Source organism: Ranitomeya variabilis, chromosome 1 (genome assembly GCF_051348905.1).
Source record: "Ranitomeya variabilis isolate aRanVar5 chromosome 1, aRanVar5.hap1, whole genome shotgun sequence".
Lineage (NCBI taxonomy): Eukaryota > Metazoa > Chordata > Amphibia > Anura > Dendrobatidae > Ranitomeya > Ranitomeya variabilis.
This window is the reverse complement of record NC_135232.1, coordinates 775,009,864-775,081,952: the sequence shown is the minus strand read 5'-3', so window position 1 is coordinate 775,081,952 and position 72,089 is coordinate 775,009,864.

Genomic DNA, 72,089 nt, shown 5'->3' with positions numbered 1-72,089 from the left:
AAGCAGACGGCAAGGGACCTGACGGACATCAGATGGTGAGTATGTACGGTTTGTTTTGTTTTTTACTTTTACGCTGGTAACCACGGTAAACATCGGGTTACTAAGCGCGGCCCTGCACTTAGTAACCCGATGTTTACCCTGGTTACCAGCGAACCTCGGCATCGTTGGTCGCTGGAGAGCGGTCTGTGTGACAGCTCCCCAGCGACCACACAACCACTTACCAACGATCACGGCCAGGTCGTATCGCTGGTCGTGATCGTTGGTAAATCGTTATGTGAGACAGTACCCTTATTGTAGATTATAAGCTCTGAAGAGCAGAGTCATCATTATTTTTGCTTTAATTGTTTGATTCTCATAAACTTTGTAACTTTTGACTGTTTTATATGAACTGATGACTTGCAAAGCTCTGTGGAATATATTTGCATTAAATAAAGGTTATTATTACTAGATTGAAGATGGTGAAGTTCAAGTTCTTAGTTTTGGCTTGTGTAGGAGGAAACAATCTTTTACTTGAGCACAACTACATAAACGAGGGCTGGTTGCTGTGCTGACAGAGGGTGGAGTAGGGTGAACACGACAAGCAACTGGACTGTGAGAGAGGTGCAGGCGGAGATGTCATGGTGGAGTGAGAAAGATGCGATGTGTTTGGTATGTAATATCAGTCAAAATCAGCTGGCAGGTCCATGTCTGTAACAGCTGACGGGCCTTCACTCACCCCAACTGTAGCGGGTAAACAAGTGGAGGTTCTGTGACCGGAGACCTTTGTGACAACACTTGACACGGTGAGGAAGGAGAAAGATTCAGAAGATACAGTTGATGGGGTGGACGGTGGTTGGCAAGTCCCACTAGTCTGCATTTTAGCACAGTGAGATTCCTAGATTAATGCATGTTGATCATACATGTGTCAGTTCATGCATGTAGTTGTCAAATATTTGCATTTTGTTTAACTCCACACTGTCGTTTTTAACAAAGCTAGCAGATAACGTAGTTTGTGTCATTTTTGGAAGTCTGAAAGAAAGACTTAAGCTAGGCAACTGTAGACCCGCGAATGCTGCTGGCCACTGACAGAGTTGGTGCTGAGGAAGCATTGCTTTTATTGGTTGCATAACTCTGTGTCTGCGGGATGCCGCAACGTAAACTCCTCATCTTCCTTTTCCTCCTATGCTGAGCTACTCAGCTTCATGCCTGTAGGTTTACACCCAGTAGGATCTACTACCTCATCATCATCCTGTGCTCTCCCACTCCTCCCCCGAGAGTCATTTTCCTGCCCTGACAGCACAGTACAGTCCAAGTGAACCTCAAGTATTTGAGTCTTATCAGGATCACCTCCTCCTCCCGGGGTTTACGTCTGATGATGAAAGTTTAGATTCTGATCGGACCCCACTTCGTCCAGCAATGGATCAAACTGAAAAAAAAATTGGGCATCGGTGCAGATGATTTCCTCCTCTTGACTCTGTGAAACTTTAGAGTACACTTCTAAGGCCCATGGCATAGAATGTGTGAACAGATCTGCAGACTGAGCCATGTGTGGTTCCCTACAGTCAGTTGGGCAGTTGGAGAGTTATGACATAGCGGAAAACAAGGGTAATTGGGGTGCCACCTCTGAGGACTGCACTGTGTGTGATGTTAAGGTGGAGGAAGAGGAGGAGAGGCTACTTGATACAGAGCCTGCCATCTACTGAAGCACATGTTATTTCTGGCCCTCATCTGCAAAGCTTACCGCTATGAGACTGCCAAAGAAAGGGAGTGGAGTAGCCTGTCCAGTAATAGAAGTTGTAAAAATGCTTCACAACTGATTACTAGAACAGCCAAAACAATCAGGAATATGGATAGCCAGAAAAGTATCAAGCAGGAAGTAGATTATAAAATGCCGTTATTAAATAATACTGGCAACTAATTAAAATACAAAAATATGTGCACGTATCAGGATGAAAAAATCACATATGAATATACAAGAAGCTAGATGATAACGGCAGACCCAATTATTTGCAGATATATTCCTCAATAGTGCAATCCAAAATATTGAACAAATTCATAGGGATAAAAAATCATGATAAACTGTGCAAAAAAAAATCAATGTGGTTTAGTGTAAGGTAAAAATCACAAAAATGTGCCAAAAAATGCAAGGTGAAAGGCACGGAATTTAATAGACCAGTATATGGTCGCCACATCCAAATAATCCAACAACAAATCTCGAGTATAAGCCGAGAATTTCAACCCATTTTTTTAGGTTGAAATTGCCCCTCTCGGCTTATATTCAAGTCATTCCCAGGGGTCGGCAGGGGAGGTGTTGTGAATTCTGCTCTTGGGTTCCCTCCGGTGGTTGTTGGTGGTAATACAGTTGTCCCTGGGTTGCAATCCTGAGCAGGTTTTCCTGCTGATTGCAGCTCTGACTGGGTATTTAGGTGTGCAGGATTCATTAGCCCTTGCCAGTTGTCCATTGTTCTTGGAGGTTTTACATCTCTGTCTGGTTCCTCCTGCCCTGCTTACAAATCAGCAAAGATAAGTGTCTGGGTTTTGTTTCTGCAGCACACATGCTGTGTGCTTTACTATTCAGTACTATTCATTGTTTTTTCTTGTCCAGCTTAGACTGTGTTTGGATTATTTCAGTCAAGTTGGATTCTCAGGAGATGCAGATATACATTCCATGTCTTTAGTTAGATGTGGAATTTTTTGTATTATCTGCTGTGGATATTTTTAGGGTTTTAATATTGACCACTTAGTATTCTGTCCTATCCTTTTCTATTTAGCTAGAGTGGCCTCTTTTGCTAAATCCTGTTTTCTGCCTGCGTGTGTCTTTCCTCTAATACTCACAGTCAATATTTGTGGGGGGCTGCCTATCCTTTGGGGTTCTGCTCTGAGGCAAGATAGAATTCCCATTTCCATCTATAGGGGTATTTAGTCCTCCGGCTGTGTCGAGGTGTCTAGGATGTGTTAGGTACACCCCACGGCTACTTCTAGTTGCGGTGTCAGTTTAGGGTTTGCGGTCAGTACAGGTTCCACCTACTCCAGAGAAAGTCTCATGCGGCTCCAAGGTCACCGGATCATAACAGGGAGGGGGAGCAGCAGCTGTTTAATAATACTCACCTGCTCCTGGCGCGGTCCCTGGACATCCCTCATTCTCCGGGCGCTGACAGCTTCTTCCTGTATTGAGCGGTCACATGGTACCGCCCATTACAGTAATGAATATGGACCCCAGTCCACTCCCATAGGGGTGGAGCCGCATATTCATTACTGTAATGAGCTGTACCATGTGACCGCTCTATACAGGAAGAAGCTGCTGGAGCCCGGAGAACCAGGAACATCCAGGGACCGCGCAGGGAGCAGGTGAGTATGGCGGGGCAGTGCGCTATAATCACCTGTTCCTCGTTCCACCGCCGAGCTCCGCTGTGTCTTCTTTGTTCTCTGCAGTGACGCTCAGGTCAGGGGGCACGATGAAGCATTAGTACGCGCCGCCCTCTGCCTGAGCGTCAGTGCAGAGTATGGGGAAGACACAGTGGCGCTCGGTGGTGGAACGGAGGACAGGTGACTATAGCAAATGCCGGGGGCCTGAGCGACGAGAGGTGAGTATGTGATTTTTTTTTTTTCAAATCGCAGCAACAGCATATGTGGCAAATATCTCTATTGAGCATCTTATGGGGCCATAATCAGGATTTCTGGAGCAGTATACGAGGCAAAAATCTCTATGGAGCATCTTATGGGGCCATAATCAGCATTTGTGCATCATTATACAGGGCAAATGTGTCTATGGAGCATCTTATGGGGCCATAATCAGCATTTGTGCAGCATTATATGGGGGCAAATATCTCTATGGAGCATCTTATGGGGCCATAATCAGCATTTGTGCAACATTATATGGGGCAAATATCTCTATGGAGCATCTTATGGGGCCATAATCAGCATTTGTGCAGCATTATATGGGACAAATGGGTCTATGGAGCATCTTATGGAGCCATAATCAGCAATTGTGCAGCATTGTATGGGGCAAATGTCTCTATGGAGCATCTTATGGGGTCATAATCAAAATTTGTGCAAGATTATATGGGGCATATTTTAATATCGAGCATCTTTTGGGGCCCATCATAAACTGTATGGAGCATTATATGGGGCGTATTTTGTATGGAGCATATTATGGGGCCATCATGAACTGTATGGAGCACTATATGGGGCTCCTGATTCAATATGGATATTCAAAAACACTTAACCTACTGAAGTCTCAATTAATTTAACTTTTATTGGTATCTATTTTTATTTTTGACATTTACCGGTAGCTGCTGCATTTTCCACCCTTGGCTTATACTCGAGTCATTAAGTTTTCCCAGTTTTCTGTGGCAAAATTAGGGGTCTCGGCTTATACTCGGGTCGCCTTATAGTCGAGTATATATGCAGCGCCCCAGAGTCCTGGTCGTTGCAGTACTGTGGCTCCGCCACTATGGGGAGCTATGGTACGTCTGATGGCACTGAAGGAGTTCATCTGATCAGGTATCACAGACACCAATACATTTCACAGTCGGGCCTCCGGGGGGAGCTAAGGGTTCTATTCACTAGGCCACTCCCCACCATAGTGGGTAAACTGGGGGTCAGGCAGGAAGTTAGATCAGAAAGCTGACTGGGTTGGAACCAGGCAACACCTTGTGGCAGAGGGTGTTGTGGGGGGAAGATACAGTAGGGTCTCTGTCAGGGGTGGGATCCTGACAGAGGCTTGGCAACTTGAGCGAACGTAACGGGACCGTGCCTGCTCAGGATAGCGGCGGTGCCCAAGGAAGGACCAGAAGCGAGATAGATTGTGCTGAGTGAGAAACGAGATCAAGGCAATAAGGAGAATACCAGTAGGGGTCGTGCTGTAAGACCGAGGCAACACCCTACTGAGGCGCACTACCGGTGGCCGGAACGCCGAGGGAGTATTACAACATTCAGCTTCAAGCGATACTCTAAACAGCGGCAGGACAGTCAGTCTAAGGGCTTGTTTCCACATGCGAGAAACACGTCCGTGTCTCGCATGTGGGAACCAAGTTCTGGCGTCGGCACTCCAGAGCGGAGTGTGCGGCCGCATAGGAACACATGGAGCTGCACAGCTCCGCTCCAATGTGCCGACGCCAGAGCTTGGTTCCCACATGCGAGACACGGACGTGTTTCTCGCATGTGGAAACAAGCCCTAAGGCGGGCTGTCTCACTTAAATCACCTATGCAGTCTTGGGGGGCAACTTGTGGAGAGGGGCGACTCTAGGGTCCCGGAAGAGCTCCGAGCCTACCCATCAAACGGGTGCCGTCCCAACCGTAACATCAGGGAGGGACGGAGGATTAGCAGAACATCATCTAATCGAGTTGTGAGGGAACTTAAGAAACAGACACAACAGTTGTGGGGACTTTCCGTAAGCACAGCAGGGAAGGACCGCAACACATAGCGCTAGAAGGAAGGCACAGATTTCCACCTGCTAAGAGAACTCTGGAGGTGCCATTGGACCGGCCGGACTTGCGCAGCCTGGTTATCCAGATTCTGGACTGAGGACCCAGAGATCTTCAGTAAAGAGGTAAAGAGACTGCAACCTGGTGTCCTCGTTATTTACTGTACCGCACCACTACAGCCTCCCCACCACCACCATCCGTCATACCTATCACTGTACGCCCCTCGGCAGGGTCACGGACCGGGCCTAGCCACCGTGACAACCCCAGAGCAGAGACTCAGAGGCCCGGTACTGGGTACCCCTCGGCCCTGCGGCTGTGGGGGCGTTGCAATTTTTGGCGTCACGAACAGGATCTACTTAAGCCTGAAGAATCAGGTCATGTGTGCCTTGGAACTGTGATTTGTTGTGCTTGAACTGTACTTTATTGCAAGGACTGTGTGTTGCCACTTGCCGCCAGAAGTTCCCGCCAAAACCGCCGCCATTATAGCGCTAAGGAGAGCGCAGGAGAAGAAGAAGGGCGTGGAAGTAGGCGTAAACAAGCTGAAGAGCGCGAAAGACAATGGCCGCACAGTCTAAGTATTTCTGCCACTTGAGGACGTGTCCGTCAGCAGCCGAGGTCCGCCTCCTGATCCTCAATGGTGGGCAGAGACAAAGAAAACGAAACCGCCCACGAAGGAGAGAGCGGGAAAAGGACCAGGAAGAAGAAGTGAGAAACATGGAGGACGCCATGGCGAGCCGCCCGGAGCCGAAGCGTGGGGTCGGAGCAGAGGACTCCCCCAGCCACCCGGAGGGGCACCGCAACCAGGCCTCCACCACTGATGCTGAATTCCTGCAGGCCGGAGTGGACGAGCTCAGCGACCGACCCCGGCGGACGCAGCTGAGCACTGAGGCCGGGTGGAAGAAGGCCATCATCAGGAGCCTCACCAGACATCTGTCGGCAGCCTCATCTGGTCCGGAGCAGGAAAGAAGTCCCAGCGCTCCGAAGCTGGAAAGCAAGGCTCTGCCGGAAAGCGAGATGCTGCGAGCAGAGATGTCAACGTCGCAGCACAAGGCCCCGCAACCAGCGTTCCAGACCTCAGCGGAGACAGAGCAGACCGGCACCGGAGGGACCGCATCTGAAGCAGGTATGAAGGACGACCCTGCCCTGACGACCGACACCACTCCCGCGACTGCTAGTGCCACAGCTGCTGACTCCGTTCCAGTGACTGATCTTGCAGCAGCCGCTACCTCTGCTGCAGCAAATGCCCCTACTCAAGCTACGCAGACATCCATCGCTGCGCCCGATTTAACCGTACATGCAAGATGGATTAACGGCGTTTGTCCAGCACTGGGTGTAACCCTGGACCTCACTTTTCCCAGGACAAGAGGGGTTAAGTGCCAGGTGCAGCCCTGGAAGCCGTCCAACTAAACCTCGGAAACCTGAACATGTAAATAGTTAACTGCTTGTCCTTCTATGTGTCTTTCTGCTGCTACAACCCGACTAGGGTTAAACTCTTAAAGGGATCCCTTTGTTTACCCGGGATCCCTTCCTCTGCTTTTTGCTTTTGGTTCCTGTTGAAAAGAACTGCTGAATCATGAACAGTGCATGATACAAACTGCTTGTAAATAGTTTGCACCTTCTTAAAGGTGCTCCCTACTGGTTTTACTTAACAAGAGACTCTTTGTGAAGTTACCGCACCGGAGCCTTTGCTGAGTATGGACTGGTAGCTTGAGAAGATATGCTACCTCATAGAGACTTGGTCCCCTCTTAAAGGGGATGTTCATTTGTTGCACTTAAAGAATGGTATTGCTTTAAGACTGACAGATAGCAATAATGTCTTGACAAGAAGAAAGTGATGATAATGCTTGCATGAGAAAGTTATATGTATCCAACTAGTTAATTGTAAAGAAATGCTGATGATGTTCCCTGAAAGAAAGTGAAAGCTAGAAGAAGGATGCAGTGGGCCCGTAGGGGTAGACGTAGTGCCCAGCATACATGTCAGTAAGAAAAATAATGAGAAGGTTTAATGTTCTATAGAAAACGTTTGATAAATGTTGATAGACAACGAGGACAGAAGGTGAACCCTGAGTCCTCCTAGGAGTCATGTAGAGATGGCTCGGTGCTCTTAAACTGAAAGTAATGTTATGTTCTATACTGTGTATAGTAGTTGAAAAGACAGAAGGCTCGGGCTGAAAGGAGCGGTCCTGTAAGAAAGGAGAGGCAGTAGGTCTGGCGCCGTTAGGACAGGCGGTCCTGCAGATTTAAAGAAGGAGAATGTAAAAGTTAAATTGCCTTATAATGTGATTATAAGAAGGTCTTTAGCGGATTCAGAGTGTACGTCCTTAAAGGCAATGTTAAATTATTGTTCAACAATTTTGCACTTAGTAGAATACCCGGTTGGGTAAAAGAAAGTTATTTATAGCATGTTGCTATGATATTTAACCATGTTTGTAACGTTCAAGTGTCCTCACCTCCCATAAAGGGAAGCTCTGTTTAAATATACTTATTGTTATTGCACTCAACAAAACTGTATGTCTTTTTGCTAACTTGTATTGTTGTTTTCTTCTCAGTCCCGGAGTACTGTGTTTAACCAGGGGGGAGTGCAGCGCCCCAGAGTCCTGGTCGTTGCAGTACTGTGGCTCCGCCACTATGGGGAGCTATGGTACGTCTGATGGCACTGAAGGAGTTAATCTGATCAGGTATCACAGACACCAATACATTTCACAGTCGGGCCTCCGGGGGGAGCTAAGGGTTCTATTCACTAGGCCACTCCCCACCATAGTGGGTAAACTGGGGGTCAGGCAGGAAGTTAGATCAGAAAGCTGACTGGGTTGGAACCAGGCAACACCTTGTGGCAGAGGGTGTTGTGGGGGGAAGATACAGTAGGGTCTCTGTCAGGGGTGGGATCCTGACAGAGGCTTGGCAGCTTGAGCGAACATAACGGGACCGTGCCTGCTCAGGATAGCAGCGGTGCCCAAGGAAGGACCAGAAGCGAGATAGATTGTGCTGAGTGAGAAACGAGATCAAGGCAATAAGGAGAATACCAGTAGGGGTCGTGCTGTAAGACCGAGGCAACACCCTACTGAGGCGCACTACCGGTGGCCGGAACGCCGAGGGAGTATTACAACATTCAGCTTCAAGCGATACTCTAAACAGCGGCAGGACAGTCAGTCTAAGGCGGGCTGTCTCACTTAAATCACCTATGCAGTCTTGGGGGGCAACTTGTGGAGAGGGGCGACTCTAGAGCCCGGAAGAGCTCCGAGCCTACCCGTCAAACGGGTGCCGTCCCAACCGTAACATCAGGGAGGGACGGAGGATTAGCAGAACATCATCTAATCGAGTTGTGAGGGAACTTAAGAAACAGACACAACAGTTGTGGGGACTTTCCGTAAGCACAGCAGGGAAGGACCGCAACACATAGCGCTAGAAGGAAGGCACAGATTTCCACCTGCTAAGAGAACTCTGGAGGTGCCATTGGACCGGCCGGACTTGCGCTGCCTGGTTATCCAGATTCTGGACTGAGGACCCAGAGATCTTCAGTAAAGAGGTAAAGAGACTGCAACCTGGTGTCCTCGTTATTTACTGTACCGCACCACTACAGCCTCCCCACCACCACCATCCGTCATACCTATCACTGTACGCCCCTCGGCAGGGTCACGGACCGGGCCTAGCCACCGTGACAACCCCAGAGCAGAGACTCAGAGGCCCGGTACCGGGTACCCCTCGGCCCTGCGGCTGTGGGGGCGTTGCATATACGTGGCGACCCTTAAAGGTATATACTTGTATATTTTTATACTTCCTCCCTGCACGCAGCACTTTTATTTGTTGTTGGATTATTTGGATGTGGTGACCATATACTGGTCTATTAAATTCCTTGAGTTTCTTGTATGCTCATATGTGATTTTTTCGTCCTGATGCACGCACATATTTTTGTATTTTATTTATTTGCCACTATTATTTAATAAAGGCATTTTATAATCTACTTCCTGCTTGATACTTTTCTGGCTGTCCATGTTCCTGGTTGTTTTGGCTGTTCTCTTAATTTACTGGTATCCACTGTTTCTCACAGAGCACCGTGACTATTTATTTTATACATATGCACATTTTTTATATATTTTAATTGAATAGTGTCCTTGGTGTGTCTGTGTTTTAACAATTGATTACTGCAGAAAAACAAACTCACTTCTCATCTCTCATATCATACCTATAAAGATATGCAAAAACATATCATAAATATAAGGGGTCTGTGAGATAGCGCCACCTGAGTGGGTTGGAGGATACTCGCTTGGCAATGGGATTAAAGCACTCAGGCACGTTTTCTCACAAAAACAGTCTATCCGGTTAATTAAATGTCATAAACCGCACAATGAACAGTTCATTATTTACATCAATGGAACACATTGACCACCTACAGTCTGTTCCAATGGCAGATACTTCTCTGCCCGTAACCCCCTTTATCTGGAGTTACCTTACAGGAGCTCCTGCTCCACACACTGACTCCTGTCAGTCCTGGTTCCCAGGGAAGCTGACGAGCTGGGATCACCGTCCTTGTGACCAGGGCACCTCAGATAGTCCAGACCCGCAGATGGAACTGTAGCTTCCCCAACACAGTAGCCATCACAGGCTCCACAAATACGGCCTCTCCGTGTGCTATTCAGGATGTCCAGTCCCAGGCACTTCAACACACAGGGCCTCAGTCCATAGCCTCACCATGTGCTTCCAGGAACCCAGTCCACTCCAGGACATTCCAACACACAGGCCATTCACAGGACCTCACATTCAGGTCCATGCACTCTCAACTATGTGACCCAAACCCTGGTCACATTATGTAGTTGTAACCACTCCCATAGGTGGGAGGTGTGTGGCTAGTTCAACTCGCCCAGCTCTCAAACTATCCCTGCAAGCCTCCCTTTTAAACTAAGCAACTACTTGTGGGACTACAGGTCCCAGAACAACATTACTCGCTTACAGCGCAGACTTCCTCTGTGACACTGTTTCATTATCATCATTACAGATACGCCCCCCATGCGTATCCTGAGGAGCACATGCAGCGCCCCCTGGTTGTAACATGTGTCACTGCAACACAGGTCTTAAAGTGTAAAGATCAGTATCCCCATCATAATCAAAATCATAATCAAAAAGTAATAAGTAACTGAATGAGCTATGAGCATATTCAACCTAAAAAGGATATAAAGTATACAAAAAACACTGAAAAGAGGTATATATATAAAGATGAAATAAAATTTTATTCAAAATTAATACAGATTAAAAATAGACATGAATCAAGGGAAGAACATGATACACGTGAGAGTGATCAAATAGAGGAAATAATCAAGTACGAATGAGTGGTAAAGCGGAATGAGGTCAGGCTGTGGATAGTAATAGCAGCAATGTATATAAGCCTTTAAAGGGAACCTGTCACCAGGATTGTGCACAGTAATCTACACAGTGTCAGGTTGGCGCTGTTATACTGATTAAAATGATACCTTGGTTGATGAAATCGATCTTGTGGTTGTTGTTTAATCTTTATTTTCAGTTTGTAGTTAATGATATACTCGTGCCCTAAGGCGGGTCTGGAGGGGTCTTCATGTGGTGCTCTGATTATATATTCATAATGCAGACTGCTGACAGGTCACTGATCCCTCTCTGACCTGCCCCCTAGTTTTCATAATGAATATCTGTGCATATATTTTTTTTTTTTTTTTAAAACCTTCTGCTGCTTTGCAGCATAATCACATGTTTTATGTGCCAATAATACATTTTATTCACATTATTCAGCTAGGGAAAAGAAAAATCAATTTGAAAATGGCACCCGCCGTGCTTGGGCAGTAGCTGCTATTGGTTCTATAGCTGTGATCCGATAGCTGTGGCGCCATCCTACTGAAGTAGAAAAAAAAATCCTCCTCTAAGATGATGCCGCCTGCGCAGTAGCAGCTCGGAAATAGCCCGCCGTAGGGCACGAGCATATCTTTCACTACAAACTGAAAATAAAGATTAAAGAACAATCACAAGATGGATTTCATCAGCCAAATTATCATTTTAAGGCCAGGGTCACACTTGCGAGTGCAATGCGAGAACTCGTGCGAGTTTCTCGCATCAATACCCGGCACTGCTGCCGGCACTCGGGACTGGAGCGTGCGGCTGCATAGAAATACATGCAGCTGAACGCTCCGGTCCCGAGTGCCGGTGGCAGTGCCGTCACTGCCGGGTATTGATGTGAGAGACTTGCGCAAGTTTCTCGCATTGCACATGTAAGTGTAACCCCGGCCTAATCAGTATAGCTCCGCCAACGTGACACTGCCTTTAGGTTACTGTGCACAATCCTGTTGACAGGTTCCCTTTAATACCAGGGATGCCAAAATGGTAAGAGAGTGCATAGATATAAATCATAAAAAAACATTTAATCTGACTACATGGAAAGGGATAAAATGTAAAGCTTACCCATAGTGCAGTTAATCACCCCTTTGCAATGCCACAGATGCCCCGACACACATTTCTTGGATGTGCTTTCTCAAGGGGAGTGTGTCTGATCTTACCTCATTTCATCCATATATACCACTATGGCCTAGCAGTCAGCAAAATAAACTGGCATTTTCCCACGCTCCAGAGTTCATCGCAGGTCAGGATGTGAGGGTGCGCAGCATCAGTGATGTCAGCGCTAGTTACTGATGCTGCGCCGGCAGCATTTCATTCATTCACCAGTGGTTTACAGAAAGGCGTTCGCATCTTAGCACCATCCTGGTTGTAAATTGTATATCCCCCAGTAGGAACCATGTTCACAGCTGGGTGGCACTCACACACCTCCCAACCATCCCATATCCCGCGGGTCAGTACCGATTTTTAGAGTCTGCCCCATTGTCACGGGTGGGACCGTACTTGTACCGCACTGCAGAGCCGCATCCCTCCACCCGCAGAGAGCCGCACACCACATATATGGCTGCTGCTGCTCTGTGCGCACAGGACCTGTGATGAGGTCACAGGAGGGGAGGAGTCAGGAGTCACATGATCAAGGGCCTCCATGTATTGCAGGACTCTGCCGTGCTGTTATGGTGCTGGATGAGGGTAAGCTTATGTGTGGGGTCAGGAGGGGTTTACAGTGTGGATGTAGCAGAGCCATGTGTTTATGAGGTGCACGGAGCAGAGCCGTGTGTGTATGAGGTGTACGGAGTGGAACCAGGTGTGTATGAGGTGTATGGGGCAGAGTCGTGTGAGTATGAGGTGTATGGAGCGGAGCCGGGTGTATACGAGTTTAAGGAGTGGAGCCATGTGTGTATGAGGTGTACGGAGTGGAGCTGTGTGTGAAAGGTGGACGGAGTGGAGCTGTGTGTGTACGAGGTGTACGGAGAGGAGCCGTGTGTGTACGAGGTGTACGGAGTGGAGCCGTGTGTGTATGAGGTGTACAGAGCGGAGCTGCGTGTGTAGGAGTAACTATGTGTGGCCATTATACTGTACACAATATCATGTGTGGCCATTATACAGTATTGAGCATCATGTGTGGCCATATTTTTTTTGTTTATAATTATTGTTTATGAAACATTGTGATCAGCAGTGCTTAATGGGTGTGGTTGGGGCATGGGTATGGGTGTGACTAGTTGTGAAATGGGTGTGGTCAGAGGCGTGGCCTAAAATTTGCAGCGGCGCGCTGTGCGAGCCGCAAACTTTGTCCCTCTTTCCCTTCTTGAAAAGTTGGGAGGTATGCTCTCAAAGCAGCTCATGGGCATCACTGGAGCATGGCTGGAAAGATTCAGAGGACCCAGATGATACACGTCGCACTGAGAACAGCTTGTTGTTGCCTCTGGGCAGCCTGTCACACACGAGTCAATACATTCTGCTGTACATTCGCAATGACTGCCGCGTTTCCTAGATTGTTATCGGTGCTGATTATTGGGTGGCACTCCTGCTGGATCCCTGCTACAAGGACAATGTACCAGCCTTACCTCTGTTACTGGAGTGGGATTGGAAAATGTGGGAATACAAGCCCACACTGGTAGACACATTACAGATAGTGTTCCCTCTTGACAGCGGGGGCTCACCAAATCAGCTGGGGCACTGACATCACCTCAGAAAGCAGGGTTAGCATAGCTGAAATGTGGAAAACATTACTCAGCATGCCACAACATCCAGCACCACCATTTGATACAGTTCGTATTAGCAGGAGGAAGCGTCTCAGCAACATGATGTGATAGGTCTGCCCCATTAAACTTATTGTTTCTCCAAATTGGACACATTGTGTGAGCTTGCCCTTTGCGAGTTGCTGGCGTGCCATGCGGCAAGTGTACTGTTATAATATGTGTTTAACACAGCAGGGGTCCTCCTGTCCATGACCAACATGGGCAAGCTCACATTCATTAAAATGAACCAGGCATGGATCCCACAGTAGTTGTCTGTACCTTTGACTAAAGAAGTAAATCAACCTCATCCAGCCATTGTTATACTCCACCGCAGTTTATTTGTTCTAGTTGCCATTCTCAATGTTTTGGGCCTCTCCAAACATAATAATAAAAAAACAAACAAAAACAAAAAAAGGCAAAAAAAACAAAACAAACTAAACCAGTGTTGGCTACTTCCTTCTCTGCCCCTTTCACCTACACTGCCACATCCACCCCCACCTCCATCTCCAGTTTGGACCTCTGCCTCATGGTTCATAATTGCTTTTGTTTTTAATTCTATGTTATTTTAAGTAATTTCCCTAAACCTCTCCCCCCACAAAAACAGAACTATTATTGGCTACATCTTCTTCCTCCTCTTTCACCTTCCACCTTCATCTCATCCTTCTGGTTCAAGATTTGTTGTTGTTTTTTTTCTGTTCTATGCTATTTCAAGTCATTTCCCTAAAAAAGAGACAAAAAAAAAAAAAAAAGCAGTATTGGTTACTTCTTCCGCCTCTTCCACCTATACTGCCACGTCCACCACCTCCTCCTCCACTTGGACTTCGCCTTCTGGTTCAAGATTGATTTTTTCTAGGTTATTTTAACCCATTAATGACCGCCAGTACCTCTTTTTACTGACCTAAGATATAAGGGAATAGCCTCCCCATAGAGGTGACAATCCAGCAGCTGTCGGCTGTACACTATAGCTGACAACTTGCTGCATCAGCCATGATCAGTGTTGGCACTGTCCATATCTGTTTAACCCCTTAGATGCTGCTGTCAATAGTGACTACATCATATAAATGGTTACCAGAGTATTGGGGCTTCCTCTTTAACTCCATCAGCACCCTGAGATCATGATTGTGTGGTCCTGATGTTTGTCATGGCAATGCACGAACAAATAGCGGCCTTAGAGTCTGCCGGCTATAGCGGCTTGTTCAGAAGTCAGCGACATTTAGGTGATAAAAATATACTTTTTCATTGCTGTCATGTCACTTTGCATTAATTCATGAAAATCACCTGAAGGGTTAATAAACCACCTGTCAGCAGTTTTCAATATGTCAAGATGTGCTGTTTATAAAATGTTATCACTTTTGTGAGTTTCCAATATATAGGACCCCCAAAGTCACTTCAAACCTGGATAGGTCCATAAAAAAAATAATTGTGAAAATTTCCATGGAGAAAGGAAAAATTGCTGCTACATTTTTAAACCTCCTAAAATGCTGACAAAATAAAACATTTTACAAATGGTGCTGATTTAAAGTAGACATGAGGGAAATGTTATTTATTAATGTTTTGCTATGGTATGACTACCTGGATTAAAGGGATAATCATTCAAAGTTTGAAAATTGCAATTTATTTACATTTTTGTCAAATTTCTGATTTTTTTTAATAAATGAAAAAAAATATCGACCTAAATTTACCCTTATCATAAAGTATAATGTGTCACAAAAAAACCATTCTCTGTTGAAACGTTCCAGAGTTATTACCACATAAAGTGGCAATGGTTAAATTTTTAAAAATTTGACCCAGAAACTAAGGGGTTAGGTAATTTCCCTAAAAAACAAAAAACAAAAAAGCACCCCACAAAACAGTGTTGAGTACCTCCTATTCTTCCTCTTCCACCTCCATTTCCACCTCCACTTGGACCTCTGCATTCTAATTCAAGATTCATGTTTTTATTTTTAGTCTATATTATTTTAAGTTATTTCCCCCAAAAAATAAAAAAAACGAAAAAAAAAAGAACACAAAAATAGTGTTGGCTACCTCCTCCTCCGCCTCTTCCACCTACACCGCCACCTCCACCTCCTCCTTCACCACTTGGATCTCCTCGTTCTGGTTCAAGAATATAATTATTTTTTTGTTTTATTCTATGTTACTAAAAAAAACAAAACACAAAAACAGTGTTGGCTACCTTCTCCTCCACCTCTTTCATTTGTATCGCCACGTTCACCTACAACTCATCTTCCACTTGGACCTTCGAATTCTGGTTCAAGATTGCTGTTTTTTATTTTTTGTATTCTATGTTATTTTAAGTCATTTCCCTATCCACATTTATTTGCAGGGCAACTGTCCTGCTCTTACCCAAATTCTTCTTTTTGCAGCACCATAACCCTTGCTATGGCCTTTTTACAGCACCAAAGTTCAGGTCCCCTTTGACTTCTATTGGGTTCGGGTTTGGGCTCAAGGTAAAGTCAAGTTCTGATGCCCAAATTGCGCTTTGGATGACAGTTCTGCCAAACCCGCTGAACCCGAACATCCACTGGTCCGCTCATCTCTATTTATGACCTTTGCTGCCAGAGTAGTCAGATGTGAATTTTTGTGCTAATTGTTCGACTAAGGCTTTCTGATATTGCACCATTTCACTAGTCCTCTCCACTGCTGGAAGGAGAGATGGAAAGTTCTCCTTGTTGCATGGGTCGAGAAGGGTGAACAACCAGTAATCAGTGTTGGCCAAAATGCATATAGTACGAGTGTCATAGGAAAGGCAGTGGGACAGAAAGTCAGCCATGTGTGCCAGACTCCCAGCAGTCAAGACTTACCTGTCCCCACCAGGAAGATGACTCTACATCTCCTCCTCCTTCTCCTCCTCCTCTTCAGCCCATCCTGTTATGATCCTTAGTGGTTGAGGATCACAAATTACTCCAGCTAAGTAACAAACATAGGACAAGCTCTAGGGAGGTGGCAAACTGGACTGACCGCAAATCTGAACCTATCCAAACACACTAGAAGTAGCCGGTGAACGTGCCTAAAAATCCTAGACGTCTCGAGCCAGCCTGAGGAACTAACTACCCCTAGAGAGAAAGAAAAGACCTCTCTTGCCTCCAGAGAAATAATCCCCAAAGATATAGAAGCCCCCAACAGATAAGAACGGTGAGGTAAGAGGAAGGCACATACACAGGGGTGAAAGCAGATTCAGCAAATGAGGCCCACTAATACTAGATAGCAGAAAATAGAAAAGGGAATCTATGCGGTCAGTAAAAAACCCTTACAAAATATCCACTCTGAGATTTCAAGAACCCCCACACCAACTAACGGTGTGGGGGGAGAAACTCAGTCCCCTAGAGCAACCAGCAAGCGAGGAAATCACATTTTAGCGAGCACTGATAACTAATGAACACTGATAATCAAAAAATGATCAAACAAAACTTAGCTTGTCTTGGAGAGACTGGGGGCAAGGTAGACACAAGGAATCTGAAGAGCACTGAGTACATTGATAGCAGGCAAGGAACTGAGTCTCCAGGTGAGCTAAATAGGAAACCAACCAAGGATAACGAACCAGCTGATGCAGCCAACCTGCAGAAAGACAACACTACACAGTACCGCTTGTGACCACTAGAGGGAGCCCAAAAATAGAATTCACAACACCATCCACCCTGAACAGATGGGATGAAGCCAGTGTGGGCAGTAGTACCCTCTGTAATGCAGGCAACCATCTCCTGTTCCTTTTTAGACTCCTCCTCCTCATTATCACCCAACCTGCACTGAGAAGATGAGATAAGGCTGGGCTGGGTAGTATCACCCTGTGTACTTTCTTCCTCCATCTCCACCTGGTCAACATGCAAAGCTCCTTCTTTATCTGTGAGCAGCAAGTGTTTGAGTAAACATGGAAGTGGGATGGTTACACTCATTATGGTGTCATCGCCGCTCACCATCTTGGTTTATTCCTCAAAGTTTTGTAGAACCTCAAAGATGTCAGACATCAATGCCCAGTGTGCGGAGGCTGATAGGAATACTGACATGCATGTTGTAACTGGTGCTTATCTACTACCCTCTGCTGCTCATAAAGCCTTGCCTACATGTGTTATGTGGAGTTCCAGTGCATGGTCATGTTGCACACCAGTCGGTCAGGTGGTACTTGCAAACACTGCTACAGCACTGCCAGACTAGAGGCAGCTGTGACTTGCGGGAATAGGTGCACACGCAGTGTTCCTTCACAAGTAGCTCAGGCCAATCTGGTAGGTTTTCAGAAACCGCTGAAACACTAAGTTGAGCACATGGGTCAGGCATGGTATGTATGAGAGGTTGTCAAGCTTCAGGAGCCATCACCAGGTTATGGCCTTTATCACACATAACCATGCCTGGTTGAAAGTTCAGTGATGATGACAGCCATAGGTCCATCTGCTCTGTGATATCATTACACAAATCTGTGGTGGTGTGCTGTTTCTTACCTAAACAAATTAGTTTCAGCAAATCATGTTGACGCTTCACCGAGGCAGTGCTGCAGTTCTTCCACCTTACAACTGATATGGATGATGTGCTCTAAGATGACAATTAGGAGGAGGATGATGAGGAGGTGGTTCAGGAACTGCGGAAGGAGGTGAAGGAAACCCTGATTGAACTAGGGCCCACAATCCTCAGTGTCGGTATCACGTGTGCCAAGCCAGAGTCCAACTCGATCCCGGTCTCCTCAAGGTTCACCCAGTGGGCCGTCATGGAAATGTAGCTTTCCTGGCCACAAGCACCTGTCCACGATATCGGCCTTTAAGTGGACCTTTTCAGTAACTGTGATAATCAGGGCACGGCTGTTGTTATGGCACATGTGCTGGTGTAAGGCAGGGATGGCACACTGGAAAAATAGTGGCTGCTGGGAACTGAGGACTGAGGGACAGCCACCTCCATGAGGTTGCGGAAAGCCTTAGTGTTCACAACCCTAAATGACAAGGAGTCTGGAAATGTGCTTGTTTATTGCTTTGGCCTGTGGGTGGGCAAGTGGCTGGGTATTTTCATTTGCATTCCATTAACCAGGGCCCTTGTATCATGTTCTTGTTGCATAGTTTGGTAGCAGAAGAAACTTGTGAGAGTAGATTATATGGGGTAATTCAACTTTTATCTACACAGAACATGAGGTAAATGCATCAGCTTCTTAATACAGCATAACAGGAAGTCTAAAAAACCTTTTACCAGAGAGAAAGTGAAACCAAAGTACACGCATAGCATTCAACTAAGTTCTGATGTCTTTCAGCATTCAATGCCTTTGTGAAAATATCTGCTGTCATATCTTCAGTTGGGCAGTACTCTAAATTTAGAATTCCTTGTTCCTGGTGATCTCTCAAGAAGTGAAACTTTACATCAACATGTTTAGTTCTTGGATCAACTCTTTCCATCCGAGCAAGAACTAGACATCTTTGATTGTGCTCATACATCTTGGTTGGTCCCAATTGTTGTTGTCCTAAGTCTGTTAGCAGTTGTTTTAACCATAGAACTTCTTGACTGGCATGTGCTGCGGCAACATATTCTGCTTCTGTCGATGACAGTGTTACTATAGATTGTTTTTTACTAGTCCACCTAATTGGTCCGCCTGTGATCAAGAAAAGATAGCCACTGGTAGATTTCCTGTCAATTGGATCTCCAGCCCAGTCTGCATCAACATATCCAGTTAAAATGCATTTCTCACTTGCAGGTAGTTTCAGTTTAGCACTGCTAGTCCCTTTCAGATAACAAATTACTCTCTTCACTGCATTCCAATCCATTTTGTTTGGCTTTGACACCTTCCTGCTCAAAATTCCTTCTGCTGCTGTAATGTCTGGCCTTGTAACAGTCACAAGATATAATAATTTTCCCATTGCCTTTGTGCATTGTTCATTGTTTGGTAACAGACTCTGTTCACTATTTATTTCCTTCAGATAGTTGATTTCCATTGGAGACTTTACTGGTTTTGCATCTTTCAATCCAAATGTTTCAATTATGTCTTGAATAATTATTACAGAGCATTATACTGCCTCTGTACAAATCCCTAGTTAGACGGCACATGGAGTACTGTGTCCAGTTTTGGGCACCGGTGCTCAGGAAGGATATAATGGAACTAGAGAGAGTACAAAGGAGGGCAACAAAGTTAATAAAGGGGATGGGAGAACTACAATACCCAGATAGATTAGCGAAATTAGGATTATTTAGTCTAGAAAAAAGACGACTGAGGGGCGATCTAATAACCATGTATAAGTATATAAGGGGACAATACAAATATCTCGCTGAGGATCTGTTTATACCAAGGAAGGTGACGGGCACAAGGGGGCATTCTTTGCGTCTGGAGGAGAGAAGGTTTTTCCACCAACATAGAAGAGGATTCTTTACTGTTAGGGCAGTGAGAATGTGGAATTGCTTGCCTGAGGAGGTGGTGATGGCGAACTCAGTCGAGGGGTTCAAGAGAGGCCTGGATGTCTTCCTGGAGCAGAACAATATTGTATCATACAATTATTAGGTTCTGTAGAAGGATGTAGATCTGGGGATTTATTATGATGAAATATAGGAATATAGGCTGAACTGGATGGACAAATGTCTTTTTTCGGCCTTACTAACTATGTTACTATGTTACTATGTTACTATGAATCATGTGATTTTTATTAAGAAGGAAACTCCTGTCTTCTTCTTTCTATCTGTTTCACATTTCCCAAATCTTTGATCTCAAGGTGTTGATGTAAAGTTTCACTATCTCTGCTTCATCCCTTTCTTTTTCAAAACAAACGTAAATATCATCCACATACAGTTAGGTCCATATATATTTGGACAGAGACAACATTTTTCTAATTTTGGTTACAGACATTACCACAATGAATTTTAAACAAAACAATTCAGATGCAGTTGAAGTTCAGACTTTCAGCTTTCATTTGAGGGTATCCACATTAAAATCGAATGAAGGGTTTAGGAGTTTCAACTCCTTAACCTGTGCCACCCTGTTTTTAAAGGGACCAAAAGTAATTGGACAATTGACTCCAAGGCTATTTCATGGGCAGGTGTGGGCAATCCCTTCGTTATGTCATTCTCAATTAAGCAGATAAAGGGCCTGGAGTTGATTTGAGGTGTGGTGTTTGCATTTGGAAGGTTTTGCTGTGAAGTAAACATGCGGTCAAAGGAGCTCTCCTTGCAGGTGAATCAAGCCATCCTTAAGCTGCGAAAACAGAAAAAACCCATCCGAGAAATTGCTACAATATTAGGAGTGGCAAAATCTACAGTTTGGTACATCCTGAGAAAGAAAGAAAGCACTGGTGAACTCATCAATGCAAAAAGACCTGGGCGCCCACGGAAGACAGCAGTGGTGGATGATCGCAGAATAATCTCCATGGTGAGGAGAAATCCATTCACAACAGCCAACCAAGTGAACAACACCCTCCAGGAGGTAGGCGTATCAATATCCAAATCTACCATAAAGAGAAGAGTGCATGAAAGTAAATACAGAGGGTTCACTGCACGGTGCAAGCCACTCATAAGCAACAAGAATAAAAAGGCTAGACTGAACTTTGCTAAAAAACATCTAAAAAAGCCAGCACAGTTCTGGAAGAACATTCTTTGGACAGATGAAACCAAGATCAACCTCTACCAGAATGATGGAAAGAGAAAAGCATGGCAAAGGTGTGGTACAGCTCATGACCCAAAGCATACCACATCATCTGTAAAACACGGCGGAGGCAGTGTGATGGCTTGGGCATGCATGGCTGCCAGTGGCACTGGGTCACTAGTGTTTATTGATGATGTGACACAGGACAGAAGCAGCCGAATGAATTCTGAGGTATTCCGAGACATACTGTGTGCTCAGATCCAGCCAAATGCAGCCAAACTGATTGGTCGTCGTTTCATACTACAGATGGACAATGACCCAAAACATAAAGCCAAAGCAACCCAGGAGTTTATTAAATCAAAGAAGTGGAATATTCTTGAATGGCCAAGTCAGTCACCTGATCTCAACCCAATTGAGCATGCATTTCACTTGTTAAAGACTAAACTTCAGACAGAAAGGCCCACAAACAAACAGCAACTGAAAACCACCGCAGTGAAAGCCTGGCAGAGCATCAAAAAGGAGGAAACACAGCGTCTGCTGATGTCCATGAGTTCAAGACTTCAGGCAGTCATTGCCAACAGAGGGTTTTCAACCAAGTACTAGAAATGAACATTTTATTTAAAATTATTGAATCTGTCCAATTACTTTTGGTCCCTTTAAAAACAGGGTGGCACATGTTAAGGAGCTGAAACTCCTAAACTCTTCATCCAATTTTAATGTGGATACCCTCAAATGAAAGCTGAAAGTCTGAACTTCAACTGCATCTGAATTGTTTTGTTTAAAATTCATTGTGGTAATGTTTATAACCAAAATTGGAAAAATGTTGTCTCTGTCCAAATATATATGGACCTAACTGTATATCAGCACATAGATCCATCTGTCTGTCAGTCTCTTTGTATAAAGACAAGGATCTGCTTTGCTTCATTGAAAATGTTAATTTGTGAGCACTTCTGTGATTTTATAATTTCCTGCTTTAGCGGCTTGTTTTAAACCATATATACTTTTCTGTAGCTTACAAACCATGTCTGGTTTCCTTTTATCCTTTAATCCTGTGGGTTGCTCCATGTAAATGTCTTCCGTTAAGTCTCCATTCGGAAATTCTACCTTTACATCCAGATGTTTCAACTGCATTTGTTTTGTTGCTGTAACTGCAAACCAATTTCTGATTGTGGTGTGTTTGACAACTGGAGCAAATGTCTCATCACAGTCTTCTCCATATTTCTGAGAATAGCCTTTAGCTACGAGTCTTGCTCGGTATCGATCAGCTGTGCTATCTGCTTGGTATTTTACTTTAAAACCCATTTACATCCTATAGCCTTTTTATTTTTTTAGTTCTGTCAGTGTTCATGTATTTGAATCAGGCATGGATTTTATTTTCTGTTTCTGCAGCCTTTATCCATTTGTTGGCCTCTTCTTCTTAAAGTTGAGGTATTTCCTCCCAAGATGTAGGTTCATAAATTTTATTTGTACTTGCTTTATATGAAAGATGTTGGGATGGTCTTCCCTTGTTTTCTCTTATTGAGCGTCTTGGTTCTGTGTCTGTATGGAGCTGTATCTCTTGACTTTCAGTTTTATGATTTTCATCGATTTCCACTTCTTTTTCATCATGTTCCTGCAGTTATGTCACTGTCGTTTCTCTTATTTTTCACTTCCAGTGATGTCATTATGTCATCATTTAGATCTTCAATGAATGTTACACTGTTACTCACTGTGATTCTGGCTGTATTGGGATCTAAGATTCCGTATCCTTTGCAATTGTCACTATATCCAACAAATATTCTTTTAGTGGCTCTGTTTTGAAGTTTGGAGCATTTTGGAATAAACACAAAAACTTTGCAACCAAAAACTCTTTTCATTTTTTTTTTAGGTTTTTTTTTTTTTTTTTTTTAAGTCTGTTTTGCAGATAAGTAGCCATCATTGCTGATTCACCTCAGTATTTTCTATGGTAGTTTGGAGTCTGTTAGCATACATCTTATCATTTCAGTCACAGTTCTGTTTTTCCTTTCTGCTACCCCCGCTCTGTTCAGTTGTGTATGGAACAGTCTTTTGATGCTCTATTCCATTCTGTCTTAAGTAATTTTCTATTTGGTGTCCTGTAAATCCACCTCCGATATTACTTCTGATGATGATTGGCTTCCTCTGAAACTTGTTATTTTACTTTGTCACGTAGTCTTCTAATTTTTAAAAAACTTCCCTTTTGCTCTTTATCAAGGACGTGAGTAGTCATCTATGCAGGTCACCATATATTTATTATCTCCTGATGTGGTCACTTTCATGGGTCCACATACATCAGTGTGTACCAAGTCAAGTGGTCTTGTGCTTTTTGTCTCACTCACTTTAGGTATAGATACTCTTGTAGCTTTAGATTTTATACAACATTTACATTTTCCGATAATTGAGCAATCAGATATCCCTAGGTCTTTTGTCAAATTCTTCTTTTGTTATACTCTCAGGATGTCTGTGTCCTAGACGTGTATGCCACATTTGAATACAATTCTTGTGATCATGTGTACATAACTTCATCTGTTCCTTTAATGTGCCTAGATCAGGGGTGTCAAACTGCATTCCTCAAGGGCTGCAAACAGGTCATGTTTTCAGGATTTCCTTGTATTGCACAGGTGATCATTTAATCACCTGCACATAATGATTCCAGCACCTTGTGCAATGAGAAGGAAATCTTGAAAACACGCATGGTTTGAGGCCCTCGAGGAATGCAGTTTGACACCCCTGGTCTAGATGATATAATTGTTCACCTGCTTTGACATTAATTATTACCTTATTTCCCGCTAGGATTGTACAATTATCATCTTTGAATTTTACAGTAAGTCTTTTGGTTGTCAGACGCTTTAACGATAACAATCCTCCTTCTAGTCCTGGAACATCTAACACATCCTTTACTTATAATTTTGAATTATGCCCAAATCTATCAGGACAGATTAGCATTCCTTGTCCAATACCTTCTGTGGTTATTTTACTCCCATCTGCAAGATAAATTGCTTCCTTCTTATTTTCATCAAGTTCAGTAAAGAAGCTTAAAAATATATATTTCTATATTGCTTAAGATACAGGTATTTCTTGATAAAGGCTTGATTAAGCCGAAACATTGATATATGTACCTGTCTTACTTGCATTGTCTACCGAGTATAAATCTCATCATAATAAATTGCATCTTTTTTTTAATTTTTAGTGTGCTGGAGTTATTTGTATGCATATTGTCATTGGGTATCTCCATGGTGGGAGGAAGGAGGATCAGGGTGAGGATTATGTGGTCCAGATTTTTGTCTAGTAAGACTGGACAGCGTGGAAGACAGAGTGATGCTGGAAAACATAGTGGAAGCATTAAGGGACATTCAATCTGCCAACAGTTTGCACTGTTCAGGCTTCAAGAGTGGTGTCCCTCTCCCCCACGCAAAGTGGGGCAGTAAGCTAGGTCTCATGGATGAGCCTGTTTATTGCGGTCCTGCAGCAGGCACAGTTTCACCTGTCTCATGGCCTCAGCCTCTGCATGAACCATCAGCAGCACATCCTCTTCCCCATCCCTTACAGCACATCTTTCACATTTTAAATTAGGTAAATAATATATGCCTGCAAACTTTCTGGTATAGATCGGGAAAAGAAAATATGTAGTACTGAAAATTACTTTTGCTTTTAGATTGCAGCAGTATACCTATAAAAGGACTGTAAGGCAATAAACCCTGCCTATATGCTTCTAATCCAAAAGGATCCCTCCTCCACCAACTATCCCTACATGGAATGAATGTAAAGGTAGTTTTGCTAGAGAAAGGATAGTATGTAGCTCTAAAAAGGACTTTTATTTTTAGGTTGCAGCAGCAATATACCTATGGAAGGACTGAAAGGTATTGAACCCTGGCTATATGCCTCTAATCCAAAACTATCCCTTCCCCGCCAGCTATCCCTACACTGTATGCAGGTAACATCAGTTTTTCTAGAGAAAGAACAGTATGTAGCTTTGCTTTAATGGGGCAGAGGCGGTAGACAAATACTGCAAGAGGAGAGAGTGTGCCATGCATCGTTCTACTGGGTCTTATATAAGACCGTATACGACCGGCTAGTCATAGTAATTCCAGTTGCCAACATGGCTACGGCATTATGTTGTGTGGAAGGCATGTTCATTGGCTGTCTAATAGGCACAAAACATGCAGGCATTCAAGCATGGTGCTCGAGCACCCGCGATACTCGATCGGGTAACTAGTAGTGGAGAGCATGCTTGCTCATCATTAGTAGCCATAGTTTCAAGAAGCCTAAAGGGGTTGTCTCCTTTCAAAACACTTTTCAATGTATATACAGTTAGCTTTAAAAAACAAACCAAGCTTTACTTACCCTACCAGAATCCAGCACTGTTGCTGCTGCTCTAAGTTTATGTTTTATTGCTGCAGCCGTGATGTCAAGTCCCCAGCACTGCAGTAAATTACAAAGCTTAGCAGCGTGTGTCATCTACACTGGAAAAACAACTGAAAGCAGCGATTTCCTGCAGCACTATTGGAATGACATCACTGCTGCAGGCAAACAACAGAGAATGAGGTAGAAACACAGTGCTGTAACTGGGGAGGGTAAGCTATTTTAGCTTTTTTTTAAGTTAATTAAGCCTGTGGGGAAATGCTTTCTGAAAGTAGATAACCCATTTAGGAGCTGAATGAATTTTTCCAAATGCGCAATAATATGGTCTCTGAGCCCAGCAATTGGAATAAATGCACTGCTCAACAAAAACTGACCGAATAATTGACTACCAAAAAGCTAAATGGGCAACTGACCACTGGGATACAGATTCCCAATTTATTCATTACACCATCCATATCCACTACTTTGCTCTGCATTATCCTTTTTGTATTTTGTAGTAGTTAAAAGTACCCTATCTTGGCATTACAGTGGTTATGCACAAAAAAGTATCACCTTTCCATAGAATGGGTGCCAAATATACAGTAAGATCACTGAATTCACTGCAATGAACCCCAACAATCACTAAAACAAGGGTCCTAACACACTTTCACCCCCGAATTCAAGGAGGAAGAGTATGAATGCAAGACTGGTTGCTCTCCACAAGATGGCTATGTTGTAGAAAGCCAAGTAGATGAACTGTAAAAGCCATGCCTTTTAACCATTTGTTCTGTACAAGTGTGGGAACTATAAATTATAAATGAGTTTCTGTTTTGGAACAGATGTCATTCAAAATTGTTTTTATGGGAATCCCTACAATATGTTTAATATACATTATAGGGGAGTATCACTTATTTTGCAATGTTTTACTGCTCCAAGCCACCAGTGAACTTTTCATTTTGTCCAGACAACCCCTTAACATGTAATCTTTTCTCTCCGCCTTTAATACACACTATACTTGTTGTTCTTTACATTTACATTTGTACTTATCTAGCTCAGCATAAAAACACGTTGCAATGTTGCCTTCAATGGATAAAGTATATGTTTTAATAATATTGACTTTTAGGATTGCTACTTCCTATAGGTGGCACTAGAGTTCTAGTCCTCTTCCTCTCTGAAGAGACAATTTGCTTATTTCCCGCAGGAGCATTGCTGCTTAAAAGTCTCCTAATCTCAGCATATCAGACTTGACGTGTCACCCTCCGCAAGGAGGAATGTTACCCCTTGGATCCCGGTCTGGCACCTCTCACCCAGGCAAACCACATCTCACACTTTGCACTACTGAGTAGGGTTGAGCGAAACGGGTCGATCATTTTCAAAAGTCGCCGACTTTTGGCTAAGTCGGCGTCTCATGAAACCCGATCCGACCCCTGTGCTTGTCGGCCATGCGGTACGCGACTTTCGCGCCAAAGTCGCGTTTCAATGACGCGAAAAGCGCCATTTCTCAGCCAATGAAGGTGAACGCAGAGTGTGGGCAGCGTGATGACATAGATCCTGGTCCCCACCATCTTAGAGAAGGGCATTGCAGTGATTGGCTTGCTGTCTGCGGCGTCACAGGGGCTATAAAGGGGCGTTCCCGCCGACCGCCATCTTACTGCTGCTGATCTGAGCTTAGGGACAGGTTGCTGCCGCTTCATCAGAAGCAGGGAGAGCGTTAGGCAGGGTCCACTAACCACCAAACCGCTTGTGCTGCAGCGATTTCCACTGTCCAACACCACCTTCGGTGTGCAGGGACTGTGGAAGCTATTTTTTTTTTTTTTTCCCCTCAGCGCTGTAGCTCATTGGGCTGCCCTAGAAGGCTCCGTGATAGCTGTATTGCTGTGTGTACGCCACTGTGGAAACCAACTGCTTTTTTCAAAGCACATATCCTCTTGTTCCTTCCTTTCTGCACAGCTATCTTTTCTGTTTTTCCACACTTTTTATTTAATTTGTGCATCAGTCCACTCCTATTGCTGCCTGCCATACCTGGCTTACATTACTGCAGGGAGATAGTAATTGTAGGACAGTTTTTTTTTTTTTTTTGTTTTTTTTTTTTGTGGGAGATTAAGATTGGCATTTCTGCTACAGTGCCATCCCTGTGTGTGCCATCTCTCACTGAGTGGGCCATAGAAAGCCTATTTATTTTTTCCGTGATTTGTGTTCTAAAATCTACCTCAACACAAAAACAGTACATCAATCAGTGGGAGAAAAATATTGGCCTCAGTCAGGGCTTGTGTGCCACTGCTGTGTGTGCTATCTCTCATTCAGTGGGCTATAGCAAGCCTATTTTTTTTTTTTTTTTTTAATATTATTTGGTTTCTAATTCTCCCTGAAAAAAAAAAAAAAAACCTAAAAAAACAGTGGGAGAATAATATTGCCCTTTCAGCTTGTGTGCCAGTCTTGACTCCTGGGTGTGCCACCTCTCTCCCTCTCATTCAGTGGGCCATAGAAAGCCTATTTATTTTTTTTTTAAATATTATTGGGTTTCTAAAGTCTCCCTGAAAAAACAAAAAATACATAAAAAAACAGTGGGAGAGTAATATTGCCCTTTCAGCTTGTGTGCCAGTCTTGACTCCTGGGTGTGCCACCTCTCTCCCTTTCATTCAGTGGGCCATAGAAAGCCTATTTATTTTTTCCGTGATTTGTGTTCTAAAATCTACCTCAACACAAAAACACTACATCAATCAGTGGGAGAAAAATATTGGCCTCAGTCAGGGCTTGTGTGCCACTGCTGTGTGTGCTATCTCTCATTCAGTGGGCTATAGCAAGCCTATTTTTTTTTTTTTTTTTTTTTTTTTTTAATATTATTTGGTTTCTAAAGTCTCCCTGAAAAAAAAAAAAAAACATAAAAAAACAGTGGGAGAGTAATATTGCCCTTTCAGCTTGTGTGCCAGTCTTGACTCCTGGGTGTGCCACCTCTCTCCCTTTCATTCAGTGGGCCATAGAAAGCCTATTTATTTTTTGGTTTTTTTAATATTATTTGGTTTCTAAAGTCTCCCTGAAAATAAAAAAAAAAAATACATAAAAAAACAGTGGGAGAGTAATATTGCCATTTCAGCTTGTGTGCCAGTCTTGACTCCTGGGTGTGCCACCTCTCTCCCTCTCATTCAGTGGGCCATAGAAAGCCTTGTTTTTTTGTTTTTTTTTTAATATTATTTGGTTTCTAAAGTCTCCCTGAAAAAAAAAAAAAAAAACATAAAAAAACAGTGGGAGAGTAATATTGCCATTTCAGCTTGTGTGCCAGTCTTGACTCCTGGGTGTGCCACCTCTCTCTCTAATTGTGGGCCATAGAAAGCCTATTTATTTTTTGGTTTTTTTAATATTATTTGGTTTCTAAAGTCTCCCTGAAAATAAAAAAAAAAAATACATAAAAAAACAGTGGGAGAGTAATATTGCCCTTTCAGCTTGTGTGCCAGTCTTGACTCCTGGGTGTGCCACCTCTCTCCCTTTCATTCAGTGGGCCATAGAAAGCCTATTTATTTTTTGTTTTTTTTAATATTATTTGGTTTCTAAAGTCTCCCTGAAAATAAAAAAAAAAAATACATAAAAAAACAGTGGGAGAGTAATATTGCCATTTCAGCTTGTGTGCCAGTCTTGACTCCTGGGTGTGCCACCTCTCTCCCTCTCATTCAGTGGGCCATAGAAAGCCTTGTTTTTTTGTTTTTTTTTTAATATTATTTGGTTTCTAAAGTCTCCCTGAAAATAAAAAAAAAAAACATAAAAAAACAGTGGGAGAGTAATATTGCCATTTCAGCTTGTGTGCCAGTCTTGACTCCTGGGTGTGCCACCTCTCTCTCTAATTGTGGGCCATAGAAAGCCTATTTATTTTTTGGTTTTTTTAATATTATTTGGTTTCTAAAGTCTCCCTGAAAATAAAAAAAAAAAATACATAAAAAAACAGTGGGAGAGTAATATTGCCCTTTCAGCTTGTGTGCCAGTCTTGACTCCTGGGTGTGCCACCTCTCTCCCTTTCATTCAGTGGGCCATAGAAAGCCTATTTATTTTTTGGTTTTTTTAATATTATTTGGTTTCTAAAGTCTCCCTGAAAATAAAAAAAAAAAATACATAAAAAAACAGTGGGAGAGTAATATTGCCCTTTCAGCTTGTGTGCCAGTCTTGACTCCTGGGTGTGCCACCTCTCTCCCTTTCATTCAGTGGGCCATAGAAAGCCTATTTATTTTTTGGTTTTTTTAATATTATTTGGTTTCTAAAGTCTCCCTGAAAATAAAAAAAAAAAATACATAAAAAAACAGTGGGAGAGTAATATTGCCATTTCAGCTTGTGTGCCAGTCTTGACTCCTGGGTGTGCCACCTCTGTCCCTCTCATTCAGTGGGCCATAGAAAGCCTTGTTTTTTTTTTTTTTTTTAAATATTATTTGGTTTCTAAAGTCTCCCTGAAAATAAAAAAAAAATACATAAAAAAACAGTGGGAGAGTAATATTGCCATTTCAGCTTGTGTGCCAGTCTTGACTCCTGGGTGTGCCACCTCTCTCTCTAATTGTGGGCCATAGAAAGCCTATTTATTTTTTGGTTTTTTTAATATTATTTGGTTTCTAAAGTCTCCCTGAAAATAAAAAAAAAAAATACATAAAAAAACAGTGGGAGAGTAATATTGCCCTTTCAGCTTGTGTGCCAGTCTTGACTCCTGGGTGTGCCACCTCTCTCCCTTTCATTCAGTGGGCCATAGAAAGCCTATTTATTTTTTGGTTTTTTTAATATTATTTGGTTTCTAAAGTCTCCCTGAAAATAAAAAAAAAAAATACATAAAAAAACAGTGGGAGAGTAATATTGCCCTTTCAGCTTGTGTGCCAGTCTTGACTCCTGGGTGTGCCACCTCTCTCCCTTTCATTCAGTGGGCCATAGAAAGCCTATTTATTTTTTGGTTTTTTTAATATTATTTGGTTTCTAAAGTCTCCCTGAAAATAAAAAAAAAAAATACATAAAAAAACAGTGGGAGAGTAATATTGCCATTTCAGCTTGTGTGCCAGTCTTGACTCCTGGGTGTGCCACCTCTCTCCCTCTCATTCAGTGGGCCATAGAAAGCCTATTTATTTTTTTTTTTAAATATTATTGGGTTTCTAAAGTCTCCCTGAAAAAACAAAAAATACATAAAAAAACAGTGGGAGAGTAATATTGCCCTTTCAGCTTGTGTGCCAGTCTTGACTCCTGGGTGTGCCACCTCTCTCCCTTTCATTCAGTGGGCCATAGAAAGCCTATTTATTTTTTCCGTGATTTGTGTTCTAAAATCTACCTCAACACAAAAACACTACATCAATCAGTGGGAGAAAAATATTGGCCTCAGTCAGGGCTTGTGTGCCACTGCTGTGTGTGCTATCTCTCATTCAGTGGGCTATAGCAAGCCTATTTTTTTTTTTTTTTTTTTTTTAATATTATTTGGTTTCTAAAGTCTCCCTGAAAAAAAAAAAAAAACATAAAAAAACAGTGGGAGAGTAATATTGCCCTTTCAGCTTGTGTGCCAGTCTTGACTCCTGGGTGTGCCACCTCTCTCCCTTTCATTCAGTGGGCCATAGAAAGCCTATTTATTTTTTGGTTTTTTTAATATTATTTGGTTTCTAAAGTCTCCCTGAAAATAAAAAAAAAAAATACATAAAAAAACAGTGGGAGAGTAATATTGCCATTTCAGCTTGTGTGCCAGTCTTGACTCCTGGGTGTGCCACCTCTCTCCCTCTCATTCAGTGGGCCATAGAAAGCCTTGTTTTTTTGTTTTTTTTTTAATATTATTTGGTTTCTAAAGTCTCCCTGAAAATAAAAAAAAAAAACATAAAAAAACAGTGGGAGAGTAATATTGCCATTTCAGCTTGTGTGCCAGTCTTGACTCCTGGGTGTGCCACCTCTCTCTCTAATTGTGGGCCATAGAAAGCCTATTTATTTTTTGGTTTTTTTAATATTATTTGGTTTCTAAAGTCTCCCTGAAAATAAAAAAAAAAAATACATAAAAAAACAGTGGGAGAGTAATATTGCCCTTTCAGCTTGTGTGCCAGTCTTGACTCCTGGGTGTGCCACCTCTCTCCCTTTCATTCAGTGGGCCATAGAAAGCCTATTTATTTTTTGGTTTTTTTAATATTATTTGGTTTCTAAAGTCTCCCTGAAAATAAAAAAAAAAAATACATAAAAAAACAGTGGGAGAGTAATATTGCCATTTCAGCTTGTGTGCCAGTCTTGACTCCTGGGTGTGCCACCTCTCTCCCTCTCATTCAGTGGGCCATAGAAAGCCTTGTTTTTTTGTTTTTTTTTTAATATTATTTGGTTTCTAAAGTCTCCCTGAAAATAAAAAAAAAAAACATAAAAAAACAGTGGGAGAGTAATATTGCCATTTCAGCTTGTGTGCCAGTCTTGACTCCTGGGTGTGCCACCTCTCTCTCTAATTGTGGGCCATAGAAAGCCTATTTATTTTTTGGTTTTTTTAATATTATTTGGTTTCTAAAGTCTCCCTGAAAATAAAAAAAAAAAATACATAAAAAAACAGTGGGAGAGTAATATTGCCCTTTCAGCTTGTGTGCCAGTCTTGACTCCTGGGTGTGCCACCTCTCTCCCTTTCATTCAGTGGGCCATAGAAAGCCTATTTATTTTTTGGTTTTTTTAATATTATTTGGTTTCTAAAGTCTCCCTGAAAATAAAAAAAAAAAATACATAAAAAAACAGTGGGAGAGTAATATTGCCCTTTCAGCTTGTGTGCCAGTCTTGACTCCTGGGTGTGCCACCTCTCTCCCTTTCATTCAGTGGGCCATAGAAAGCCTATTTATTTTTTGGTTTTTTTAATATTATTTGGTTTCTAAAGTCTCCCTGAAAATAAAAAAAAAAAATACATAAAAAAACAGTGGGAGAGTAATATTGCCATTTCAGCTTGTGTGCCAGTCTTGACTCCTGGGTGTGCCACCTCTGTCCCTCTCATTCAGTGGGCCATAGAAAGCCTTGTTTTTTTTTTTTTTTTTAAATATTATTTGGTTTCTAAAGTCTCCCTGAAAATAAAAAAAAAATACATAAAAAAACAGTGGGAGAGTAATATTGCCATTTCAGCTTGTGTGCCAGTCTTGACTCCTGGGTGTGCCACCTCTCTCTCTAATTGTGGGCCATAGAAAGCCTATTTATTTTTTGGTTTTTTTAATATTATTTGGTTTCTAAAGTCTCCCTGAAAATAAAAAAAAAAAATACATAAAAAAACAGTGGGAGAGTAATATTGCCCTTTCAGCTTGTGTGCCAGTCTTGACTCCTGGGTGTGCCACCTCTCTCCCTTTCATTCAGTGGGCCATAGAAAGCCTATTTATTTTTTGGTTTTTTTAATATTATTTGGTTTCTAAAGTCTCCCTGAAAATAAAAAAAAAAAATACATAAAAAAACAGTGGGAGAGTAATATTGCCCTTTCAGCTTGTGTGCCAGTCTTGACTCCTGGGTGTGCCACCTCTCTCCCTTTCATTCAGTGGGCCATAGAAAGCCTATTTATTTTTTGGTTTTTTTAATATTATTTGGTTTCTAAAGTCTCCCTGAAAATAAAAAAAAAAAATACATAAAAAAACAGTGGGAGAGTAATATTGCCATTTCAGCTTGTGTGCCAGTCTTGACTCCTGGGTGTGCCACCTCTCTCCCTCTCATTCAGTGGGCCATAGAAAGCCTTGTTTTTTTGTTTTTTTTTTAATATTATTTGGTTTCTAAAGTCTCCCTGAAAATAAAAAAAAAAAACATAAAAAAACAGTGGGAGAGTAATATTGCCATTTCAGCTTGTGTGCCAGTCTTGACTCCTGGGTGTGCCACCTCTCTCTCTAATTGTGGGCCATAGAAAGCCTATTTATTTTTTGGTTTTTTTAATATTATTTGGTTTCTAAAGTCTCCCTGAAAATAAAAAAAAAAAATACATAAAAAAACAGTGGGAGAGTAATATTGCCCTTTCAGCTTGTGTGCCAGTCTTGACTCCTGGGTGTGCCACCTCTCTCCCTTTCATTCAGTGGGCCATAGAAAGCCTATTTATTTTTTGGTTTTTTTAATATTATTTGGTTTCTAAAGTCTCCCTGAAAATAAAAAAAAAAAATACATAAAAAAACAGTGGGAGAGTAATATTGCCCTTTCAGCTTGTGTGCCAGTCTTGACTCCTGGGTGTGCCACCTCTCTCCCTTTCATTCAGTGGGCCATAGAAAGCCTATTTATTTTTTGGTTTTTTTAATATTATTTGGTTTCTAAAGTCTCCCTGAAAATAAAAAAAAAAAATACATAAAAAAACAGTGGGAGAGTAATATTGCCATTTCAGCTTGTGTGCCAGTCTTGACTCCTGGGTTTGCCACCTCTCTCTCTAATTGTGGGCCATAGAAAGCCTATTTATTTTTTGGTTTTTTTAATATTATTTGGTTTCTAAAGTCTCCCTGAAAAAAAAAAAAAAAAATACATAAAAAAACAGTGGGAGAGTAATATTGCCCTTTCAGCTTGTGTGCCAGTCTTGACTCCTGGGTGTGCCACCTCTCTCCCTTTCATTCAGTGGGCCATAGAAAGCCTATTTATTTTTTGGTTTTTTTAATATTATTTGGTTTCTAAAGTCTCCCTGAAAATAAAAAAAAAAAATACATAAAAAAACAGTGGGAGAGTAATATTGCCATTTCAGCTTGTGTGCCAGTCTTGACTCCTGGGTGTGCCACCTCTGTCCCTCTCATTCAGTGGGCCATAGAAAGCCTTGTTTTTTTTTTTTTTTTTAAATATTATTTGGTTTCTAAAGTCTCCCTGAAAATAAAAAAAAAATACATAAAAAAACAGTGGGAGAGTAATATTGCCATTTCAGCTTGTGTGCCAGTCTTGACTCCTGGGTGTGCCACCTCTCTCTCTAATTGTGGGCCATAGAAAGCCTTTTTATTTTTTTCCTTCATTTGTGTTTTAAAATCAACCTCAACACAAAAACACTACATCAATCAGTGGGAGAAAAATATTGGCCTCAGTCAGGGCTTGTGTGCCACTCCTGTGCGTGCCATCTCTCATTCAGTGGGCCATAGAAAGCCTTGTTTTTTTGTTTTTTTTTTAAATATTATTTGGTTTCTAAAGTCTCACAGAGAAAAAAAAAAAAATAAATTAGGTGGGAGATTAATATTGACATTAGTGCTTGAGTGACAGTCCTGCGTGTGTGTCATCTCTGTGATTTGGTGTCACAGAAAACAGAGTGTGTAACATTGTGCCTGATTTTCCTTGTGGTCTCACCAACCTGTTAAGGGATATTGAAATCATACTGAAGTTATAGCTCACCGTGTAAGTTGTTTGACAGCAACAAATAAAGTTAGTTTGGTTACGATTTTTAAACAATGAGGAAGTCTGGTGCAAGAGGTCGTCGTGGGCGTTCATTGTCAGCTGGTAATGATGGTAGTGGTAGTGGAGCATCAGGTGGTCGTGGGGATAAAAATATTCCACCTAAGTCTGGAGCTGTGGAGCCAGTTTCGTCGTCAGGCTACACAAGGCCTCGAACGCTCTCTTTTCTGGGAGTAGGAAAACCGCTTTTAAAGGCTGAGCAGCAACAGCAAGTTTTGGCTTACATTGCAGACTCAGCCTCTAGCTCTTTTGCCTCCTCTTCCGAAACTGGTAAATGTAAAAGCAGCGCGTCGCTTGTGGATGTTCACGGTCAGGGACAAGTCGCTTCCTTGTCCTCCTCAGCAAAAACTACAACAAGAGAGAAGGATGCAGCAGGCGACACAACGGGTCACTCCATGGAGCTCTTTACACATACCGTCCCTGGCTTAGAAAGTGAAACATTTAACAGGCCATGCCCATTACAAGTAGATTCTGACATGGAGTGCACTGATGCACAGCCACAGCCAGAGTACTATGCTGCTCCTTTGACTCAGACCACCACATTGCCCTCTCAGGGTACAGATCCACAATCAGACCCTGATGAGACTATGTTGCCCCGCCACGAACGCTATACCACCGACCGACACAGTGACACAGACGAAGTTGCACACGAGCTCGAAGAGGAGGTAATAGATGACCCAGTTATTGACCCCGATTGGCAGCCATTGGGGGAACAGGGTGCAGGCGGCAGTAGTTCAGAAGCGGAGGTGGAGGAGGGGCCGCAGCAGGCATCAACATCGCAACAGGTTCCATCTGCCGGGCCCGTATCTGGCCCAAAACGCGTGTCAAAGCCAAAACCTGTTGGAGGACAGCGTGGCCATCCGGTTAAAGCTCAGTCTGCAATCCCTGAAAAGGGATCCGAGTCTAGGAAGAGTGCAGTCTGGCATTTTTTTAAACAACATCCAACTGATCAGCGCAAAGTCATCTGTCAAAAATGTTCAACTAGCTTAAGCAGAGGTCAGAATCTGAAAAGTCTAAATACTAGTTGCATGCATAGACACTTAACCACCATGCATTGTCAAGCCTGGACTAACTACCAAACGTCCCTTAAGGTTGTAGCACCCTCGGCCAATGAAGCTAGTCAGCAACGCAACATCCCTTCCGTCACTGTAAGGCCACCATTTTCCGCACCACCGGCAGTATCTGTGCAGGTTTCTTTGCCAGCCAAAAGCAGTCAGGGTCAGGGAATCACCAGTTTAGTAGGAGGAAATATTGCATCTAGGGCACCGGCGGAAACAATACCGTCTCCAACCGTCTCTCAGTCTGCCATGTACACCGGCACACCCGAAAGTTCCACGATCTCCTGCTCTCCAGTCCAGCTCACCCTACATGAGACTCTGGTTAGAAAAAGGAAGTACTTATCCTCGCATCCGCGTACACAGGGTTTTAACGCCCACATAGCTAGACTAATCTCGTTAGAGATGATGCCCTACCGTTTAGTTGAAAGCGAAGCTTTTAAAGCCCTGATGGAGTACGCTGAACCACGATACGAGCTACCTAGTCGACACTTTTTTTCCAGAAAAGCCATCCCAGCCCTGCACCAGCATGTTAAACAGCGCATCGTCCATGCACTTAGGCAATCTGTGAGTACAAAGGTGCACCTGACTACAGATGCATGGACCAGTAGGCATGGCCAGGGACGTTATGTGTCCATCACGGCACACTGGGTGAATGTGGTGGATGCAGGGTCCACAGGCGACATCAATTTAGGGACAGTTGTGCCTAGCCCACGGTCTAGGAAACAGTTGGCTGTAGGCGTTCGCACCCCCTCCTCCTCCTCCTCGTCCTCCTGCAGAAGCTACAGCTCTTCCACAGAACGCAGTCGGCCAACCACTCCATCGGCAGATGACACTGTTGCACACCAGTTGTCCCATTATGGGCCAGCTACTGCCAAGCGTCAGCAGGCTGTATTGGCTATGAAGTGTTTGGGCGACAACAGACACACCGCGGAAGTTCTGTCCGAGTTCTTGCAACAAGAAACGCAGTCGTGGCTGGGCACAGTAGATCTTGAGGCAGGCAAGGTAGTGAGTGATAACGGAAGGAATTTCATGGCTGCCATCTCCCTTTCCCAACTGAAACACATTCCTTGCCTGGCTCACACCTTAAACCTGGTGGTGCAGTGCTTATTGAAAACTTATCCTGGGTTCTCCGACCTGCTCCTCAAAGTGCGTGCACTTTGCTCACATATCCGACGTTCGCCTGTACACGCCAGCCGTATGCAGACCTATCAGCGGTCTTTGAACCTTCCCCAGCATCGCCTAATCATAGACGTTGCAACAAGGTGGAACTCAACACTGCACATGCTTCAGAGACTGTGCGAACAGAGGCGTGCTGTTATTTATTTGTGGGAGGATACACGGGCAGGCAGTAGGATGGCAGACATGGAGTTGTCAGGTGTGCAGTGGTCGAAGATACAAGACATGTGTCAAGTCCTTCAGTGTTTTGAGGAATGCACACGGCTGGTTAGTGCAGACAACGCCGTAATAAGCATGAGCATCCCCCTAATGCGTCTGCTGATGCAAAGTTTGACGCACATAAAGGAGCAGGCGTCTGCACCAGAGGAAGAGGGAAGCCTTGATGACAGTCAGCCATTGTCTGGTCAGGGCAGTGTACAGGACGAGGTAGCGGGCGAAGAGGAGGTGGAGGACGAGGAGGATGATGGGGATGAGTATATTTTTAATGCCGAACCTTTCCCGGGGGCACAGGAAATTGGTTGCGTGTCACGGCCGGGTTCTGGTTTTTTGAGGGACACAAGTGACGTAGATTTGCCTGCAACTGCCCCTCAACCAATCACAACCGGAGATTTGACAACTGGAACTTTGGCCCACATGGCGGATTATGCCTTACGTATCCTAAAAAGGGACACACGCATTACGAAAATGATGAACGATGACGATTACTGGTTGGCCTGCCTCCTTGATCCACGCTATAAAGGCAAATTGCAAAATATTATGCCACATGAGAACTTGGAACTAATATTAGCAACCAAACAATCAACTCTTGTTGACCGTTTGCTTCAGGCATTCCCAGCACACAGCGCACGTGATCGTTCTCACACAAGCTCCAGGGGGCAGCAGACTAGGAGTGTTAGGGGTGCACACATCAGAAGTGGCGTTGGACAGAGGGGTTTTCTGACCAGGTTGTGGAGTGATTTTGCTATGACCGCAGACAGGACAGGTACTGCTGCATCAATTGAAAGTGACAGGAGACAACATTTGTCCAGTATGGTTACTAACTATTTTTCATCCCTTATCGATGTTCTCCCTCAACCGTCATTCCCATTTGATTACTGGGCCTCCAAATTAGACACCTGGCCAGAATTGGCAGAATATGCATTGCAGGAGCTTGCTTGCCCGGCAGCAAGTGTCCTATCAGAAAGAGTATTCAGTGCTGCAGGTTCAATATTAACCGAAAAAAGGACTCGTCTGGCTACCCAAAATGTTGACGATCTAACATTCATTAAAATGAACCACAACTGGATTTCGAAATCTTTTGCCCCACCTTGCCCGGCCGACACCTAGCTTTCCTATGAAAAGCTCTTGCCTGTGAATTACTTTTCTAATGTCTAATTTGCTGCAGCTGATTGTACAGCATACGACATGTTTACACCTCCCTAAATGGCAAAACTCCCCACACGGGGCCGTGGTATCGCGACTTGGCGCAAGCACCCGTGAGACTGCTGTTTGTCTGAAGAGGTGGGTGTGCTCGCTTTTGGTTGACGGCATTGCTACTGGGTCCCTCATAGTACAATGTAGTGTCTCTGGCGGTGGTGGTGCGCACCCAACGTCAGACACACCGTTGTAACATGAGGGGCCCTGGGGCGGTCCCGCCGGCCTCAAGAGAGTTCCCCCCTACCCCAGCTCAAAATGTGCTCTACCACGTGCAAAATTATGTCGCACAGCTCCACCAATCTTTAGTCTATTCGCTGACATCATTCAATGTCTGGCACTGACAATACAAATTTGTAGACATCTATGATGCAACTTAAAGTAGTCTGTGTCTGTGTCCTATATTGGCACCATTAAATAGTTACTGCCAAATTACAATGTCAGAAACTCAGTAGATGAGCCCACCCCTGTACCTAAGTATGCCACCTTTTTTTTTTGTTTTGGTTGTTTTGCGAGACATTAACATCTATTTATATTTTGGGAGTACTGGGACAGACACTCCTTGCACTACTCCTCCACTCACCACCAAGCTGCCTGTGTATCCATGTAACCGCTGTAAAACTGCCATGAGCCTATTGTTTGTTATTTTAGGCCTTTGATAGCCTGTCTGCGGTCCCTACTTTAAATACTCCTCCACTGACCACCAAGCTGCCTGCCCGTGTATCCATGTAACCGCTGTGAAACTGCCATGAGCCTATTGTTTGTTATGTTAGGCCTTTGATAGCCTGTCTGCGGTCCCTACTTTAAATACTCCTCCACTGACCAGACCACTGCTGCCCGTGTACCCCTGGAACCAATTATAAAGTGCCTACAGCCAGCCCATTTTCTTATGTTAGGCCTTTGAAGCCTGTCTGCGGTCCCTACTTTAAATACTCCTCCACTGACCAGACCACTGCTGCCCGTGTACCCCTGGAACCAATTATAAAGTGCCTACAGCCAGCCCATTTTCTTATGTTAGGCCTTTGAAGCCTGTCTGCGGTCCCTACTTTAAATACTCCTCCACTCACCACCACCAAGCTGCCTGCCCGTGTATCCATGTAACCGCTGTGAAACTGCCATGAGCCTATTGTTTGTTATTTTAGGCCTTTGATAGCCTGTCTGCGGTCCCTACTTTAAATACTCCTCCACTCACCACCAAGCTGCCTGCCCGTGTATCCATGTAACCGCTGTGAAACTGCCATCATGAGCCTATTGTTTGTTATGTTAGGCCTTTGATAGCCTGTCTGCGGTCCCTACTTTAAATACTCCTCCACTGACCAGACCACTGCTGCCCGTGTACCCCTGGAACCAATTATAAAGTGCCTACAGCCAGCCCATTTTCTTATGTTAGGCCTTTGATAGCCTGTCTGCGGTCCCTACTTTAAATACTCCTCCACTCACCACCAAGCTGCCTGCCCGTGTATCCATGTAACCGCTGTGAAACTGCCATCATGAGCCTATTGTTTGTTATGTTAGGCCTTTGATAGCCTGTCTGCGGTCCCTACTTTAAATACTCCTCCACTGACCAGACCACTGCTGCCCGTGTACCCCTGGAACCAATTATAAAGTGCCTACAGCCAGCCCATTTTCTTATGTTAGGCCTTTGAAGCCTGTCTGCGGTCCCTACTTTAAATACTCCTCCACTCACCACCACCAAGCTGCCTGCCCGTGTATCCATGTAACCGCTGTGAAACTGCCATGAGCCTATTGTTTGTTATTTTAGGCCTTTGATAGCCTGTGTGCGGTCCCTACTTTAAATACTCCTCCACTCACCACCAAGCTGCCTGCCCGTGTATCCATGTAACCGCTGTGAAACTGCCATGAGCCTATTGTTTGTTATTTTAGGCCTTTGATAGCCTGTGTGCGGTCCCTACTTTAAATACTCCTCCACTCACCACCAAGCTGCCTGCCCGTGTATCCATGTAACCGCTGTGAAACTGCCATGAGCCTATTGTTTGTTATGTTAGGCCTTTGATAGCCTGTGTGCGGTCCCTACTTTAAATACTCCTCCACTCACCACCAAGCTGCCTGCCCGTGTATCCATGTAACCGCTGTGAAACTGCCATGAGCCTATTGTTTGTTATGTTAGGCCTTTGATAGCCTGTCTGCGGTCCCTACTTTAAATACTCCTCCACTGACCAGACCACTGCTGCCCGTGTACCCCTGGAACCAATTATAAAGTGCCTACAGCCAGCCCATTTTCTTATGTTAGGCCTTTGAAGCCTGTCTGCGGTCCCTACTTTAAATACTCCTCCACTGACCAGACCACTGCTGCCCGTGTACCCCTGGAACCAATTATAAAGTGCCTACAGCCAGCCCATTTTCTTATGTTAGGCCTTTGAAGCCTGTCTGCGGTCCCTACTTTAAATACTCCTCCACTCACCACCACCAAGCTGCCTGCCCGTCTATCCATGTAACCGCTGTAAAACTGCAATGAGCCTATTGTTTGTTATTTTAGGCCTTTGATAGCCTGTCTGCGGCCCCTACTTGCAATACTCCTCCACTGACCACAATGCTGCCTGGAGTGCCTGCCTGTGTATCCATGTAACCGATGTAAAACTGCCATGACTGCCTACTGTTTGTTATTTTAGGCCTTTGATAGCCTGTCTGCAGCCCCTACTTGCAATACTCCTCCACTGACCACACCAATGCTGCCCGTGTACCCCTGGAACCTATTTAAAAGTTCATAGAGCCTAGTTATATATTTTATTTACTATTAATAAGGCCATGATGGACTACGCTGTACCACGCTACAAGCTAACCAGTCGACACTTCTTTTGCGAGAAAAGCCATCCCAACCCTCCACCAGCATGTAGAAGACCGCATTGTCCATGCACTCTGGCAATCTGTGAGTACAAAGGTGCACCTGACAACAGACGCATGGACCTGTAGGCATGGCCACGGAAGATTACGTGTCCATTACGGCGCAATGGGTTAATGTGGTGGATGCATGGTCCACAGGGGACAGCCTACTAAGTCTGTCTGCAGTCCCTAATTCAAATTGTGCTCCACTGTCTAAATCGGAACTTCCACCTTCTGGCTTTCGGCCTATAGTATCAGAAATTAAACTGCATTTGGCCTTCAACTTTGGTTAGGGCCTACTAACGGCTTCTGCCCCTCCCTGGTGTTGCCCTCAACTAAATAAAGCTGAGCTTCAACCTTCTGCTCCAAATTACCATTTTGAAAAATGCAATAGGCTTTTCAGGCCTACTAAAGGAGTCTGTCTGTGTGCCCCTCCCTGGTGTTGTCCTCAACTAAATAAAGCTGAGCTTCAACCTTCCGGCTCTCATTATGTGGTTTTAAAAAAAAAAAAGGTGGTTAGGGCCTACTAACGGCTTCTGCCCCTCCCTGGTGTTGTCCTCAACTAAATAAAGCTGAGCTTCAACCTTCCGGCTCTCATTATGTGGTTTTAAAAAAAAAAAAGGTGGTTAGGGCCTACTAACGGCTTCTGCCCCTCCCTGGTGTTGTCCTCAACTAAATAAAGCTGAGCTTCAACCTTCCGGCTCTCATTATGTGGTTTTAAAAAAAAAAAAGGTGGTTAGGGCCTACTAACGGCTTCTGCCCCTCCCTGGTGTTGTCCTCAACTAAATAAAGCTGAGCTTCAACCTTCCGGCTCTCATTATGTGGTTTTAAAAAAAAAAATGGTGGTTAGGGCCTACTAACGGCTTCTGCCCCTCCCTGGTGTTGTCCTCAACTAAATAAAGCTGAGCTTCAACCTTCCGGCTCTCATTATGTGGTTTTAAAAAAAAAAAAGGTGGTTAGGGCCTACTAACGGCTTCTGCCCCTCCCTGGTGTTGTCCTCAACTAAATAAAGCTGAGCTTCAACCTTCCGGCTCTCATTATGTGGTTTTAAAAAAAAAAAAGGTGGTTAGGGCCTACTAACGGCTTCTGCCCCTCCCTGGTGTTGTCCTCAACTAAATAAAGCTGAGCTTCAACCTTCCGGCTCTCATTATGTGGTTTTAAAAAAAAAAAGGTGGTTAGGGCCTACTAACGGCTTCTGCCCCTCCCTGGTGTTGTCCTCAACTAAATAAAGCTGAGCTTCAACCTTCCGGCTCTCATTATGTGGTTTTAAAAAAAAAAAATGGTGGTTAGGGCCTACTAACGGCTTCTGCCCCTCCCTGGTGTTGTCCTCAACTAAATAAAGCTGAGCTTCAACCTTCCGGCTCTCATTAAGTGGTTTTAAAAAAAAAATGGTGGTTAGGGCCTACTAACGGCTTCTGCCCCTCCCTGGTGTTGCCCTCAACTAAATAAAGCTGAGCTTCAACCTTCTGCTCCAAATTACCATTTTAAAAAATGCAATAGGCTTTTCCGGCCTACTAAAGGTGTCTGCCCCTCCCTGGTGTTGTCCTCAACTGAACAAAGCTGAGCTTCCACATTCTGGCTTTCGCCCTATACTATCAGATATTAAACTGCATTTGGCCTACTAGTGTGGTTAGGCCCTTGAAACAGTGTCTGCTGCTCTTGGGTTTGCTACTCCACTGAACAAAGCAATGCCGCCTGTTTAGTCCTGTTACCAATTTTGAACTGCATGTAGCCTACTTTATTCTTTGGCCCTATATCTGTTTCCTCCTCATCCTGCCCATTGCCCAGCCACTGCTAAATGAGTCTGCTGGTACATTGACCGAGACCACTACATTCCCCTTGTACTCTACACAGCCAGAATCTGTCCCTGCTGAAAGTAAGGTTCCCCTTCCCGCATGTTATACCACCTTACACAGGGACAAAGAGGAAGGTGCAGATGAAAGTGCAGGTTCCTTCATCAGGTGGGGGGGCATACTCGTTGGCGACGTCACTGGCACAGGGCCCCTCAGAGTACGCAAAAGTGTCGCTGCTGGTGGGAGGCGCCCCCGCCATGCAAACACACCGCCGTACTTTGAGGGGCCCTGTGCCAGTGGCAATGCGAACGAGTGGGCCCCCCCCCTGCTTGCTCAGGATCACAGCACTTGCAACTTTTAAATAATTACCTTTCCCTGCAACACCGCCGTGACGTAGTCCGCATTTCCTGGGCCCACGAAAAACTTGAGCCGGCCCTACTCCCCCCACAACTTTTGCCAAATGACCCCCAATTCCCTATGCCCAACTATTATTATAAAGTTAATTAAGATTGACAAGCTTCAGAAACAAGAATGGATGTTTTTGGCATTAAAATGGGCACTGTAGGTGTTTTCCTGGCCTCCACTCACTGCCGACTATGCTTCCCCATTGACTTGCATTGGGTTTCGTGTTTCGGTCGATCCCCGACTTTTAGCGATAATCGGCCGACTGCACTCGACTCGACTCTGGACAAAATCGGGTTTCCCAAAACCCTACTCGATCTTAAAAAAATGAAAGTCGCTCAACCCTACTACTGAGGGGCTGCTGTACCCCTAAGCACAGTATCTGCAAACTGAGATTTTGGTTTTGGCGTTTATCCTAAGTCATGTGACAAGACTCGTTAGAGAGTTGATCTTGACTTTTAGAATTGCTACTTCCTATAGGTAGCACAAGAATTCTAGTCCTCTTCCCCTCTGAACTGACAATTCGTATATTTCTCAGAGGAGCATTGCGGCTTAAATGTCTCCTCATCTCGGCATTTCAGGCTTGATATGTTACTCTCCATAAGGAGGAACGTTACCTCTTGGATCCCAATACTTACCTTGGGAATCCTTGACCTCACTTTCAAATAGCAGCTCCAGAGAGACCACAATTTTTGCCTGCTAACAAGGGACGAGATAGTCACCTTGTTAAGAGATACATTGTGTTCATAAACAATATACATAATTATAGTACCAAGTAATTTATGATTGGTGTTCACATATGCTTAGATACACATATGTTTAGCTACAGACTGTCCATGAAAGATATGCTATGAAATATAGTTCCCATTTCTAATGATGATGAATGTAGTCCTACATAGTCCTCTCAATCAATTACATAATTCGATACATGCTGTACCAGCAGCACCAAGTACCAGATAATTACAAGGTTTTAACACTGTACCTACAGTATATGAAAAATATTACAAACATAAAAAGTCAGGGTCATTGCCATACAGTCTGCAGTTGTACAGGCGCCGGACAGCATAATGACACTGTTAACGTCAGATTAACCGCATATCTGCAGGTTAACAACGTTACTTCTGGTGACAGGTTCCCTTTAAAGATAGGAAAAAGGATATGTATTGCGGCACATAAACAATAACTGTGCCCCCACTGGAGCCTCTTAGTGTGCTCACCCACTACCATAGTCTTTTAGTTGGTCCGATAGAGTATAATGCTTCCAAAAACTCCACACTCTACACAATATGATACTCCCATAGTGAATTTCCCTAAACAGTACCCCCACACAAACTGTATAATGAGACCCAACAGTGCTCCCAGAAAAACGTGATGCTCCACAGTTTCCACAATACAATATGATATTTTCACAGTGCTTCAAACAAAATATGATGCTTGACAGTGACATTGAATACATTACGATTCTGGCACCATGCCCCCAACACAGTATCATGCCACCACAATGGCCCTCACACATTATGATGTTGCCACAGTGCCCCAATGCAGCATGATGCTCCCAAATTACTATGCAACATGGTATAATTAATTCACTCTGTCATAAATAGGTGGTTGAAACCTCCAAATCAGGATATAACACTTCCAGAGATTTTGGAGATTTTTGAATCTCTGCACATGAAGGCTCAATAGTCAGTTATTATTTTAAAATAGTCAACAATGTATTACTGGACTGTTTGCGGAGATACCCATATTGCTTGGTTTTTAACTCTTTTTACACTGTTATAAGTAATACATTTTTGACGATTTTTAAAATGATAACTGACTATCGAGCCTTCATGTGTAGAGAATCAAAAATCTTCAAAATCTTTGGAAATGTTATTATATGGTATAATACCCCCTGAGAGTTCACCAACATGGTGTGATGACTTATAGTGCCCACCACACATTATATCCATATAGTTTCTCCACAGTACCCCAACACAACATAAAGCAAACATAGTGACCCCCTTACAGTATGATGCCCTCATAGTTGTCTCAATACAGTACGATTCTTCTAATTACCCACCTACTGTATAATTCCCCTGCAGCATGATGCACTAATTGACATCAACAGTATCTACATACTTGTAATCAGTCAGTCTGCTTATTTAAAGTGTGTAAAGTAGTCACTGTACTGTTTGGTATCTTGGTGTGTACCACACTTAACATGGACCAAAGAAAGCTAAGGAGAGGGTTGTCTCAGGAAATTATAAAGAAAATTATAGACAAATAGGTTAAATGTAAAGGCTATAAGACCATCTCCAAACAGCTTGATTATTCAGATATTTAAGGTCTATGGGACTGAGACCAACCTCCCAGGACCTGGCCACCAGAAGAATATTGATGACATATTGAAGATATGAATAGTACAAATAGTAATCACAAAGCCCAGAACAACTTCCAAAGAGATTAGATGTGAAATCTAAGGTCAAGATGTGGTGTCGGCGTCCCTGCATGCTGCCCCTCACCCCCAGCAAGGACGCCGACTCACTCACCGCCATGGCCCGGAACTCCCTGCTCCTTCTCCTGCTGCTGTTGCCCGGGGTCTACGCACAGCTCGCAGCTGTGCCAAAGTGTCCCCAGCCAATGGCTTGGAGACACTTATTATTTAAGGCACCTCCACCTGATAGGAGGTGGCTGTGCACGATGGTAGTCTGTTTCTAAAACATGCTTGCTAGTTCCCAGGTCCAAGTGCTTGTATCCTGGTGTACCTGCCTGTCTATCAGCCAAGCCCGCCTGCTCCTGAAGCTGAAACATGCAGTCTAGAGAAGGCATTTTTCAAACTTAAGGCAGTGATTTCGTTAAAAGTTTGTGCAGAAACATATTATTTTGTTATGAGTACCATCATTTTATCCAGGCCATTTTCATTAGTTTTTTTTAAATATTTTTCTGTTGAACCACAATTCAAGAGCAATGCCAAATCTTTATTAGTTGATATTCAATAAATTTAAATTGAAAATTGCTTTTGTCAACTTCAAGTTATTTTAGTAACAAATATGGTTTTTATTAATTTAACTGAAGGTTACCAACAATTTTGTCCATGTATGAATAATATTTACCACAGACCCAATCAGCATGATGGCCTCAACAGCTCCCACACACAGTATTTTATAATTCTGTGGGAGTTATCAAACTGTGTGATGGATCTGTGCGCATCATCATACTGTTTATATCCCCACTATCCCCCATACAATATAATGATCTCCACAGCTACAAAACATGATGTCCCCGACAGACCCTTACACATAGTATGTTGATCTCTACAGCCACTAAACAGTATTATGGATTTTACATCCTCCATGTGGCCACACACAGTATGATGATGCGCACAGACCCATCACACTGTTTGATAACTCCCACAACCTCTCCACGTAGTATGATTGTCCCCATAGCTACCCTCACAGCATGATGGTTACCACACTCCCACCCCTGCAAGTCTGACTGGAAAAAAAAATACTCACCTCGTTCAGCTCCCTCGATGAGCTGTTCAGGTCAGTTCTGTGTACTGACTGAAGTTCTGCATGGCTGTTGAGATCTAGTGATGTAATCGCACCTACTGTGCTTAGACTTTGATGCACAGACCAACGGCTCCCTGTTCCATCATTGTATTTAATTATATCTGCATCCTGATGAAACAGATACCATATCAATCAAAACACCGAGAGGGGGAGCACTGCTGTTCAGCATTGGGCCCCAAAGTTATGGGCCCCAAAGCAGCACACCACTGAGTACACCACTAGGTATAAATCATGATTAAGATTAACAGTTCTTGGTAACCTTTGTTAACCGCTCCTACGTCTGCACATAGAACAATGCAAATGAGCAACTAATTTGGGCTTGGTTCCAAATAATTACCATCCCTACTATGCTGAATTGCATTCAGCTTAACTTCTGAGAACTTGGGAAACATTTAAATTGCGGTTGACCAGATGTATGACAATTGGCTCACCCAGAAAAGAAATATTTTTCAATTGACGTGACTAACATATCTAAGTAAAATGTCTAGTCAATGTAAGCTTAAGAGGTTACCTGGGGATAAAGTGTAGATCTATAATTTATATATATTTATTTGCAGTATATGCTGATGTCTACATGAGACTAGTTGGACAAGTGGATCACCGGCGGCTTCTACTTGCCCACTGACATGGAGTTATAGGCTTCTCCCTGCATAGTCTGCCAGGTTCCCTTTGATCTTTTCAATTGTAGGTTTTCATTACTGTCAATGACATCTCTGTCTTTCTGCTCCTTAGTTCCCTAAAAAACAGCACTCCAGGTACTAAGGAAGATATTTCAAAACAACTTTTTCTAGTTAATGTGTTAGAGGAAAATAGTTAGCATTTGTATTTGGATGAGATGGGGCAGAGGAGGTACTCAAAAAAATAACTCAAACATCTATCTGTTTTGGTGATGGTGGTAGTGGCTCTGGCAGCCGTGGTGATAGCAGCACTGACAGTGATATTCAAAGTGGTAGTGGTGCTCTGAGGCAGGACAAATCTAGAGATGGAAATCAGGAGTGGGGCAAGGAGCTCAAGACATTTCTCATACGGAGGTGACCCAAACATACCAAAACAAAGAACATTCCCATGCATGAATAAAAAACACACATTAATAACCTTGAAACTATTACCCTTTTAATGGATGGAGGTCGGTCACAGCATCAGAGGTATATAAACGTAAAGCACCTATTGGCCTAATATAACATGTATTAGTGCAAATCATTTGCTGATGGCCAGACTCTCGGCGATCATCAGTCCTTCTTACAGGAATGACCTATAGACTGAAGTGACCCAAACATATAAAAAAAAATAACATTCCCATGCATAGATAAAAAATAGACATCAATAACCTTGAAATTATTATCTTTTTAATGGATGGAGGTCGGTCACAGCATGAGAGGTATATAAATGTAAGGCACATCTTGGCCTGGTATAACAAGTATTAGTGCATATCATTTGCTAACGGCTGGACTCCTGGTGATAACCAGTCCTTCTCACAGGGAAAAAGTGTAATAATTCCAAAAAGACCACCAAAGAGGGGCGTAGTAACTAAACTGTGCTCCACCCTCCACCCATTAACAATAAAGCCTGCTCAATACCATACTGGAGGCCGGACAGGAAAATGTCCAAGCCAAAGTCAGTAAGGTGCACATCATCAGGAAGCATGAGAGGGGAATTGTCCCCTTCAAGCTGACGATGACGAACAACAATGCCACCCTTGAAAAGTATGAAACGAGACATCAGAGCATTGAGAGTCCGTCGACTGAAGGTAACTATAGGTCATTGACCTACATTTCCTTCAGTCGCGGTGATGCGCCCCTGGTGGATGTCCTCATATGACCTGGAGCGTGGGAAAAAGTTCCCAGGCTGCAGTTCATGAGAACATCCAGCAGGGGCGCATCACCGCGACTGAATGTAAGTATAGATCACTGCTTTCCTTTCAGCACCCGGGGATTACAGGCACGAGCGAGTGGTTTATCGCAGCTCTGCCTGTAATATTAGTTAACCCCTTCAGATGGATTACTTCGTGGGACGTGACAGTTCATCAGAGAGGGTATGTATCTTGTGTGTTTATTGTTTTGCCAAGCGAGGGTCTGAAAATGGAATGAGAGAGCAATAAAATATTAAAACAACCGCTGTGTTTATTTCATTAAAATACTTTTTAATCATGTGTGTGTGTGTTTTTTAACCCTTTCAAACAATTGGATTAATAATGGATAGGTGACATAATTGACGCCTCTCCATTATTAATCTGGCTTAACGTCACCTTCCAATAGCAAGGTGGCATTAACCCTTCATTACCCCATAGCCCACCGCTACAGGGAGTGGGAAGAGAGTGGCCAAGTGCCAGAATAGGCGCATCTTCCAGATGTGCCTTTTCTGGGGTGGCTGGGGGCAGATGTTTTTAGCCACGGGGGGGCCAATAACCATGGACCCTCTCCTGGCTATTAATATCTGCCCTCAGTCACTGGCTTTACCATTCTGGCGGAGAAAATTGCGCGGGAGCCCACGCCAATTTTCTCTGCCATTTAACCCTTTATTTGAGCAGCTACAGCGGCCAAATTTTGCACAAACACACTACTAACATTAGTAGTGTGGAATATGCAAAAAAAAGGGGGATATGAGATGGTTTACTGTATGAAAACCATGTCTCATATCCTGTCGGGTTTGTGAAGGAGAAATGCAAAGCCGGCAATTGAATTACCGGCTTTTCTATAGAGCAGCGCTGCGTATTTCTCGCAATGCACACTGCTGGTGCGTGTGTAATCCGATTTTTTCTCGCACCCATAGACTTTCATTGGCGAGTCTCGGCCGAGATACGCTGACAATCGCAGCCTGCTGCGAGTTCCCTCGGATCCGAAATACGGTGGAGAAAATATCGGATGATGGGAGCTGCACCATAGATTAACATTGGGCCGAGTGCTATGCGATTTTTTATCGCATAGCACTCGTCCGTATTACGGTCTAGTGTGACCCCGGCCTTAGGGTTAAGATATCTATTAGCGCTGTTACATGCAGGGATGAACTGGGACCGAAATTCAGCCCTGGCATTTGAAGTCACACAGGTCCATGCTGTCTCCGTACCCTAACACCAGATGGGGATATGTATTACTACTATTACCCTGCCTGGAGAAAATTAAGAATTACTACTTTCATAATAGATGATAATAGATGAGGAGAGAGGGTCAGGGAGCTTTCAATGCAGCACCGAATGTGTCAAAATGAGGCTGGGTATGATCGTGTTCAGGTGGGTGCCGAACCCGCTGTTGAGCTCAGCCAAGGTAAATGAAAAAGGAAGGGATTCTGTCCGGCACTCCAACCCGGTGAGTATAAATATTAACAAAATGCTTTGCTGCTCCTGAATAGGAGCATTGTTGTTACTAATATTGGATAAATGTTCGGTTATTCTCTTTTTTAATTTGCGGGTGGTGCAACCGATGTATTTTAAATGGCAAGACAGACAGTATATGCAATAAACAACAAATTTTGAATCGCAATTAAAGGGAACCTGTCACCACGTTTTTGGAAGATGGGATAAAAATAGCGTTAAATAGGGGCAGAGGTGGGCGTTACATTAGTGTGTGTGTTATGCGTTTATTACCCACCTAAGTTGCCGAAATAACTTTGCAAAGTCTCCGTTTTCGCCTGTCAATCAGGCTGGTCAGGTCACATGGGCGTGGTGTCTTCACCCAGATTTGGCGTAGTTTTCCGTTGGTGGCGTAGTGGTGTGCGCATGCCCAAAGTCCGGAATCCTCTTCCAGGGGATTTAAAATAGCGCGGTGTTCGTTATTGCATTGGTGATCGGTGGGCGCGGCCATCTTCCTTTGGCCGCGCGTGCGCAGAAGCGGCGCTCTGCTGGCCGCGGCTTCAGGAAAATGGCCGCGGGATGCCGCGCGTGCGCAGATGGATATCGCGGCGGCCATTTTCCTGAAGCCGCGGCCAGCAGAGCGCCGCTTCTGCGCACGCGCGGCCAAAGGAAGATGGCCGCGCCCACCGATCACCAATGCAATAACGAACACCGCGCTATTTTAAATCCCCTGGAAGAGGATTCCGGACTTTGGGCATGCGCACACCACTACGCCACCAACGGAAAACTACGCCAAATCTGGGGGAAGACAACGCCCATGCGACCTGACCAGCCTGATTGACAGGCGAAAACGGAGACTTTGCAAAGTTATTTCGGCAACTTAGGTGGGTAATAAACGCATAACACACACACTAATGTAACGCCCACCTCTGCCCCTATTTAACGCTATTTTTATCCCATCTTCCAAAAACGTGGTGACAGGTTCCCTTTAATGAAATTTGTAAGGTTGTGTGTGGTACCTGAAGTTGACTGAATTGATTTAGTTTTATCTACTGCAAATGGACACACATTACATCTATTGCCAGCACGCTTATACAAAACCTGTTACTGAGAGCCACGGTCTGACATTGTCAGGCAGTTTGACTAGACTGGGAGACAGGAAGTTACCCAGAGTGAGACCTCTGCGAGCCACATATCTGCATCCGTTACCCATAATCGAGCATAAAATGTCATCTTCATTAGTGATGGGTAAATGTTTCTTTACAATGGATTTGATTTCATTAAATTGTGGGTTGTAAGGGGTCTAGAATGTCACCATAAATTGTATATCATGCTGGGGCAAGGAGGACTTTTGTTGTGGTAATAAAGATCTGGATTTTTTGGAAACCTTGTCAAAAGCCTGCTTAATGTTACGCTTGTTGTAACCCCTTTCACTTGCTAGTAATAACCCTACTTTCTTGGAGGAACAAATTGTTAGCAGAACAAATGCGTTTTGCACAATTAAACTCTCCATAAGGTATGGCTTTTGTGGTGTGGTGTGGATGAGAAGATGACTACAGTAAAACCGTATTACCCGAAAGTTCCTTCCTATACAGCAGGGGTGGGGAATCTTTTTTTCTGCCAAGGGCCATTTGAATATTTATACCATCCTTCGGGGGCCGTACAATCTGCCCACAAAGTACATCCTGACTCTGGCACTGGTTTCAGGACGTAATCTTTCATTGCATGCCTTTCAGTGTTCAGTAGTGAACACTGCATGTGTGTGCTAACAGAGCAAGAAGAAATTAATGAGCTGGTTGTAATCAAAATACACCTTCCTGCCCAAGAATGCGGTCCCTGAGAATCTGCCCGGTGGTCTGATAAAAGGTCATCGAGGGCTGTATAGACTGAGAGACTTGTGTGTTGGACTGTCCCAGGTGGGGACGGACATCCTGAACAGCACACTCAGTGGCCTGTGTGTTGGATGGTGCCAGGTGGGGACGGATGTCCTAAAGGCCAAATGTATGCAGAGTCTGCAACGGCACTGCATTGGGGGAGCTACAGCCCGTCTGAGGATCTGGACTGTCAGGTGGCCTGGTGAGCAAGGCATTGTCCAGGATGGTGATCCCACTTCGGCAGCTTCCCTGGAGAAAAGAGGACTGACAGGAGGTCAGCGTGTGGAGCAGGAGCTCCAAGAAAGGTAACACTCGGGAAGGAGCCTATCATAACGGCGGAGAAGTATCTGCCAATGGAACAGCCTGTTGGTGCTTGTTGTGTTCCATGGATATTGATGAACTGTTAGGCGTATGGTCACCCATGGTAACTGGATGAAGTGAGAAGTCCGGCATGTTTACTGTTTTAAGTAAAAAACCGTGCCTGTCTGCATTTGTCCCATTGCCAAGCGAGTGTCCCCCAACACATGCAGTAAGCGCTAACTCACAGAGGGGAGAATTTGAGTGGGGATGGGGGATTTATTGTGTGTGGGGAGAATTTGAGGGGGGATAGGGGAATTTATTGTGTGGGGGAGAATTTGAGTGGGGATGGAGGATTTATTGTGTGGGGGTAGAATTTGAGTGGGAATGGGGGAATTTATTGTGTGGGGGAGAATTGGAGTGGGGATGGGGGGATGTATTGTGTGGGGGAGAATTGGAGTGAGGATTGGTGTGTTTAATGTGTGTGGGGAGAATTTGAGTGGGGATGGGTGGATTTAATGTGTGGCGGGATTTAATGTGTGTGTGTGGGGAGATTTGTCATGGGGATGGGGGTGTTTAATGTTTGGGGGGAGATTTGGAGTGAGGATGGTAGATTTAAAGTGTGGGGGGAGATTTGGAGTGGAGATAGCATGATTTGTAGTGGCGATGGGGGGATTTAATGTGTGAGGGAGATTTGAGCACGCAAAATGAATAGCAAAGGGGGAGATGGGGGCATGTATGAGGAAACAGTACAGGGGAATGGGGGGGGGTTATTTCCATGTGATGATCTCCTTGGTCTTCATGGTATTGCTTTGATATTGATGTCTCTTGCTTAATGGTGTTGCAGCCTCTGTGGACTTTCAGAAAAGGCATTTATATGCTGACAGACCATATGACACTTAGGTTGCACACAGGTGGGCTTCCTGTCACTAAGAATGTGCCTTATGAAGGTAATTGCTTTCACCAGAAATTTTTACGGGCTTCATAGCAAGAGGGATGAATACATAATCACATGCCAATTTTCATTTATTTTTTTCCATAAATGTAATTTTGCCTATATTTTTCTCACTTCACATCACCAACTAAGGCTATTTAATGTTCATGCATCACACACAAATCGGACTAAAAAATATTTAAACACAGGTTGTAAGAAAAATAATAGGTACAGTGGTGAAAAAAGTATTTAGTCAGCCTCCAATTGTGCAAATTCTCCGACTTAAAGAGATGAGAGGCCTGTAATTGACATCATAGGTAGACCACAACTATGAGAGTCAAAATGAGAAAATAAATCCAGAAAATCATTTTGTCTGATTTGGCAAGATTTATTTTGCCAATTATGGTGGAAAATAAGTATTTGGTCACCTAAAAACATGCAAGATTTCTGGCTCTCACAGATCTGTAACTTCTTCTTTAAGAGGCTCCTCTGTCCTCCACTCATTACCTGTAGTAATGGCACCTGTTTGAACTTATCAGTATAAAAGACACCTGTCCACAACCTCAAACAGTCACACTCCAGACTCCACTATGGTGAAGACCAAAGAGCTGTTGAAGGACACCAGAAACAAAATTGCAGCCCTGCACCAGGCTGGGAAGACTGAATCTGCAATAGGCAAGCAGCTTGGTGTGATGAAATCAACTGTGGGAGCAATAATAAGAAAATGGAAGACATACAAGACCACTGATAATCTCCCTCGATCTGGAGCTCAACCCAAGATCTTACCCCGTGGGGTCAAAATGATCACAAAAACAGTGAGCAAAACTGCCAGAACCACACGGGGGGACCTAGTGAATGACCTGCATAGAGCTGGGACCACTGTTAACAAAGGCTACCATCAGTAACACACTACGCTGCCAGGGACTCAGATCCTGCAGTACCAGACGTGTCCCCCTGCTTAAGTCAGTACATGTTCGGGCCTGTCTGAACTGTGCTAGAGAGCATTTGGATTATCCAGAAGAGTATTGGGAGAATGTCATATGGTCTGATGAAGCCAAAGTAGAACTGTTTGGTACAAGCAAAACGCGTCGTGTTTGGAGGAGACAGAATGCTGAATTGCATCCAAAGAACACCATACCTACTGTGAAGCATGGGGTGGCAACATCATGCTTTGAGGCAGTTTCTCTGCAAAAGGGACCAGGACGACTGATCCATGTACACGAAAGAATGAATGGGGCCATGTATCGTGAGATTTTGAGTGCAAACTTTCTTCCATCAGCAAGGGCAAGATGAAACATGGATGAGACTTTCAGCATGATAATGATCCCAAACACACTGCCAGGGCAACGAAGGAGTGGCTTTGTAAGAAGCATGTGAAGGTCCTGGAGTGGCCTAGCCAGTCTCCAGATCTCAACCCCATAGAAAACATTGAAAGTCCTTGTTGCTCAACGACAGGCCCAAATCATCACTGCTCTAGAGGAGATCTGCATGGAGGAATGGGCCAAAATACCACCAACAGTTTGTGCCAACCTTGTGAAGACTTACAGAAAAGGTTTGACCTCTGTCATTGCCAAAAAAGGATATATAACAAAATATTGAGATGAACTTTTGTTAATGACCAAATACTTATTTTCCACCATAATTTGCAAAATAAATCTTGGCATATCAGACAAGGTGATTTTCTGGATTTGTTTTCTCGTTTTGACTCTCATAGTTGTGGTCTACCTATGATGTCAATTACAGGCCTCTCTCATCTTTTTAAGTGGGAGAACTTGTACAACTGGTGGCTGACTAAATGCTTTTTTTCCCCACTGAAAAAGTAGTGTTGAGCGATCGTGCTCGGATAAGGTGTTGTCCGAGCACACTCGGGTGCTAACAGAGTATCTTCAACGTGCTCAAATACTATGTTAGAGTTGCCGAGGCTGCATGTCTCGCGGCTGTTTGAGAGCCGCAAGACATACAGGGATTGCCTAACAAACATTGTCTACTCTGTTAGCACCCGAGCGTGCTTGGATAACACCTTAGCACATTCGCTCATCACCAGTAAAAAACCAAGGGGGTGAATACTTTCGCAAGCCACTTTATATTGTTACTATAAGTCAAATTGTATGCAAGTAGTACAGTTACACACGTGATCAAAATTATTGGTACCCCTCGTTTAATGACAGAAAAACCCACAATGGTCACAGAAATAACTTGAATCTGACAAAAGTAATAATAAATAAAAAATCTATGAAAATGAACAAATGAAAGTCAGACATTGCTTCTCAACCATGCTTCCTCAGAATTAAAAAAAAATAAATAAATACAACTCATGAAATAGGCTTGGACAGAAATGATGGTACCCCTAAAAATAATGTGACAAAAGGGACATGTTAAGTCAAGGTGTGTTCACTAACTAGCATCAAAGGTGTCTACAATCTTGGAATCAATGAATGGGCCTGTATATACAGGTCCTTCTCAAAAAATTAGCATATAGTGTTAAATTTCATTATTTACCATAATGTAATGATTACAATTAAACTTTCATATATTATAGATTCATTATCCACCAACTGAAATTTGTCAGGTCTTTTATTGTTTTAATACTGATGATTTTGGCATACAACTCCTGATAACCCAAAAAACCTGTCTCAATAAATTAGCATATTTCACCCGACCAATCAAATAAAAGTGTTTTTTAATACCAAACAAAAAAACCATCAAATAATAATGTTCAGTTATGCACTCAATACTTGGTCGGGAATCCTTTGGCAGAAATGACTGCTTCAATGCGGCGTGGCATGGAGGCAATCAGCCTGTGACACTGCTGAGATGTTATGGAGGCCCAGGATGCTTCAATAGCGGCCTTAAGCTCATCCAGAGTGTTGGGTCTTGCGTCTCTCAACTTTCTCTTCACAATATCCCACAGATTCTCTATGGGGTTCAGGTCAGGAGAGTTGGCAGGCCAATTGAGCACAGTAATACCATGGTCAGTAAACCATTTACCAGTGGTTTTGGCACTGTGAGCAGGTGCCAGGTCGTGCTGAAAAATGAAATCTTCATCTCCATAAAGCATTTCAGCCGATGGAAGCATGAAGTGCTCCAAAATCTCCTGATAGCTAGCTGCATTGACCCTGCCCTTGATGAAACACAGTGGACCAACACCAGCAGCTGACATGGCACCCCACACCATCACTGACTGTGGGTACTTGACACTGGACTTCAGGCATTTTGGCATTTCCTTCTCCCCAGTCTTCCTCCAGACTCTGGCACCTTGATTTCCGAATGACATGCAAAATTTGCTTTCATCAGAAAAAAGTACTTGGGACCACTTAGCAACAGTCCAGTGCTGCTTCTCTGTAGCCCAGGTCAGGCGCTTCTGCCGCTGTTTATGGTTCAAAAGTGGCTTTACCTGGGGAATGCGGCACCTGTAGTCCATTTCCTGCACACGCCTGTGCACGGTGGCTCTGGATGTTTCCACACCAGACTCAGTCCACTGCTTCCTCAGGTTCCCCAAGGTCTGGAATCGGTCCTTCTCCACAATCTTCCTCAGGGTCCGGTCACCTCTTCTCGTTGTACAGCGTTTTCTGCCACATTGTTTCCTTCCAACAGACTTACCATTGAGGTGCCTTGATACAGCACTCTGGGAACAGCCTATTTGTTGAGAAATTTCTTTCTGGGTCTTACCCTCTTGCTTGAGGGTGTTAATGATGGCCTTCTTGACATCTGTCAGGTCGCTAGTCTTACCCATGATGGGGGTTTTGAGTAATGAACCAGGCAGGGAGTTTTTAAAAGCCTCAGGTATCTTTTGCATGTGTTTAGAGTTAATTAGTTGATTCAGAAGATTAGGGTAATAGGTCATTTAGAGAACCTTTTCTTGATATGCTAATTTATTGAGACAGGTTTTTTGGGTTATCAGGAGTTGTATGCCAAAATCATCAGTATTAAAACAATAAAAGACCTGACAAATTTCAGTTGGTGGATAGTGAATCTATAATATATGAAAGTTTAATTGTAATCATTACATTATGGTAAATAATGAAATTTAACACTATATGCTAATTTTTTGAGAAGGACCTGTAGGGCTACAGATACTCACTGTGCTGTTTGGTGACATGGTGTGTATCACACTCAACATGGATGAGAAGAGAAGTAAAGAGTTGTCTCAGGAGATTAGAAAGAAAATTATAGACAAACATGTTACAGGTAAAAGTTATAAGACCATCTCCAAGCAGCTTGATGCTCCTGTGACTACAGTTGCACATACATTTTTTATTTATTATCACTTTTGTCAGATTCAAGTTATTTCTGTGACCATTGTGGGTTTTTCTTTCATTAAATGAGGGGTACCAACAATTTTGACCACTTGTGTAGGTAGCACTTAAGGTAAAAAATTTACGCTTATAGCTTTTCCTGGAGTGTTCAATCTGTGGACAATCGCCTGATGCTCCCACCGTCAACCATCATATGTTCAGCCTATCTACCCCGATACCATCCCTTCATGACCTTCAAATCTTGGTGGAATTTAACTTTTTTTCTTATCAACACTTTCCATTTTTAGGACTAGGAAGTTTTGATAATTTTATTTATATACACACAGTTGTGTGAAATTGTTTGCACAGGAATCATGAAATCATAGAACTATCAAGGGATTTTAATACGAAATGTCTTACCCAATGTAAGAAAACTAGGTTTGAGTTGAAGATCATGGGTCCTCCAGCAAGACAATGACCCAAAGCACAAATCTGAAAGTACACACTAATGGTTGAAAAAGAAAAAATGAACTGTTTTAAAATTGCCAGCAATGGATCTTGATCTCAATCCCATTGGAAATCTTTGAAGTGAGTTGAAATGTGCAATTGCGAAAAAAAACCTGCAAACATTGAAGAGCTTGGACAAACTGCAAAGGAAAAGTGGGAGAAAATACCAGCTGACAAGTGCAAGAAGCCTATAGATGGCTACAAGAAACGCTGGTAGGCTGTGATTAATTCTAAAGAGTGTGCAACCAAGTATTAGGGGTGCCTTTATTGCTGCACATGCTGCTTATTCTGTTTCTTTTTAAAAAATGTCAACATATTAGTTTAAAAACAATGGTTTATTGCTGTATTATTTTGTACCACTAATTAAAAAATCCTGAGGATATAACTATGGTACATTTCCTTTCATTTCTGAAGATATTGTACAGTCTATGAAAAAAATGAAGTGGTGCCAATAATGGTGAGCAGCACTGTATACTGTACACATATACACCAATGAAGGGATATTTCCATAGCTACACTGTGTTACTAGGTAAAGTAATTGACTGCCATTGCATGACCATCTGGTGTGAGTACAATGACTACTTATGAGATGAGTGGTAATCCACTCTAAGATAGGAGAGTGGTTATTATCCTTTAGTAATAAGTGGAAACCATAGTGAGATGCTAAAGGTCATTTGGGAAAGACTTACATTTCGTGAACAAGCTTATGTGTTCTTTATGGTCAGTCCCGGCCAATCCTTTTTTTTGTGAACATAAAATTGAAGCATTATTCTGGCTCTGCTCACTTTTAGCTTAGGAGGGTGTGGTGGTGATGGCGATGTCACATCTATTGATATCCAGCAGAATACTTACACATTTCTACGTACACCTGTTCAGTTCTAAAGAATATATGATACAATACGAAAGTGAGCAGAACCAGAATAACAATTTAGTTGAAAATGTAGGAATTCACAGCATTCCAACAATTTGTACTTGTGTTAATAGAATATTTTCTAATCACATTTAGGCCTTGTTCAGATAGACGTATTATTGGTCAGATAGCAGATCATAAATGACTGCACACAGACACCACTCTGACCCATGCTAGCCCATGTGCTAGAGAAGGGGCCTACATGAGTGTGACTGGGCCACGAGAGGAAAATAAAGTTTGAATGGGGCTATGGCTTTGGATCATGAAGGAGAGAGAGGGGGCAGTAAAAAGGGAGACATAAAAAGAAAAGTGTGAGAAAAGGGGGGTCAGTGTTGTGGGGATATCATTTACAAGAGTCACGCCCACCCTCTTTTTCAGGAAATTCAGGGATTTATTATTGAAACGTATATATTTTGTTATATTGTATGATTTGGACTTATGTTGAAGGTCAAAAATCTTTTCTGTGAGTCACAGTGGCTGTGGCGGTGGGGGTGGTCATTGGGGTTGGTGGAATTTATTATGGGGGTAATTTACAGAATTACTGTTTGACTGATCTCACACTTAGTGGGGCTCTGGATTGGGGTGTACCCTGGGAGCCAGCGGTGGCGTTCTTTTACCACTGATTGTGGTGTGGGGCCCTCAAGCTTTGGGTTACAGCTGAGGGTAAAATAATTATAGTAAAATACTTTGCTATACATGTGCCAGATCTTGGAGCCCCAAGGACCTCCCCCAATTCTTTCATTGGTTATTGTTGGTTGTTAACAAAAGGCCTCTGTGGCCAATTATATTGAAAAAAGAAAGTCTCCTGTGTACCATTATTAGAAGTTAAGGGACATGGGAGACTGTGGAGAGAAAAATAAATTATTATAGGGGATGGTTTCAGTGGAACGAGTTGGACCATACACTGTCATGAGTTTAAGCAAAATTCCACACAGGCCAACAAAAAAAACACCCTGCAGCATGTATACTGTAAAGAGAATAGTGCATGTAAGGGCTCACTCACTGGCGTATAATACAGAGGAGTGCAATACAAGAAAACATCGTATTGCACTATCACCAAAGACTTTAATAGGGAAATGTTCTATCTGTGGCAATCACGAATAAAACACATATATAATTGACGGACTTCTGAATGAGGCCATATTACATGAAATTCATATTCCAGGAAATGAATGTACATTGAGAGTTATGAAGTCTTAAATAATGACCTCTGTTCATCAGCAAGGTGTATATCAATTTGATCCCTGTTATTAAGATGATGTGGTAATAAGAAAAACATTTCCAACAATAATTACAGCTGATCAGAAGTCTATTATGAGAACAAGAATGAATCTATTTGGACAATATTGATAGCATATCTAAAGTTTAAAGGGTAGTCAGGTTTATAATGACAAGTCTGCAGCCACTCTGTATGACTGCAGACTTTTGAACCCCCTCAGTGCATGCAGTCTGTGCTGCCAGGAGTCACCGGTTTATGTGCTGCCAGGACTCGCTGGTTTCCGAGTGGGGAACAACGGCGAGGTATGCAATATGCACCCAAGAAGCTGTCTAGTGGGCTCAGCCCCGCTCCATACACTTAAATAGAGCGGGGAAACACCTGCTAGATGACGTCTGCCTGGGAGTATACTTATCACATATATCAGTGTCGTCCTGGCTTAGACACCGGCGAATCCTCGCAGCACACTGTGCATGCGCTGTTAGGTTCAAAAGTCTGCAGTCACACAGAGTAACTGCAGACTTATCAATTTAGACTGCACAACCCCTTTACGGGGTATAAATTCTGCATCTACCACGCAAACACAAATTTGCCTTAGGGCTCGCTCATACCACCATATTAATCAGCGGAGTGCTGTCCAATTTTTATTGGATTTTTTATCAGATAGCACTTGGACCAGTGTTGATTATCATTTTCTTTCGCATACTGATTCGTCATGAGAAAAAAATTGCAGCATATTACAATTTGACACATAAATTGGACATTCATGTCTATTGGTGTGTGGAAATCGTTAGACTCCACTTGGAAGACATCTTAGTGTAAGCAAAATAATATTCATATAGCACAAATATAGTAGCAGGGCTGAGAGCATATTAAAGTACTGCTCGTTCCACAAGTAGAGAGGCACAGTCAAAATAGTGGAGTACTCCCAAAAGTATTACATCATCAAAGAGAAATGGTGTAAACTTTAAACCACCAGGTAGTAATATAAAATTCAAATTTTATTTGAACATTGCATTAAGAATGTACTGAATACACAAATAAATATCAAAAATCATGAACCATGGAGGAGACATGGAAGTGGGCAAGGAGAGATTGGAGGGCCAATGAGACATGGGAAGGCAAAAATAGGAGCTACTAGAATATACATAGGCAGCACCAGACGTATGTGAACATACCCAAACCAATGCTGGGTCAACTAGTTGAGCAATGTGCCTTGCACACTAAAATACATGAGCTGCAATGGAAACACATTTGCTTACCCATAGGTAGTCTGGACCACTGTAGCCCTCCTTGCGGCCCCTGATGCATGTTTTTATTGAAGGGGGTGTAGATGAGTGTCCTGCCTCAAACATTTAAGTATGTGCCAGATAGCGCCAATGATTGTGGCGCATGTGCCCTGGACCCCATACACAAGAACAATCACCACCTCAGTTGCTGTTGCTGCATCATGCCCATGTGGGTGAACTGGCACTCGGTGACGTTAATGGGCATGCACATGATGCTCGGCCGCCGGATGGGTGACGTGGTGGGGAGTCAAAGTGCGCATGCTCACCATCGGTGGTCATCTTCATGGAGACTGTGGACGCCGCCATTAGTAGGGGATTTAAATGAAAGCATAGAATTTAACCCTATACACAATATTAACGAGAATACATATATTCAGTCCAATAAGAACAAGAGAGTGAATCTGTGAGAGGTGAGAATCACTGAATCACAATACAATTCTGCCAAAATGGTCATCCATTTTTATAACTCCATTGAGGAGGAGAAGAAGGAAGCACATCCTGAATGTATATTGAGGATCCAAAGAGGCATCGGGATATCACAGCTTATAGGATGGTAACCAGTGAAAAACCTATGAAAAAAAATGGACAAGACAACAGTTAAAAATCAGAATTGTAGAGAAAACCAAGCATATAGGACACTAAGGTGCTAATCGGCAGAAAGGGACAAGTGAACCGTATTGGGCATGAACGAGGTCAGGTCACAGAAAAGGGGCGAAGCTTAGTTTTTTGTTAAGTCCTTTTGGAGACATGGTTTCGAGGGTGACAATCCACCTACATTCACATTTGTCCAGGATTTGTGTCATATTTCCACCTCTGATGCCACCATGAATCATTTTCCAGTGCTTGAAAAATATCTTTGGGATCGAAACGTCACCACAGAAGGCAGAATAAATTGTGATCTATTTCACCAACGCGCTGTCTTTTACATCTTTGATTCTTTATACATTGGACTACATACCAAGAAGGACTCCTTGGCTGAGACGTGCGCTCTTTATATGGGTAATATTGACCCTGCTTTTCCCATGAGGTGCTGTGTTCTACTGATTATGCCACCATGAATCCTGTCGATGCCCCTAATCTTCAAGCCACGTGGATTGGATCCGTGGAAGGCCCTGAAGTGTCTTGCTAGAGTTTTAAGTGTCAATACATCAGATACTTCCTTGGCAGACAAAATATCACCACGCATCTAATACAGGGAAAGCAGCCATGTTTGGGCTACCTGAATTAAAGAATGACTTTTGTTTTGCCACATAGAGGCTTCTTAAAAGGTAGTCTCTAAGATTTTTCCCTCTATGCTGCATCATGCATGGGGCTGATGGTAAATGAGCTGCCAAAAGTGTGTCGGTTTTCAAGATCGGCCAATGTTTATTTAGGATCTCATGTCCGATCCCAGTGGCAGTTAGAGGTAGAGATAAAGTTGACATCAAAATTTCCTTGCTGTGCAGGTTATTTAACCTGCATAAGCAGATCGTCCCTTTTCATTGACCTGGTGTCATGTCGGACGCTGTTCAGACCAGGTCGTTCGACAGACAGCGGTAATTCCGCTTTTGACCACTATTTGCTCATTGGCGTTGGCTAGATTTTATCTAGCTGTTCCGGGGTTAATTTACCTGATCCTCGGATTGGAAGCTGGGCCATGCCCATTGCCTTTAAATAGTTCTCCTGATCATTGGGCGTCGCCGATTATAGCTTCTGTCTTGTGCGTTGTTATCTCGGTCTGGAGTGGAGAGCTGGTTGTTGGAGATTCGTTGCTGGTGGTGTATTTTCCTTAGTCTTATTTACTCCTTCCTATATTTGTATTTATTTTGCCCTGCACATTTATAGTGTATTCCTGAGTGACTGCGGCGTGGTGTATATTTTCCTTTATTCTTGTCTGTGCTAACTGTGGGTATTGGTGTATTACCTCTTCACTGGGTGGTGGGCAGAGGTTTCAGCCTAGGGCTGAAACAGGAGACAGGGTGAGGTTCGAGGCCTGGATATGCACACCATCAGTGTAAACTCCAGGTAGAGGGTCAGTCAGGATTTCCATAGTCTGAGGGAAATTGTAGGGGCCCGGGTTATTAGCTCTCGCTCACCTAGTCTCCCCGTGACATTATAATCGGCCCAAAAAAAAAAAAAGGGGTTTCTTTTTTTTTTCTTCTCTCATGGATACCATGACTTCCATAACCCGCCAGTTGGAGGCGCTGTCCCTACAGGTCACTGAGTTGAGGGGGGCAGTTCAGCAACAGGGACTAGCAGTATCTAATGTGCAAGCTGGAGCGACAGGAAGAGTTGCTGAGCCTAAATTCCCTTTGCCTGAAAAATTTGCTGGGGAGCGCAGTAAATTTGTTTCTTTTCGTGAAGCTTGCAAACTATATTTCCGTATGCGCCCGATCTCCTCGGGCAATGAGGCTCAGCGTGTGGGCCTGGTTTTGTCATTGTTAAGCGGGGATCCCCAAGCATGGGCGTTTTCTTTGCCATCTGATTCTGCTGCATTTAACTCTGTGGAGAGTTTTTTTTCCTCTCTTGGAAAAATCTACGATGAACCTGACAGAATGGCTCTGGCAGAATCTAAGATACGCACTATTCACCAGGGGGAGCGAGTTGCAGAGGATTACTGTTCTGAATTTCGTCGCTGGGCAATCCATACACAATGGAATGATCCAGCATTGCAGAGTCAGTTTATTCATGGGGTTTCTGGAAGGGTTAAAAAAGCCCTTCTGATGTACGAGACTCCTGCTTCTCTAGATTCCGCTATGAGTCTGGTTGTCCGCATTGATCGCCGTTTGCGTCAGGGGGAACATGAGACACCGCCTATGGGAGAGGGTTTAGGTTCACGTGAGGTTGCTGCAGGTGAGCCCACAGAGCCTATGCAAATCGCAGGGGTGTCACATGTGAGGAGTCGAGCCCCTGAGCTCAGGAAGCAGGGAGCCTGTTTTTACTGTGGTAAATATGGTCATTTTATTAACATCTGTCCTCTGCTGTCTAAGAAAAACACAACGGCGGAAAACTTCTAAGCTCAGAGGGTGTGGAGGAGACCAATCTGAGCTTATGTATATCCTCCATGGTGGTTTCTCAATGCATGCTCCCTGCTAAGGTTTTTATCGCTGGCAGTGAGCTGCCAATTACTGTTTTTGTGGATAGTGGTTCAGCCACAAATCTCATTGATGAGGAGTTTGCATGCACAGCAGGTTTTAGGATTGAAAAACTGTCTCATCCTATCCACGTGGTCACCATCAATGCTGCTCCTCTCTCTCAGGGGGAGATTACTGAATTTGTGGCTGAGGTGAAACTCCACATTGGGGTTCTACATTCCGAGCGGGTTACATGTAAGGTGCTCAGGAATCTTCCTGCTCAGGTGGTTTTGGGTTTTCCTTGGTTGTCCATGCACAACCCGGTAATTGACTGGAAAACTCAGGACATAATTCAGTGGAGCGAGTTCTGCCAGGAGAATTGCCTGGCCACATGTGTGGCTGCGGTGACTTCAAGCGTTCCGGAGTCACTTCTGGATTTTGTGGATGTGTTCTCTGAAAAGGGTTGTTCAGAGTTGCCGCCACATCGTCCCTATGACTGTTCTATCAGGTTTAAACCAGGGGCCAAATTGCCAAAAGCAAGGATGTTTAACATCTCCGGTCCGGTTAAAAGATTATATTGCTGAAAGCTTGAGCAAAGGGCACATCAGGCCGTCATCCTCGCCGGTGGCAGCAGGGTTCTTCTTCGTGAAGAAGAAAGATGGCGGATTACACCCGTGTTTGGATTTCAGGGAGTTGAACCAGATTACGGTTCGTGATCCATACCCGATGCCACTGATACCAGATTTGTTCAACCAGGTGGCGGGTGCTAAGTGGTTTACCAAGCTTAACCTCAGGGGGTCATACAACCTCATAAGAGTCTGTCAAGGTGATGAGTGGAAGACGGCTTTTAATACCCCTGAGGGTCATTTTGAAAATTTGGTGATGCCTTTTGGGTTGACTAATGCACCTGCAGTGTTCCAACATTTCATCAATGATGTGTTCTCGCATGTTTTGGGGAAATTCGTTATCGTGTACCTAGATGACATCCTCATATATTCTTGCGACCGTGATGCTCATTTAAATCATGTCAGGCAGGTGTTACAGCTTCTCAGAGAGAATAAGCTGTATGCTAAACTTGAGAAATGTGTATTTTCTGTTCAAGAGTTGCCTTTCTTGGGTTATATTGTGTCTGCTTCTGGTTTTAAAATGGACGCCGCTAAGGTGCAAGCGGTGCTGCATTGGGAACGTCCTGATAACCTGAAAGCACTTCAGCGGTTCCTTGGGTTTTCTAACTACTATAGGAAATTTATCAAGGATTTTTCCATCATTGCTAAACCGCTAACTGACATGACTAAAAATGGTACCAATTTCTCCGTTTGGCCTGAGGCTGCTGTGCGCACATTTGAGTTTCTTAAGAACAGTTTTGTTTCAGCTCCCATTCTTGTGCAGCCAGACATTGAGGTTGGTGTGGGGGCGGTACTATCTCAAGGCTCATCTTTGAGTGGTTTGCGTCCGTGCGCCTATTTCTCCAAGAAACTGTTGTCCGCCGAACGTAACTACGATATCGGCAACAGGGAGTTGTTGGCAATCAAGTTGGCCTTTGAGGAATGGCGACACTTCTTGGAGGGGTCGGTACATCAGGTTACTGTTATTACCGATCATAAGAATCTGCTGTATTTGGAGTCAGCCAAGCGTCTGTCCCCCAGGCAGGCTCGCTGGGCATTGTTTTTCACGTTGTTCAATTTTGTTGTTACTTACAGACCGGGGTCTAAAAACACTAAGGCGGATGCTCTGTCCAGGTGTTTTCCAGGGGGTGAACCTCGGGAAGATCCAGTTCCCATCCTCCAAAAGGGTGTTGTGGTTTCGGCTCTCACTACCGAGGTTGAGGCTGAGATTGCCGAGGCTCAGGAAGAGGTACCATCTGAGCTTCCCATTAACAAATCTTTTGTACCGCTTCATCTCCGCTTAAAGGTTTTGGCGGAGCATCATGATGCTGTCCTGGCTGGCCACCCAGGGGTTAGGGGTACCTTGGAGTTGGTGTCACGTCGGTTTTGGTGGCCCAAGTTCCGACAGGACGTGGTCTCATACGTGTCAGGTTGTACCACGTGCGCTAGGGCTAAGACTGTTGTGAATTCCGTTCTCGAACTCCCTCCTGTGGTCATGAATGGTACTTCGGTGAGTTCTGTCCTTGGACTCCCTCTGGTGGCTGTGAGTGGAGCTGCTGGTTCTGAGATTCCTTCCCCAGCTGCCCTCGTTTAGGGCTAGGCTAGGATTCTCTATTTAACTCCACTCAGATCGTTACTCCATGCCAGCTGTCAATGTTCTAGTACTGGTTCAGATCTCTCCTGGATCTTTCTGAGGACCTGTCTACTCCAGCAAAAGCTAAGTTCCGGCTTGTTCATTTGTTTCTTATGGTTTTTCTTGCTAAGTTCTAGTCCAGCTTGCTATCATGAAACTGCCTGGCTAGCTGGAAGCTCTGGGGGTGAAGAGTGGCACCACCGCACCGTGAGTCGGTGCGGGGGTATTTTTTGCACACTCTGTGTGGTTTTTGTAGTTTGTTGTGTTGACCGCAAAGATCCCTTTTCTATCCTCAATCTGTTTAGTTAGACTGGCCTCTCTTTGCTAAAGCCTATTTCATCCTGTGTTTGTGATTTCCTCTTAACTCACAGTCAATACTTGTGGGGGGCTGCTTTTACCTTTGGGGAAATTTCTCTGAGGCAAGTGAGGCTTTGTTTCCTTTCTTTAGGGGTAGTTAGCTCTTAGGCTGTGAAGAGGCGTCTAGGCCGAGTCAGGCACGCTCCACGGCTATTTCTAGTTATGTTGATAGGAGTAGGGTTTGCGGTCAGCAGAGTTCCCATTTCCCCAGAGCTCGTCCCGATTCCGTTTTTAACTATCAGGTCATTCCTGGTGCACCTAACCACCAGGTCCATAACAGTACAGCTGGCCCACAAAGTGTTAATTCATCTCAATAGAGGGAAAAGAGAAGTTCTGAGACCATTTTTTTTTTCTCTGCAGCTGGACTAGAATTTAGCAAGAAAAACCATAAGAAACAAATGAACAAGCCGGAACTTAGCTTTTGCTGGAGTAGACAGGTCCTCAGAAAGATCCAGGAGAGATCTGAACCAGTACTAGAACATTGACAGCTGGCATGGAGTAACGATCTGAGTGGAGTTAAATAGAGAATCCTAGCCTAGCCCTAAACGAGGGCAGCTGGGGAAGGAATCTCAGAACCAGCAGCTCCACTCACAGCCACCAGAGGGAGTCCAAGGACAGAACTCACCGAAGTACCATTCATGACCACAGGAGGGAGTTCGAGAACGGAATTCACAACATAAGACGCCCCGCTCCCGTCCTGTTGGCACACTACTTCCTCTTGAAGTACCTAGTAAGCCATGGACGGAAATCTCCATGGATTTCATCACTGATTTGCCCTCATCAGCTGGGAACACGGTCATCTTGGTGATTGTTGATCGGTTTTCTAAAATGTCGCACTTTGTGTCTTTGCCTTCGTTGCCTAACGCTAAGACTCTGTCTCAGGTATTTGTGCAGGAGGTGGTCAGACTTCATGGGGTTCCGTCTGACATCATGTCTGATAGGGGGTCTCAGTTTGTGGCAAAATTTTGGAAAGCATTTTGCTCACGACTGGGGATCAAGTTGTCTCATTCTTTGGCGTTCCATCCTCAGTCAAATGGTCAGACTGAACGTATGAACCAAAATTTGGAACAGTACCTACGCTGCTTTGTCTCCGATAACCTGATACCTCTCTTCCTTTGGCTGAGTTTGCCATCAATAATCACCGCCAGGAGTCGTCTGGGGAGTCTCCATTTTTTTTGTACCTTGAGTCAGAGGGGCTCTTCCGGCGTTCCGGAGGAGGATCAGTTAGGAGCGCAATTGTCATCATTCTGGAGGAGAGTTAAACAGCGCCTGTTGAATGTGGGTGCTAGGTACAAACGTGTGGCTGACAGTAGGCGTGTGCCAGGTCCGGACCTGAGTGTGGATGACTGGGTGTGGTTATCCACAAAAAACATAAGACTCAAAATACCGTCCCTTAAATTGGGTCCACGGTTTATTGGTCCATTTAGGGTCACCGCCGTCATTAACCCAGTAGCGTACCGATTGGAGCTCCCTACGGTGTATAAGATACACAACGTGTTCCACAGGTCTCTTCTAAAGAAGGTGGTGGGTTCTGTGGACGCGGCGCCTATGCCACCTCCAGTCTTGGTGGATGGTAATTTGGAGTTTGAAGTCTCCAAGGTGGTTGACTCTCGTGTAGTGCGTCACACTTTACAGTACTTGGTACACTGGCGTGGTTATGGGCCTGAGGAGAGGTCCTGGGTACCAGCCTCGGATATTCATGCGGATCAGCTGGTCAGGTTTTTTCATCGCCGCCCTCCAGACAAGCCAGGTCCTATAAGCCGTGAGGGCCCTGGGGTCCCTCATAGAAGACGGGGTACTGTCATGTCGGACGCTGTTTAGACCAGGTCGTTCGACAGATAGCGGTAATTCCGCTTTTGACCACTATTTGCTCATTGGCGTTGGCTAGATTTTATCTAACTGTTCCGGGGTTAATTTACCTGATCCTCGGATTGGAAGCTGGGCCATGCCCATTGCCTTTAAATTGTTCTCCTGATCATTGGGCGTCGCCGATTATAGCTTCTGTCTTGTGCGTTGTTATCTCGGTCTGGAGTGGAGAGCTGGTTGTTGGAGATTCGTTGCTGGTGGTGTATTTTCCTTAGTTTTATTTACTCCTTCCTATATTTGTATTTATTTTGCCCTGCACATTTATAGTGTATTCCTGAGTGACTGCGGCGTGGTGTATATTTTCCTTTATCCTTGTCTGTGCTAACTGTAGGTATTGGTGTATTACCTCTTCACTGGGTGGTGGGCGGAAGTTTCAGCCTAGGGTTGAAACAGGAGACAGGGTGAGGTTCGAGGCCTGGACATGCACACCATCAGTGTAAACTCCAGGTAGAGGGTCAGTCAGGATTTCCATAGTCTGAGGGAAATTGCAGGGGCCTGGGTTATTAGCTCTCGCTCACCTAGTCTCCCCGTGTCACCTGGCCCGTTTTTATCCAGCCCTGATGCATCGGCCGCTGTACCATCTTGCTCTAAATCTCTCAGTAAGAATGACAGATTGTTTCTCAAGATGGGCCACAGTGGAACAGACCCGTCTGTTCCTGAGAAATTGGCCAACTGGGATGGCCTTGATCACTGGATAGTTGTGTGCCAAGGAGGCGTGTAGTAGTGAGTTAACAGATGTATCCTTTCGGTATAGGTCCGTCTCAATGGACCCATCCTGCCCCACACACAAGGTAATATCCAGAAAATCAATTTGACTTTGATGCCAATTGTATGTAAATTTATGATTGAATGGGTTGTTGTTAAGCCCCCACACAAATTTGGATAGCTCAGTTTTGCTACACTCCCAGGTTATTAGAACATCGTCAATATAATAAAACCAGCCTATATCCAGTTCTGAGGCGTGTGCTCCATCATCATGGAAAATCTGTCTCTCCCAAAGACCAAGAAATAGATTTGCATATGGTGGAGCACACGACGCACCCATAGCGGTCACCTGGGTTTGTAAAAATAACTTGTCACTAAACACATAATAATTGTGCATGATAACAAATTCAAGTAGATCCAGAATAAAATCCAAAAAGTGGCCATACCAATTGGCTGTCTCAAGGAAAAGACGGGTTGCCCATGTCGAATTGATGTATATAATGACTCGATGTCAATTGTGACAAGGATCATGTTGGCCTTGAGATAGACCCTGTCAATCTTAGTGAGCACATCAGTCATGTCTCTGACACAGGAATGGATTGTCTCTACCAAAAGTTTGAGATAATGGTCGATGAATTTACAAAACGTTATCACACAGCCCTCCGATGCCAGAGACAATGGGACGACTGGGGGGGTTAAGAGTGTCCTATACACCTCTGGTAAAAGGTGGCAATTTTTGAGGACTTAGGTAGCAGTCCATCCATTATCTTTTTTAGGACAATACATGACTCGTAGGCATCATATAGGATTCGCTCTAGTATAGCAGTGAATATTAGAGTGGGGTACGTCTTCTTATTTTTCAATTAATGAAAAGCCTCCTTGTTATATTTTTCAATCAACCAGATCACAACATTCTCTCCCTTGTTTGATTACCACATTATCCAAGGCCTGAGCTCCCTCAAAGCTTTCCTCTGTGGGGCCGTAAGATAATTGTTACAAATATCCTTCGGGATACATTTCAAATCATCAGTTACAAATTTACAAAAAAATTAAACCTGTGAACAGACTGAGGAGGGAACGTAAGTGATCTGGGTAGGACCGATTGTGGGAAAGTATTTGTGGCTTCAGGTTGCTGTTTCCTCAGTAAGTACTCAGGTGCTGCCAATGCTTGCTGTTCTGCTGCACTGGTAAACCCCAGATTGGACCCTGCTTAGTTGTGAAGTTTCTTAAGGACTAGTTTGCAACAGAAAATGTGCACATCTTTCAGGGCTGTGAAGAAATCAAAGCTATTACATGGTACATAGTTAATACTGACTTTAGGTAGCTCACATTGTGTTTCCGAGAGAGGTTGGGGTGATAGGTTAATTACCTCCAGACTATTGTTTTTGGCCTTTCACTCATATGTGGGTTGGTGAGTTCTGCTTCCTTTTATTATTAGAACGTTCCTTAGTGGTCTTGGATGATTGTGCACCCCTAGTTTTTTACTTCCTAATGTTTTGTTTTTTTCGGATGTTGTGCCAGGTTCGTCAGTAGATGTAAGCAATTATATAGATCCAGACCATGTTTGGGAAGTGAACCGACCCCTGCCTCTATTGTTTTTCCATTTATAGACTTTATTGTCTTGGAAATCTAAAGTGTCTCTCTGAAATTTCCTTGATTTAATGTCACCAATGTCCTGTTCCCATTTAGAGAAGTCCTTCTCTTCTAAATCACCATTTAATTTCTCAAGTGCATTGTATCGATTTCATTCTCAAGGTTCCCCAGTTTTTTCTCATCAAATTTCACTAGCAGTTCCATAAAACCCCGGAAACAATTTGTGGCAATCTGTTCCTAATTAGTTCTAAATGAATCTTCATCAATGGGGAATGATGGGAAGGTCTGAATACGTAACCCCCTCAGGATTAAACCACAAGTCATGTATTTCTCGAAGTATGCCCTATCCCACCAGAGTTTTGTACTGAGTGTAATCTGATATCCGTGGACTCATAGAATGGAGAAGATGGATAAAATTTGTTCTCAATCTTCTCCTAACAGTGTTCTCCAATTCTTACATCCGTGAGTATCGGATTACACTATGCTGATACCCGGATCAAATTCAGATCAGAATTTGATCAGATTGTTACTCCACATTCACATGTTCAGTATTTGGTCAGTATTTTACATTAGTAATTGTAAGTCAAAACCAGGAGTGGGTGATAAATACCAAAGTGGTGACGTGTTTCTACTATACTTTTCCTCTGATTGTTCCACTCCTGGCTTTGGCTTACAGATACTGAGGTAAAATACTGACCAAATACTGAACGTGTGAATGTGGCCTTATTAGCATAATCATCCTGATTCTCTCAGATGAGAGAATCTATAGTCATGTGATCTAGCCTTAGGAT